At 32.0% G+C, this 60,948-nt stretch overlaps 1 protein-coding gene across 1 annotated transcript; it reads right to left on the bottom strand.

Annotated features, from left to right (window-relative positions):
- Positions 1-14,168: 14,168 nt before the first annotated feature.
- LOC114416568 (macrophage migration inhibitory factor homolog) lies at positions 14,169-17,824 on the bottom strand. Its single transcript, XM_028381478.1, has 2 exons — positions 17,620-17,824; positions 14,169-14,566 (listed from the first exon to the last, which is right to left on the bottom strand). Exons 1-2 carry the CDS (start codon positions 17,728-17,730, stop codon positions 14,339-14,341), a joined length of 339 nt encoding a protein of 112 aa, XP_028237279.1. The 5' UTR covers positions 17,731-17,824; the 3' UTR covers positions 14,169-14,338.
- Positions 17,825-60,948: the final 43,124 nt, after the last annotated feature.

The following is a 60,948-nucleotide window of genomic DNA, read 5'->3' as shown; positions in this document are numbered from 1 at the left end:
AAAGGAGTAAGAAAAGTATCAAGGGTTGAATCATCATCTTCAAGATTAAGACCAATGTTTTTTCCGTGTAGAACCACTGACCACCTTTCAACACAAGGATCTTGAACATAAAACACATGTTTAGCTTGTTCTGCCACGATGAAAGGCTCATTTTGATAAGTTAGTTTCTTCAGAATTGCCAAAGTAAATCCTAAATCATCGATTCACACACCGATATTACTATCAACCCACTTACACTTGAAAACACACACAATTAATTTAACATAATTAAGCTCCAAGATTTCTTCAATGACTCCAAAGTAAGGCACGAACGTCAGATGGAGATAGTTATCATGTACAATAGCAAAATGTTGGGATTCAACCGTAAGACTAACCCCACTGTTTTCCATTGTACTCTTGTCGTCTTATGATTCAGTGTAGAATGAATACTTCTTAATATCGTATCCCTGCCAAGTTCTAACATTTCTTTTAGGCTCATCTGCTAACTTTCTTAACGTTTCAAAAGGATTATCATCACCAAAGATTGTATCTTTAAACCAATTTAGGAAAGTCTTGTTATGTTCTTTCAACACCTTATTCTCGATCATTTTTGGGTTATTTTTCTTGACTAAGGCTTCGTGACGAACTATGTATGGCATAACTTCATTACTGTTATTCAGTATATGCAAATGAGCTTCTTGCAATTCATCTAGACTTGGAGTTATAACATGCAACCCTCATGAACCCTTACTTCTCACTCTCTCGTCATGCCGAGACTCGGGAAGCCCAACTGGTTTTACCTTTTCAATCTACTCTGAACAAAATTCAATAGCTTCTTTTGCAATGTACCTTTCAACAATGGATGCTTCAGGATGACATAGATTCTTTATATATCCTTTTAAGATCTTCATGTATCACTCAACCGGGTACATCCACCGTAAATAAATGGGACCACACAATTTAATTTCCCTTACCAAATGAACAATTAAGTGAATCATGATGTCGAAATATGAAGAACGAAAATACATCTCCAACTGACACAAGATAATAACAACCTCATTTTCCAAGTCATCTAACTTTACAGGGTCAATGAATTTGCTACAAATGGCATTGATGAAAAAGCATAGGCGACATGCCTCACTTTGTTAAGCAAAATGTCTTGAATCGCCACAACTAATAGTTATTGCATCAAGACGTGGTAATCATGATACTTTAAGCCAACTAATTTCAGATTTTTCAATTGCACAAGACTTTTAATATTTGAAGAGTATCCCTGTGGCACTTTGACACGACACAGACACTAACACAAACTTGTCTTCTCCTTTCTTGAAAAAGTATGACATGCTGAAGGCAAGTATATTTGCTTACCGTTAGACCTTAGGTTTAACTGGTGACGTATACCTATCTCAGCTAGATCTTAACGAGTATTCAAACCATCATTTGTCTTGCCTTGAATTTTAAGAAGCGTGTCAATGACACTATCACACACATCTTTCTCTGCATGCATAACATCGATATAATGTCTAACGTCTAAATTAAACCAGTATGGAAGATCAAACAATATTGACCTCTTTTTCCATAGGCAAGTTTTACCTGTCAGCTTCTTTTGGGTCTTTCCAAATATAGTATTGATGTCCTCAACCCGCTTAAGAACCTGTTGACTAGTTAATGGTATTGGTGCACTTTCATGCTCTTGACTTCCATTAAAAGTTTTTTCAATTGCTAGTAAGGGTGATAAGGTTTTAGAAGACGTTGATGTTAAGTGTATACTATTTTTCTTCCATGTTTCAATTGTACATAACTTATGTCTTCTTCACGGATAGGGCATGCACTGACTCTTAACACTGTATCCACTCAAATTCCCGTATGCTGAAAAGTCATTAATGGTATAAATAGCGTTGCATGCAACTTGAATATCTCATTTTGATACCCTTCAAACACTACAACCCCCTCGTCCCACAACTTTGTCAAGTCTTCGATCAAGGGACTGAGATAAACATCGATGTCATTTCCTGGCTATCTTTGGCCCGATATCATCATAGACAACATCATGTATTTTCGCTTTATGCACAACCAAGGAGGCATGTCGTAAATTACTAGTAAAACAGGCCACGAACTGTGTTGAGTGCTTAAACTGCCATAGTGATTCATTTCATTAGTGGCAAGTCCAAGCCTAAGATTTCTTGCCTCTTTGTCAAAATCTAGATTCAAATGATCAATCTTCTTCCATTGGGAGGAATCAACCAGATGGCGGAGCATTCCATCATAGTTTCTCCCATCTACATGCCATGTAGGGTCTTTACTGCCATCTCCATTATCAAATAGACATTTAAACCTTGGAATGATTAGAAGATACCATAACACCTTCGATGAAGGACCTTTCTTTATGCTTTTGTCATTGTTACACTCGTCATCATCCTTCACTTTGTATCGTGATACCCCACACCTGAGGCATTTATCCATTTCTTCAAACTCATGTCTATATAGTATGCAATAATTAGGGCGTGCATGAATTTTCTAACACTCTATACCCATCAGACACAATATCTTCTTTGCCTAATAGTAACTTTTTGGCAATATGTTTTCCTCTAGAAGCATATCTTGCATTACCGGAAATAGTGAAGTGAAGCTTTTGTCACTCCACTCATATCTGGCCTTGACATTAACCAAACTTAACACCGCTGACAATAACGTCAAAGACTACTTGCACCTTGGATACAAAGGCTTGTTTAAATCACTTTCCAATGTATTATACATAGGGATATGTGCTTGTTGAAAAGACTCTTGTCCAAGATCACAAATCATATCTTCTAATTGATCTCCCATTTCTACATCAAGCGGTTCAATTTGGGACCCCTCTGCATGTCTGTCAATTCACCATGTCATATCCATGTTGTATAATTCTTCTTAATCCCATCACACAGAACATGTTCCCATATTTCGTCTAGTACTTGTCGTCTCCCATTCAAACAGTTTATACAAGGATAGAAATATTTTCCATCCTCCTTCGACCAACTTCTTTTGGAGGCAAATTCCAAGAACTATTCAACGCCTTCCTCATACGTTAGGCTCATGAGACTTGCATTCATCGAACTTTGATCCATCTAATTAATAACTCTGTGATACTCACAAAATTATTCCATGCATGAAAATCTTACTTTTTCATTAAAGGTGTGACCATATCCCATTCAAGAAGACATTTTTTTATAGTTGATTCATACGTAAAGGTTAAGTCTCTTTTCTTAAATTTGATAAAATTTCAGCAATATTTCACATTGATCTCCAAGTACACGCCATGAAAGTGGTAACATGAATTCCACCATAATCAAGTATGCACTCAGAGAACAATGTGAAATGCATTATATTGAAATCTCATCAAATTTAAGAAAAGAGACTTAACCTATACATATGAATCTACTATAAAAAAATGACCTTTCCCAAACTGTCCAAATGAACAGTTAAAGATTCAATACAATGATTAATCGAACTGCCTAGAAGAATCATTGTATTGAATCTCGAACGGGAAACTAAGGTTCACTCACAATGAACATAACTTGTATATAATGCAATAGTCATTAATCACATAATACAAGTTATAAATGCATTCATAACAAATAAAAGCCTAAAAAGAGTATGAAAGACATTTGTACCTATGATGATGGTCACTAACAATCTCCAACAATGAATGTCGTGATCACGATGCAAACAACAAAACGAAATTGTCTATAAATTATGACCATTAAAACACATGTTAATTAGTTTATAGCCAAAAGCGTTTACATAGTTAGACAACACAAATATGACTATAAATATAACATGGTAGAGGAAAATAGAAAACCAATGTGGATAAAGACGAACATGGATACAAATTAGAAAAAGGACAACTTGAAGAAAAGAAAAAACAAAACAAGTGACCATGGCATATATCCCAAATAGAATTAATAAATTTATTTATTTTATTAGCAAAAACAGATTTTATTTAGTTAGGTACAAGGAGTATCATATCCCAAATACAATTCAAGATAACCTTTCCCTCCCAAGATATAAAACCAAGGCACCAAACCCCTCTTATCAAAATGAAATTGCAGTTGCATACACAAGAAGTGTTGTGAATAGGAAAAATTAATAATAGAGGGAGAACTCTTTCACAATTGACAACAAGTGCAATAGGAAAATCCCTGAAGCAAGGCTTGAGCAAAAAACCAAGGCTGAAACCATAGGCATACGCTAAAGGACCTCTTCCCATTCCGATAAATAAAACAAGATCACACTAATAATATATATTTTTCATATATACATGACATGAGCACTCGCTAGAAGTAACACTGATAAGTAGTAACCTAAGAAAAGAATACATTATTAACTAATTAAATGACCAAAACCTCCCAAATCAACTCAGGGTCGAAGGAAGGCAATCTAGCCAGAGAACAACCTTCGAACAACAACTTGAAGGTAGACATTTTTTGAAACACTTTGTAAGAAACTTAATTTCACAAAACTAACCATGGCATATATCTTGCACATTTTCACCAAGATTGGTTCCTTCATCAATATAAATAACAATGTGGAAAGCAAAACAAGTATCAACGAAGGATGAGGAGAAAGGAAACGATTTGGGTCAGGGATTTCAAATGGCAGCGCGAGAAGGAGAAGAAAGTAGAGAAAGACTTGACTAACCTTTCGTGCCCTTGTCGCTGTCGCGGAGTTAAGGATTTGAGGTCGTGACCTAGCTGCAACAGTTGAACGGCTGCCATGGAGAGTGACAGTGAGAATGAGAGTGAGGATTTGAGGTCGTAAACAGAGAGAGTGAGAGTAAGGATTTGAGCAAAAGTGAAGCAACACGGACTGAGAGAGTGAGAGTGAGCGTGAGAAGTGGTAAAATAGATTCTAAATAGGACAAACACAACGTCAATTTTTATGAAAATCAACATTAACATCAAAGCACAACATCAGTTTTTTAAAAACTGATGATAACAATCTCCACATTAACATCGGTTTTTTCCAAAAACTGATGTCAACAAACTAACATTATTTATGATTATTCCACCACATTTTTGTTAACATTGATTTTATCAAAAACCGATGTTAACGTAGCGATGTTAAAACCATTCTTTCTAGTAGTGAAAGAAGTGGAGAAAGGCATGTCAGCAGATGCAACTTCTCTGCTTCTCTACTTCTACAAATGTTAGTTCTAGGAGGATAAATCTTTCTATTTGTAGGAAAATTCTCGAAGATCAGACTATTTGAATTAGGAGCAAAAATTTGTCGTGGAGGGAATGTCTTGAAATCAATTTTTTTTTTAAATTTGAAATAAAGTTTTGTAGTTAGCAATTGCCACAATCAAATATATTCATAAGAAGTAGATAGAGAAACAACATACTTGCCAATGCTAAGGTTGAAATCAAATGGTAGCAAAGTAAATGGCGTCAGAGGGTTTCATCTATTAGCATGGTTCTTCGTAGGCTGTCTTTTGAAGATGGATCATGTTACTAAAAAAGAAATGAATTTATCATGTACAATGTATAAATAAGGATAACGCTAAATAATATGCAACAAAAAGTTTATTAAGGATAAATGACTAAGTTTCTCCTCAATAATTTTTTGCTACATATTGTTTATGGCATACTTATTTTCATCTTATCTATGATGAGCTTATTCCAAAATCTAGATCAAGCTTTGGAAACCAAGAAAGATCTATAAGGATAGATGAAAACAATATTGTAATGCGAGGAAAGCCTTAAATGACATTTAGCACTTTAAAAAATCAGTTTTAGCTCTAAAAGTTTCAAAATCAAATTTTTGGTCTGTCATTCTTAACATGGTCACGGTGTGCAATTTAGCCAACACAAGTTGGCCTTGGTGTAAGTGTCAAAGACAAAAAGAATGGAATCAAAGGTAATAACTCATTAGGTTACACGAAATGGTGTTAATGACAATTAAAGATATGGAAGAAGCTAGTGCTTGGTCAAAGTGCAAACATCTATCCCACTTGTCACCAATATCATATTTATCACTTAATGAATTACCAATCATATGAATCCCTTCACATCCCCTTTAACACATACATCAAAATCAACTTGTGATGTCAAAATGATACACAAAGAACAAGTAAAACATGAAAAACCAAAATTTTGTTTTTGGACTCTTATAGAGCTACAATTGACTTTTTTGGTGTTATGTCCCATTTAGGGTTTTCCTCAAATCACAATGTTGTTTAACTATCACGATAGCTCTTTCTCGACCTCTGAAGCTTGATCTAGTTTTTTGAATGAGTTCATCACAGATAAGGTAAAAATAAGCATGTCATAAACGATATGAAGAAAAATAATACCAAGGAAAAACTGTCATTTCTCCTTAGTAATTTTTTTCGATTGCGTATTGTTTAGCACCCTGCTTATTCCACCTTATACATGATAAATTCATTCTCCTTTTTTTAATTACAATATTTCCCACAGGCAGTACCCAAAAAAAATAATCCCTAACACCACATTTTTTGCTCACATAAGATAAAAAATAAGCACAGTGTTTAGGCATTAAAAAAGAAAGACACTTTTAATTAAGCACCAAATCACACGAAAAGCACACCTAAATCACATTGTGCATGACCAACATAAAATTTACAAAGCAATCACAAAGTCAAGCTTGGAAGCAATATATCATTATCTTTTTTTAATTACAATCCCTATAAGCAGGACCCAAAAAAATCCCTTAACACCACATTTTTTAATATCACACAAGATAAAAAAAAAAGCACAATATTTAGGCATTATACAAAAATAGGCACTTTTAAGCACCAAATCACATGAAAAACATACCTAAATCACATTGTACATGACAACCATAAAATTTACAGAGTAATTGCAAAGCCAAGCATGGAAGTAATATATCATTACTAAATTGAAACCAACCAAACAAATATTAAACAATGAAGGTTTTTAATTTAAAAATCAATATCTCAAGCAAACCACATATTAAAAAAATCAAGTATGTTTTAAAATAGATAGAAGTTAGACAATAACAAACATTTAAATAGATCGAATCACACAAATTTTTTGTTGGAGTGAACCCTAGTGACCAATCCTTTTTATGCTACATTTGTATCATGCCTTTAATTTATATATTTTACATAACATGAGGCATTTCAATTATTTATTATTTGTTGTATTATATATTAATGTCCTTAGAATAGGCTGAGTGTTCGATGATGTGAGATTCATTGAATAATAGAACATGATTCTTAAAGTGTATGAAATCAAGCATTATTGTCAACCAAAACAACAATAATACATTGAAACTATTGTGTGAGCAACAAGATGACCACATCTCACAGGTAATAGATATGAGATATTAAGATGACATATACAAGTGTAAATATTAGGAGTAATATTTATACTAGATTGACCCACTATGAGAAGACTCCATAATAGTTATGTAAGTGCCATAAGCGCTTCTCATGACAACCATTATATGATAGTAATTGTTATACTTGAAGTCAGTATAACTCCTACATGTAGAAGTTGTAGGCTTTATTGTTATCAAACATCATATGTAATAAGGTGATTATAAATGTAGTAATTGGGCCTGTAATGAATCATGTTAAGGGATGTAAGTGATGTAAATAGGATTCGTCCCTCCCTCATAACAAGAGTTATGTTCAAAAGCCTCTCGATAGAGTGAGACGTACAATATGTGTGGTCACACACAAATGAAGTGACATAAGATATTGAATCAATTTGTATTTAGATGTCTACTTGGGTATCGAGAAATAAATGATGAAACATAATGAAGATGACACTCTTATGTCTCGTGTTGAATCAAAACATTTCAATAAAGGGATTAAGGCTACACTGTGGAAATGGTAGTGATAAGGTTGAAATCGAATAACCGATTATTGTTAGTCGCTATTCAGGAGTTAGTTTTATGTTGAATATTTGTGTGGAAATAGCACTTTACCTCCAAATTATGGTTCTTTTGTAGGAATTGTACATATTTTTCTGTTTAGTGTGATTTTGTGAGTAGATACTCCCATTCTATGAATTAATGTTGAATCCAACTCAGTTTCAGGCCAAAGAAGAGAAGGTTCAAGTAGCTGATGACTCGCTCAGTGAGCCAGATCCGCTCAGCGAGTGGCTTCTGCTAAGCAAGGCATACAACTTGCTTAGCGGGTTGGGAAACCCTAGAAGAGGATCATTTAGAGATGTGCTCGCCTAGCGTGCAGCCCGCCCACCCAGCGAGGTCATTGTCTCTTCTCGCGCTTAGCGCGCCCAGTCTCGCTAAGCCAAAATTCACTTACTCTTGTTTAGCGAGTTAGTCTCGCTAAGCGAGCCTTCAGAAGCTGAAAGGTCCAAGAGCCTTTAAAACAATGAAGTTGGTGAAAATAAAAGGAAGAGTTGGAAAGAGCGCAAAGAGGAAGTTGAGAAGACAGAAGGAAGGCAACTGAGAGAGCTCAGGTTAGAAGGAGTGAAGTCTAGGGTTTAGAGGTTGCAGGAGACATCCTCAACTATCTTTTACCATTTTCTTTCACTCAAAACTATTCCTTCCTTGTATTGAGAGATTGCATTACTTGTAATGGAAGGCTAAGCTTCTTGGTTGGGGAGTTCTGCTGAAACCTTGATGTAACACTCTTTCACTATCTATTTAATGTTATTTTTATGGGTTCATTGCTTCTAACTATGCTTATTTTACATACTTATGGCTTGATCACCCATTTGTATGTATAGTTAGGATTTTTAGCATTGGAAAATGCTTTAAAGCCTTAGAACTTGGTAGAGCAAGCTAGAAATCTGTATGTCTAGGAATGGAGTATAGTGATCTAGTTCATATTATGTTGTAGACTTAATGCAATTCTTTTAGACTAAGTTTGTTGAGGGATCAAGGACGAAGTTTAAAGAGAGTTAGGCTTATTCACTAGAGGGATCTTGGTTTGAGTAGTTTCTCAGCATAAGAATACTAGGATAACGTTAAATAGAGAAAAATACACATTAACATCAAGAGAAATTCATTAGAATAACCCAATGCTTTTTACTTCCAAAATTCTAGATATTTATTTTATATTCAAATAGACTTTAGTATAGGACTCAACTTAATATTTACTTGCTTTTATTCCATACAAATGTTTGCATATTGGATGTACAATGTCTGAGTGAAACAAATTCCTTGAGGATACAATACTTGGTCTTACCGTTTTATATTACTTGTACGACTCGGTACACTTGTTGACTAGCTAAACCAACAATTATCTCATAGGCTGGGTGACAATGAAGCACTGCTAGATTTTAATCACTATCTATAATGTTATAAAGATAATATTATTGTCAGACTAGTGGAAGCCTATAGGATCACACACATAGAGTAATAAGTTGGAGCAGTTGAATAAATTAAATGTGATTTAATTAATTAACAAACAAATAAATGAGTTATGATTAAATGAGATGCAATACGTAAAAGATAATTGATTACATATTACATATGATTTAATTAATTATCTGCATACTCAATCAAATATGATTTGATGAGTTGGGATCTCGGTTAAAACATTTATATATATGATAGAGAGAGATTGACCTAACATGAAAATGTGAAATTAATTAAAATGATTTTATTCAATAAACATAAAGGAGTTCACGTGGGTAAAAGGTTTACGTTTGTGTTAATCACCAAATTAAAAACTTATCAAACAAGGGTATGAAAACATCTCTGACCCAAAACAAGGCCATCCAATTTTTTTACAAAAGGAAACAAGTTAGGCAACAGAATAACATAAAGTAACATGTTCAGAACATTATGCAAATAATACAAAAATCTATGTCCCAATGTCACATCCTATCAGAGCATTATGTTCCAGTGTCCTCTAGCAGGAGGTTCTCCATAGCCATCCACCTAATTATCTGCTCCCATGAACACAAAGTTTGAGATCATCACAGGATCCAAACACAAAAAACACACATGGAGTAAGTTATCACATTCCTAACTAATAGAGACAAACGAAGCAACATAGATATATATATCGTATAAATGAAATACAACTTACTTAAACACAACTCACGTCATTTCAACACTTATCACGTGACATCACATCTCAACACTACACGTCTCACACATTTTTACATCATTCACATACTCAAGGATCAAAACACAATATCACTCAACCAATCAATATCGATCAATATACAAGCGTTATGCGACAAATATACTAAGACTCAATCTTATATGCAATGTGATATCATGTCAGTGAAAACCTCGCCGGGCGCCTAGGAGTACATGACAAGACAGATCACACACTAGTAAGTCAGGTCACTTTCACTAGGTAAAATCATTGGGAGACCAATCAGGGTCATGCTATTTTATGAGAATGCTCTAACCATGTGGGATCGGCATAGACTTAAAGGAACATTCAAACCAGGTGTATTTTTCCCTAAGGCCTAGACTTCGAAGAGTCCGTCAGGGTCTCTCCCTCCTGATTCAGGTCAAACCCATAAAATATTTTAGAACATAGACTCTATATATGAACTATACAAAATACACGACTCCTCAATTGTTCTCAAATTAATTTTAACTCGTCGCGCGCCAAAGTGATCAAACTCGTTGGGTACCCACAATGGATCCCATCACAATACTCGTTGCACATTAATTCGTCGCCCTTAGAGGGTCTTACAGTCATGCGATTGTGCGATTCATAGTTCACACCTCAATGCACACAACATCTCAATACATGTGCGATCTCATAATTTAACACATATTCAACTTGTCACTTACACACAATTCATCACACTCTCATAATCTCAAGACAACACATTATCACGCCTCATGCATCATATACATGTCACCCAGTAATAATATTAATATGTTATGTTCATATGATTAAACCCCTCAAAAAATTTCACATAATCATATCAAAATCAAATGAATCAAAATCATAGGTAAAAAATATGAAAACACCAAAAGCACATAATTTTATCAATATATTCGCATCAGGACATCAATTGGCCTGTGAAGCATAATAATCTCCTAATTATAATCATAAAGGTAGAATTAAAATTCAATAAACATCAAAAAATAAATCCCAATTTGATTCTCTAAGAAGCCCTACACATGTTCATTTTAACCCCAATTGCGATAAAGTCATCCCTTACCTTTAAGCGGACTCACGTGTGTAGTTTAGCAGCGATAGCGGCGTCTCTAGAGGTTCCCTAAGTTTCATCAAGCTTTTCCTCTGGTTGCTCTGCTAGGATTTCTAAGCATTAGAGAGAATGAAAAGGGATTGGAGCCTCTTCATTGTCTCCGTAAGAGGGACATTTCTTTGACCAAAGATATTACTTCGTGAATCTCAACGGTGGGGATGTGAGAAAATGATATAAGAACCAGGTGCTCAAATTTGATGATGATTCAACGATTAAAGAGTCTAGGATGATACTTTTACTGAGACAAGTTTGGGTATATGCGAGAAAAAGAGAACTCCATGAAAGAGACATTTCTCTCGCCATAGACATCATTACGTAAATCCCAATGGTGGGGATGTGAAGATATGATTTTAAAACCTGGTGTTCATATTGCACGACGATCCAAGGGTTAACGAGTCTGTGTTTGTAGTTTTACTGGAATAGGTTTGAGTGTATGGGGGAAAAAGAGAGGGTTTTGGGAAAGGAAATAGGAAAAAAAATTTGAGAGTAATAAAGAGTGTAGAGATGTATTGTAAATGTAAAACTGACCTAATATGTCTCTATTTATAGCTAGGATACTCTCATATGTAAAACTGACCTAATATGTAAAACTAACCATAAACATTATTACGTAAATCCCAACGGTGGGGATGTGAAGATATGATTTTAAAACCTGGTGTTCATATTGCACGGCGATCCAAGGGTTAACTAGTCTATGTTTGTAGTTTTACTGGAACAAGTTTGAGTGTATGCGGGAAAAAGAGAGGGTTTTGGGAAAGGAAATAGGAAAAACGAATTTGAGAGTAATAAAGAGCGTAGAGATGTATTGTAAATGTAAAACTGACCTAATATGCTTCTATTTATAGTTAGGATAGTCTCATCCTATTATTTGCTCTGTCTATTTTTTTTATTTTATAAAAAGAAACTTTATTTTATTATCTATCAAATGAATAAATAAAATCTCCTTTTTATTTTCTAAAAACATATATTTATTTTATTTACCTTAAAAACATTATTTTATTAAATAAAACTATTTCTTCTTATCTATTGAAGTACAAAAACCTCATTATTTTCCTAAAATTCTATTTATTTTTAAATAAAATCATTTTTAATTTATTTTATGAAAAATGGGGTGTTACAAGAAGAAGGGAGTTGTGTGTCTACCAAATCCTAATGCGTCTATAGTTGGCTAACATTGAGACCCTACTCCAATTGTTGATCATGTGAACTGAGTAGAGGAGACGTAATTTTAACCCTTGTTGATTAAAGGCAACCCATTACTTGAAAGCATGTTACAAAAGTACATTTTAAGCCCTTAGAGATTCACGAGTAATGCATGATCCAAGGGATGTTATTCTTTCTGCTCATGGTCTTTTAAAATTTAAAATTATAGATCATGAAACTTCTACAATTTAAACAATAGAAACCATTTACTATTAGAGTTGAGCATAGGCAACACAAATCACCAACTCCAATATGTGGTCGCAAAGTTACCGACAAAGACATGACAAAGAGAGACACAGTGAGATAAAAAAGAAGGGAGAACGAAATGGGAAAAGGATGAGAATGCACTTACCAATGTTGTGCTGGTGAAGTAGTGGTGGCATGACATCAGAGGTTTGACGACGATCATAGCAACATCGATTGTGGTAGATTTGTCATGCTTTTATGGTCACGACTGTGAGATCTAGCGTATTTCGAGGGAGAATAAGGGGACGAAGATGTAGGGTTTTAGTTCGTGGTGGCGGCGAGGTCGCAATGAAGGCAAGGTGGTTTGGGTTTGTGATGGAGGTAGTGGGGTGACGGTGGAGGCAAGGTGGTGGTGGTAGCTACAGGGTCATGGTGGTGGTGTGGTTTCCAAGAGGCAACAAGTTTCAAGGTGGTGGTATGGGTTCACGGTGAAGGTGAGGTGGTCATGGGTGTGTTTGCATATATGTTAGCAACGAGTTTCATTGTGGAGTGGAGGAGGCAAGAGGGATCGAGAGAGAAAGTTAGGTTTGTGATGAAGAGTGTAGAAGGATAGGATGCGACACCGAGAAACCTCGTATAAGTATAAGAAAGAAAATTGTTCAACAATGATTTTAATATGAGTCGGCACTAGAAAGATATTTTAAATTTATCATGTTCTCTAACACCAAAATACAAACCATACATTCTCATTCTTAAATTCATGTTCATTGACCCATCAATAATTGAGATTTGATTACATATTGATTGCACACAAAACTTAATGGAGAGGATTTGAATGTGTCTAAATATTGGTCTTTTTTAGCCATTCTTGTTCCTATAGTATTGCTTGTGTAATGCCATGTCTTAATATATTTCATTAGTTATGATAATAAAATCAGCTTAAGAAGTATACTCTAACATATAGTCTTTTGAACACACTTTATTTTATTAACTGAAATTTACTAAAAAAATATATAATTTTTTGTTGATTTCACTTATTACCTAATGAATTTTTTATTTATATAATTTTAATAAATTTTATATATAGTAAAGCGTATCTTAAAAAAATATATTAAAAAGTGTGTTATTACAATCCTCAATCAACTTTCATAGAGAATTAATGTTTTCTTTGATTTTGTGAATTTATATAGAAAGGAATCATGAGACATGGAAAAAACACGTTTTCCAAAACCATTTCACTCGTTTGGTGTAGTAAACAAAGTGGGAGGATGTAAAAAGAAAGGGTGAAGCTCTCATAAAAAAACAATCCACCCAAATTGAACAAAAAAGGGAGGAAAAACAAGTATGAAGCACATAATAGAGTGGACATCTATATTCTTGTACCATTTAATATTTAAATAATGAAATTATGAACAAAATATCATTTTTTATAGAAAATAAAATATCATTTATTAATATAAAAAGTGTATCATTTAACCTTTTTTTTTCTTTTCTTTTTCTATTAAACAACCTAAAAAATCTCTTATTTTTAATTTCTTTTCTTTTTCTTTACTCTTATCTCTGAACGAAACATACCATAAAATGGAATAAAGATTGTGAGACCAAATTAAAAATGGAAAATAAATTAAAGGATTTATTTTTGCCATAACCATATTAAGTGGCATTCTTTTTATTGAGTGCCAAAATCAAGAACACATGGGCATATATTAGTAGCAATATTACACACGTTAAAACTCATCGACAATTGACTAGGAACAATATTGTGGGATGCCATAATCAGATCAAGTATATTACATTTTGGATTTTGTACGAAATACAGTTGTGTCAAAGACTTTGAGAAAAAATCTTGTTCTTGGTATAGATAGGTTGGACTGCAATATGGTGCCAAGGGTATTAATTAGCTTTCTCTTCACTTCTGAATTTATACCACCCATTGAAACTATCTCAGCATATGCTGCTGGTTCTTTATTACCCTCAAAAGATATTGGCACAGACCCCTTCAATATGACCATCACAAACTGCACATATATAGTCACAACATAGGCTTTAATTAAGTCACAATTCAGCTCAAAGAATTAAAGACATTTAAGTTTGATATTACTAACTCTATTATTTCAATTTACAATGAAAGGCAACAAAGATCCAAATTAAATTTTGGGACTTAATAACTTCCCTTTGTCGGTTGCTTTGAGGTTCATGAGATTTTACTTGCAATAATAAAAATATATATCGGAAAGAGCTTATTATGTTTCTAAGAGTTAATTTAGTTAAGTTATAGGAAATGGATTATGAATACGTAAGTTCAATTACTCATGAAGTAGTGGGTTCCTTTTTTTTTTTTTCCTTTCGTATTAATTTTTCAAAAATCAGAACAGTCGTTTAGATGTGTTTGGATCAAACAATTTTTATATTATTATGTAAGATAATTATTATAACTTTATTAACTTTTATAATAATCATGTTACATTTTTTTATTAATTATGATTTTTTTGTTAATTTGGTATAAATTTTCGTTTGCCAATAATACATATAAATTAAACTCAAGTTTCAATAAGTTCATATTTAAATAACTCATCACTTGAGAGTTTGTATATGTCATAAATTTGATAAAAAACTTACTCAAACAAATTTAAAAACCTTATAAAGTATTGTAAATTATTTTGAGGAAGTTAAATAAATTCCGTATAAGGGTGATTTTCTAAATGCCTGCCCATGATTTAAGTAAGATCAGATTCAATACTTCTACTTATTTATTTATCTTTCTAAATTTACCTATCTATCTAGTGATTGACATCTTCCACATGATCTCGTCAATTCTTTTAAGTTGAGTTTTTTTTTTTTTTTTCTATACCTTAAATATTCCATCCCTGTCAGATTCAATACTTATTTTTTTTCTTTTTTCTTAATTTGCCCATATATCTTTCTAATTATTGACATCTTCCAATCTTCCATATCTCATCATCAATTCTTTTAAATGGAGTTTCTGTTATTCTTTAGCTCAAATATCCCATCCATCTTTTATGACATGAAAAGAATTATCAGATCTCACACCTTAACGTTTCAAACGAATAATATAGTGGGGTTACTGTGGGGCTCCCAAACAGATAATAGTTGGCGACGTGTCTTCATGATCGAATAAGATAAAGATGATCGAGGTGCTTGTGCTGTTCCTGAAGTGCAATAAGTAGACAACTATACTTCTTCCACTACCCCTCCTTGGTTTCTCTTTCACACGTGATAATATAGGAAACGAGAATCTAGAAGGATTCATCGTACCTAATTTTCTATTTGGTCTTTATATTTTGAAATTAATGATATTCATCTTCATATATACTTTTGATAACTAGTAAATTTCATCTCTCATCTTAATATCTTAAATTCTATAAAAAAGGGAAAAATTCATCAATTTATTTAAAATATGAAAAATAAAATTATTATTTTTTAAAATAAATAATACCAATTTATGATTTAAATATATTTGTTCTCTAAAAAATATCACAAATTTCTTTAATTTTTTAAAAATGCAATTTTCATCAGACATATTTTTAATTTTAATAAAAGACTGAAATTATACGATTTTATTAAATTGAACACAAAGACTAAAATAAAAATCATGATATTTTCATAGATAAAAACGCATTTAGCTCTTTTTTAGGTACTTATACCCAATTCGTTGGACTTTCCATATCTTAATCATGCCAACATTTGCATTATGGTTTGTCCCCTTTGTTCAATAAATTATAAATAAATTGCATCATTGTGTCTTTAATATCCCATGGCATTATTTTATTCTAGTGATCTGATTTCACATGCGTTCAAAAATAGCAAACAGCACTAAAAACACTGCACTATACCCTACAAGCTAGAAAAGCTCCCAACTTGCCGGCCTTACTCAACAAACTTGTTTAATTGCCCATTGCATTTGTTTATTTCATTTTCAGAATAGTTCGTTTGACTCACCTTATGCACCGAATCCTATCAGGTTGCGTCAAACAAAATAATAGCCAAAGTTCTATTTATCGAATTTTAAATCAGTTTTGATACTATAAATTAAACTAAAAGACAAGCCATTTGATTGATGCGTAAGATTTTGTTCTGTGAGAACAATTTATTTATCGAAAGAATTTGTATTTAATTTTTACCTAATGAAAAATTTTTAGACTAGCAATAATCACGTAAATGAGTGGAATTAATCTTTTGATTCAGGAGGTTGTAAGACACCTGTGATCGCTGTAGACAAAAAAACAAATAAACTAAAAGACGGTCATATCATCTTAGCTTTCGTTGACTCAAGTTCCCCATTGAAAGTATAATATTTTATTGTGGTATTTGTATAAGGTCTCAGACTATCCAATTACAACAGCAAATTTATGTGTTGTAGTTTTCTCCAAAGTTTTTTCACCGAGGTTGGGGAGTTTGGTGATATTAAGATTCAATTACATGATAAGGGTTGAGTCCCACACTAGAAATTAGAAATATGAAATTCTAATGTGATTTAGTATTGAACTCTCTAATTGGTGTGGTTCTCCTAATATTCTTATCATTGCAATGAAAGTACTAAAGTTCTTTAAATGATGAATAAGCTATAGTGAAATCAAATTGATTATTTTATGCTAAATTGCATGAAACTTAGTAATAGTAAGTTAGTAAAAAGTAACCATCAATAATAATTGATCAATAATTACTGTCTGAGTTTCTAGATGCTCTGATCAAACTAGACAACAGAAAGCAAAAGGGGGCAGTTTCTCATCTGCAGAGCAATCAAAAGCACACACTTCTGGATATTCACAGTTAGCAAAAATCTGTCAAACTTATAAAGATGTGTCCAATTTTACATATAAAATTCAGATTCCTTTTGCAGTAGATTGAGTAGTTGGGGGAGTATATATAAAGCTAAACAGTTGAACCATTAACCGATTTGCATTAAATTTACAATTGACCAAACAAAGAATAAGAATAAGAATACCCCAAAAGAGAATTTTCACACATCTTGAGAATTGAGACCAAATCTCATAAGCTGTGATTGGAAAAATGCTGATTAGAGAGAAAGAGAGCTAATAGTGTGGCATACCTTCTCTGGCTTGCCGATGATTGTGGAGACTGCAGTGGTTGCTTGAGAAAAGATTGGATCGATGTTAACTCCATCTAAGTTAATGTTGGTGGAGATGTAAAGGCAAGGCATCTTATCTTTCCCCCTTTTTTCCTGTGACTCTTCTCCTTTCTTATAGGGAATCTAATGGGTTTGTTATATAAGCTTGAGTTTGTTGTAACCCCATCTTATATATATATATATATATATAGTGGAAAGCTGACTTTAACTGTTTCTACCCATTGCTAATGGATTGCCATTGGCTTGGACAGCAACAATCATCATAGCCTTTCTTTTTCGTTTCACAAAAACAAAAATAATTAGTGCTTTGTTGACTTGGTCCATAGCTGGTCTAACTTCCTCAATTCTGGCAAATAAAAAAAAAGTGGTGTTAGATTAAAAGAAAATACAGTCTAAGAATATATTATTACACTTATTTACTGATTTTTTTAATTAAATTTCATGTAATTTAATAGAATTGTTATGAATTTAAAATGAATAAAACATTATGTTGGTATCTGAAAGTGTAAAACATTACCATATTAGTACTTGAAATTAAGAAGATTCAAAATAATAATCCAAGATGTTAAATAAATTTTTAAACTTAATTACTTGTTATCACTTTAGTCTTTAAACATACATCAATATTATCATTTAAGTTATGATGACAGATTGTATTTTCAGATTCTTTTTTAACTTGTAGGAATTAATATAACAAGGCTGTACATTTTTCTTTTTTGGCAGAACAAGGCTATACGGTTTAGAGACCCTATTGGTGATTTATTGATTTTTAAATTATAGGTTTATATTTAAATTTTGATCCATTTAATTTAACAGAAAAAAAATTATGCAGTAACCATGTAATTTTTTTTATACATTCATTTAATCACAACTCACCTTGTATGCATAATAAATTTATTAACTTAAAATAATTATGTGAAAGTAATTTAAATAATAATTTTTAAGTGTATGACAATGTAAACTTATTTTACATTGTTGTGTATAAACATTAAACTCTTAATTTAATGTCATTCTTGTAAAAATAATTATGAAATATTGATTTGTTTTTCTATTTTTCTTAATTGAGATGGGTTTCTATTTTTTATTTTGATATGTAAGGATTGAAGACACCAAAAAAATTTACAACAATTCACCCCTAATGCTCGATTAAAGATAGCTTCAAATGCAAAATTGCAGTGTTATCGGGCTCCTTCATCAACAAAGTGTAGGATTTGGTTTTTAGAGTATGGTCATTAGGTGGGGTATGTTCTATGTTATGACTTGTTTTGTATCAAAATTTGGTGGTGATATTGGCTTTTTGTAATTTGTTTGCCCTGTTTAGGCACTTCTTGTGATTTAGAGGGGCTTCTAAAAATATTGATTGGTTTTTAAAAAAAAATTGAGCTAGACCCCTTGATCCGTTCGTACGCATGAGTCACTTGTAATTTATTTTATATGAATATTTATTTATTATATAATACAGTATTAAAATGAAAAATAGTATGAAAATAAAAATATATGTAACATTAATAATAATTAGATTGTTTGCATTAAAAGAAAAAGCTACATTACTCGTTGACCGAGGTAATGTTAGTAAACAAAATAAACAACGTAAACTCAATTTAGTCACGATCACTGTCACTGTTGTCCCAATCCTTTTGACTCTTAATAATAATTTTCTAATTTTGTTCATGCTGCCTGTAGTAGAATGAGATTTCATCACCATGAAAAAATTGCATTCTTCAAGGAATTTATACCAAGGTTGCACAACATATTTTTTGCCAATATCAATATCAAGAACAATAACATTCCATTGTAACGGAGGCCCTAATCTTCTAAGGATTGTCATGTGTTGATCACAGTCATTTAGATGTCTAGTTACATAGCTTGGAAGATTCTGCAAAAGAGGATAAATAATAATTATATTTAAGTTTGTATTTATATAAGTCATAATAAACATATTGTCATCATTACCAAAGGGTACGGTGCGTCAATCATTGATTGCGTTATGTCAAGTGTACAAATATGTTGCTTGGACATCATCCACAGTCTTCCGAAGGTCTGCTGTTCCAGTGGTGGACTGAAATGAAGGTCGAATACTGAGATGTGGTTGATGGCAAAGAAATGAATCATGGTAGATTCATAAATGGCTAATTCTTTTCTAAACTGTTTCAGTCCATCAGCAAAGAAAACTTTTCCCTTATGGAGTCTGACTTGGATTTGGTATACAACTCCATTATATTTGAAACAGACATATTTGGGATATTCTGGTGCCCACTGAATGTGGTAAAAAAATGGGACTTTTAATGTGATTCAATTGCAATTGTTTTTTTTTTACATTAATGCCCTTTAAATTATTTATGTATTTGCTAGATAGTAGCAATTATCAAATGATTAAACTCGGTCTGGATCATTGTCAATATTGAATGCTAGCTTTCTGTGTTACACATACATATAAATATAGATTATTACTGGATTGTTAGACAGTACCAGTTATCCAATGAAATATCACAAAAATGCATTTGCCTTAGACATTTCCATCGTCTATTAATGTTCATGCAAAGAGTTGTAGGATGACAATGGTTTGAGAAGTTGGTGCAGTTATTGCAGATGATATTCATGGAAATTCAAAGACAGATATTATTATTAGTGCAAAATCATGTGGTTGATGGTTCATGTGGAATTTTGAGGCTTGCATCTCCATGTATGAAGAAAGGAAATATGAGAAGTCAAGAAATGTTGATGGGACAATAACCAAGAAAGGGATTATAATTGATAACATATATATTGTACCCTATAATTCAAAATTGCTGAAAAAATACCAAGCACATTTAAATATTGAATGGTGTAACCAAAACACTTGTATCAAATATTTATTCAAGTACATCAATAACGGATATGTTTATGCCGACATCTTGAATTTCTGGCTTGAGCTCTTTTTTTCCTGGATTATTTTGTAAGGTTGCACCAAAAATGGACCTATTATATGTAGGACAACCAACCATAAGGCAACAATATTTGCAGTTATTTGTTTATTGGATTGTGATGGTCTATGCAGAAAGACATGACAAAAAAACAGTATATATGATATGGTGCACCTGGTTAAGACATAATGAGTACTTGAATTGATGTGTTGAAAACTGCCTGTTATCATTTTGTATCTAACTGCATGTTAGAGTATGAATAAACAACTATCGAATATCATAGCATACAAAATAATAATTGAGAATATATATAAACTGGATTAACCTTTTAAGATTTGCAAAGACCTCTTTGAAGACAACATTGGTTGTGGAATTTGATTGTTTTTTGTCTTTGTCATGTATTAAAACTTTAAGGCCTTTTTTTGATTTTACCCTTGACAATGCCACATATAATTTTCCAAGTGAGAAGACAGGTTTAGGTAAATAAAGCCCCACTAAGGATAGTGATTGACCTTGGGACTTGTTAATTGTCACTGCATAAGAAAGCATTATTGGGAACTGTCTTCTCAAAAGCTTAAAAGGCCATGGGGATTGTGAAGGAGACATAGACATTCTTGGAATATAAACATTCTGACCAATATTTTTGCCAGAAATGATATCAGCTGCAATCACATGTTTAGCTAACCTTGTAATAATTAATCTAGTGCCATTACATAGTCCTTGACTTTGGTCTAAGTTTCTTAACAACATGATGGGTGATCCAATTTTGATTTTGATGCTATGATTCGATAGGCCGGATGTTGTTAATGAATTAAGAAATTCTGTTGTGAGGGATCGAAAATGAGAACTCTCTAGTGTTTCTGATTTGTCCACATAATCAACGCTTAGATATTCCATTTGTTCACCTGTGATTTTTTTCAGGTTATCATATCAGTTAAAGAATAAAAAGAGTGAAAAATTAGAAGATCATTATGGAGAGAAAATATTGAATAGATTTGATAACTAATCCTGCAGAATCTTTCATAAGAATGACATACAGTCCAAATTGATATATAATCAGAATTAGATGAGGTATGTTATAATCACCTAGGATCAATGATAGTATATAATCATTAACTTGTTGTACGGTTTCATTTGTGGAAGCTAATATCGTTGTAGATTGAAAGTATTCAATATTGTTACGATGGTGAGATAAATTTGGAAATGTAGAATTAAAAATTGCATAGAGTGGGTCATCATATTCTGTGATTAACAGATCTTTTGGAATTTCAATTGAACCATGACTATCATTTTGCTGCCCAACAATCCCATCACCAATATCAAGGATCCACTGTGCAAAAGCTGAAGTTTCTTCTCTGTCTGTTGCATCTATATTGCCTTCTAAACGCATGTTTTTCAATAGTGTCAAAACATGACAATGATTCCATAGATAAGATGAATTTATAGTTGCATTAACAATGTCAGACCGACTACCCTTAGGAATGACTGGCAGAATCTGCCGGAAATCTCCACCAAATACCATAACTTTACCACCAAAGATTTTATCAGAACTTGATTTTGCCTTAATAACATCTCTTAGACTTTGATCAAGTGCTTCAAAACAGAATTTGTGAGCCATGGGGGCTTCATCCCATACGATAAGACTTGCTTCATTCAATAATTCAGCCAATTGTGTTCTTTGATGAATATTGCATGTCGAGTCTTCAAATATCGAAACAGGAATTTTTAATTTTGAATGTGTTGTTCTTCCTCCAGGCAATAACAAAGAAGCTATGCCGCTAGAAGCAACCATAACAACTATTTTATTGTCAGCTCTCAATGAGGCTGCAAGTGTTTTCCAAATAAATGTTTTTCCTGTTCCTCCATATCCATATAAGAAAAACATCCCACCTTTATTTTGATTGACAACCTGAATAATTCGGTTATAAATTTGTGCTTGTTGGTCTGTAGGCATAAAAATTGTTTTGGTTTTAATAACAACTTGAAATTCCAGAGCCAAACACAAGGGAGGGAAATAAGCAAGGCAAGTTAGTACAATAAATAAACCTGTCATCTGAGAAAAAAAGGTTAAAGATTTATGATCTAAGTTATTCATTGTTGAAATTCAGCTCAAACAAAATAAGGCCATTGTCTGCATGTGTTAGTAAATTTGCATTCTCAGGATATGGCATGCAAGGATAGTCTTTAAGTGATCTTTGATTGACTTGTAACAGCCGTTCAACTTCAAGCAATACCTGATTCATTAGGTTGCAGTCATCAATATGTAATCCTAAGACATTTGAAAAGGAAGTTAGATAATGTTTATGATAAAACTTTTCTGTGTCAAGCTATATGTAAGCCAACCCGGAGTGCTTGTTGATTTGCGATGACTATATAGAATATCATCACTTAACCAATGCCAAGTTTTTTCCCACACTTGTTCAAGTTTGTTCATGGTACCTGTCAAAAGTAATAATGCAAAAAAGATTCCTTAGATAAGGTGCTGAGCCCCAGTCTTTTGCTTCGTTGATTACGACAATGAATTCTCTATCATCCTGTAAAAAATCCCATAGCAAAACGTGCTTCTCTATATGTAGGATATTCAACACCAGCAACTATTCTGATATCTTCAAATGAGATTGGTCCTCTAGAGACAGTCAACATCATCCTCAAATAAAATAATTCTCCTGTAGTTGGGGGAACCCATTGAAGCTTGCCAATAGTATAACCCTTTTTTCTAAGTTGCCAGCATCTTTGTTTTTGGTTATACACGAACTTTGTAACAAATTCAGAATAAGTCAGGCTTTGACCTTCAACAAAAGCTTGGTTTGCATTCATCCAAGCTATAAATTTTGATTTAGAAATGCTTGGGTTAGAGAGGAGATCATCAATATCATCATGGTCTTGGTAGAGAACGCTATGTTGTCTTGGAAGATGAAACTGTAGCCTCTCTATAGAAGGTTTTCTACCATGTATTGGAAAACCAAAGATCCTCCAAGTAGATTCACATGGAGAAATGTATCTGTAATCAGAATAAATATATTTTAAATACAATTATAAGATGATTTACATATTAAACTTGGCTCATACATGCAATCCAGATATTCCTTGATTTCATCATTCAGAGTGTTTGCATGGGGAACTGTTCTAGTGTCATCATGAACCATGACAGCCGTAACTTTATCATATCCTTTATTGATGTACTTGAATAAATATTTGATAGAAGTGTTTTGGTTACACCATTCAATATTTATATGTGCTTGGTATTTTTTCAGCAATTTTGGATTGTAGGGTACAATACATCTATTATCAATTATAATCTCATTCTTGGTTATTGTCTGACCAGTGTTTCTTCTACGATCCACAGGATAACCATCTCCATCTATAAGAGTTGTGAGCTGAAATTTTTTTGGATAAAATCGACTGCATTTACCTTCCTTCATGCGTGGAGATGCAGGCCTCAAAATTCCACATGGACCATGAACCATGTGATTTTGCACTAATTTATAGAGTTCTGGATCATCTTCTTGTGAAGGTATCTCTACTGATATAATATGATCAATATCGTTTGGAGATGGATATTGAGATGGATATTTGTTGTTGGCGTGTAAAAATAACAATAAATGTACATGAGGAAGTCCTCATTTTTGGAATTCCACTGTGTACATGTCTGTAATTGTAACCAAATAGCATTAATACAGAGGTATTAAAGAAAACATAATTTACAATAAGTAGGTTATTTGTTAGTAGCAAAAAAAGGAATTAGCATCAACTTACATGCAACGACTTTCCCTAGTAAGTGATTCTTTGTAAGGTCTGATAACATCTGCTCATATTTAAGCTTGAAAATTCAGGAGATTATTGTTGGCCTATCTATTGCTGTCAAATTCAAAGGTGTCAGCAACCTATGAATTTCAGGCCAATTTAGGAAAGTAATAAAAAGATTTGGGAAGCCTACATGACTGCATATAGCTATGCCATCAAAATAAAGTTGATCCATGTAACGTGGGCTGCCAACAAAGGTTGAAGGTAAGATGATCCTCTTACCTTGGCTTAAACCTTATGTATTTCCAGCATCTGATGACTGCTGCAAGCTACAGAACTTGTCAACTCTGAGTTTCTTTTGGTTGTTTCTAACATAGGAAAGTTTTTCTGATTCAATCATTGTGTATCCTTCAGCAACAAATTGTTGGAATAATTTTCTAGAATGCAACAAAGTTTGACCTTCATTGGGTCTGCATTGCAGTCTATAAGCAAACCACTCTCTCATTGTAAGACGATTCTTTTTTCTTTTTTTCCCACTTAATGTATCACGATGTAGAATGCCGGGCCTATATTCATCTTCTCCATAAGGAAACAATAGAGGATATTGTAGAGCTAGATAACTACAATGTAATTCATGTATCCTCTGTAATTGATCATTTTGAGTTTCAACAATAATATCTCTGTTCGAATTTGCATCAATATCACCTGCTATAAGTGCAACAATTTCTGGAACACTTGGCACATTATATGTACGACCATCTTTTTCCCGACCGGCGATCAATTTGAGTCTGACAGTATGCACTTCAGTGCCTGTCAATCTATCCCTTGCCATCCTTAAACTCTTTGCATGAGCATTGTTTTCATCTAGCATTTTTTGCAAATTTGAGACAATATGTGCCTCAATTTCATTATAGTGGCTGAAAAACCAGATATTCAAATATATAAATAATTAAGAGAACGTTAATGTAAAATAAACAATGTGAATGAGAGATGTTATATTGGTGTTGTGTTGTTAACTACCTCATGGTGTTAATTCTATTTTGAAATTCATTTTCTGTTTCATAGATATACAATTATGCAAATTTAGGTTCTTTTCCAGGCATTGGTAATAGACTTCCAATCCTGTGACGTAGTTGACCTTGAATTCTGATTGTAGGAGGACCTCTCGAATGACTAATTGTTTTGTCAAATTTAATACCAGTAGAAGTAAATGCAAACATCATGTTATAAGTTCTTATGTTCTGTTGATAATTTTTTGCATGACCTGTATTTTGCTCAAATAGAATTTGCTGCAGGAATTTAGGTGGATTTTGTAACAATGGAAGTTCAACCTTCCCATCTCCACAACATAGGCTGAATCATGGGCTTGAGGTTTTTGAACGTTTTAATATGCTTTCATTATACCACATTTTTGCATTACAATGTCTACATTGCATAAGCTGGTCACCAAGATCAAAATATTATGAAATTATAACATTACATATTATACCATAACCGTAACCATGGATAATCTAATTTTTACAGGAATATCTAAATTTCATATCAGAACATGAACTGATAGCTAGCATAAAAATAGTTTAAAATTCGTTTTGTTGTGTTTTTTTAAAAACAAAACAAATTCTATAAGACATTTACCTCTTGTGTCCATTGTAGAATCATGATGTGACGATTCACAATTTGCATATCCAACTGAAGAAAGAGTATGAGATTCTACAAAAATTGCAGTTAGGTATTATAATGAGAAGTAAAATTAACAAATCAATGAAGGAGATTTGTAATAGTACCTTCTGTTGATCCAGAACTCTCATTCTCTGATGAACCGGAGACATTAACTTCAAAGCAGAAAAAGGATGACAGAAATAGCAAATCATGATAATGATTCAAACAGAATAATCAAATGACATGCATTGCTATAATATTACATCAAACCTACGAATTCCTTACCTTTTCACAACAAACTATATATGGATATTGTATCAACGTAATTAACTAATATGAGTTGAATATAAAGATATAAAAATGGTATCTTTGATAGCTTACAATGATCTTCAGCATCATCTGAAGCCGATTGACAGTTGCATGGACACTATGTGGTGTTGTCTTTGGTTGGTTATAATGATCTTCAGTATGGGATGAAGTTAGATTGACACTTGCATGGACACTATTCTAAGGATTAACATGTATCTTTTGTTGTCTAATACGCTTTCTGTTGCTTCTGGCTTTTGCTAAATCAGACTTGCTTATAAATCTATGGTTTTCCATGTTCTTGTTGTTAGAATTAATGTCTCATGTGAGAGGCATATGACTTAGTAGGGACTAATAAATAAATAATTAACAATTAAGGGCTAAATTGTAATTGGGGTTAATAGGAGAAGTTTCTAGGTTAACTGCTACTTGATGGGAGTAGTGGTTATAAAAGGGGCTTAATACCCACTAATGTGAAATAAGGTCCCCTTCCTGACCAGAAAGTGCTCTTTTCTCACCCATAGCCATCACGAACGGAGAGAGACAGAAAAGAAAGGCCAAAGGAAGTGAAATCCTATTTCTCTCATTTTCAAGGAAATCAAAGTGCAACAGAGAGAAGATTCCTATGGAGAAAGGTACACATAATTATCTATTATTCTTTATTGATTGTTTTGTGAGAACCATAAATTTCAAGATCCTGTTGGTTTTCTATAATTGATAATCTAGGAAACCCTCAAGAATTTTTACATGTGGTATCAGAGCATGTGTTATGAAATTTATGATTCTCCAAGAATGATTTAATTTCTCCCAATTATGCATAAACCCTAATTATGAAATTTAAGGATTTTTAATTTATGTTACATGTATTTTCAATTACATGTTTTGATAACGTGTCTTTCGTGTTAATTATATTTTTCGCTGCAAAGTATGAAATTCTAGATATATAAAATTTCATGAGAAGGAAAGCCATGAAAGCGGTATAATTTTTGGAAATTCTGTTTTTGAGAAAGAAAGCCAGAGTGATCTTTGCTGGACTTCCAATTCATGTCTTTTATTGGAATTAGAGATGAAAATTATATATTATAATAATAATAAAATTGGGCAATTACGTACCACTTTATAGAAATTTTTAATTCCAATTACGTTTTGGAAAATGCAAATATTATCCTTTTTCAAAAGCTGCACGTAGGTACGTGCTAATTTCAGTTTTGTGAAAAGTGCTGCTGCCATGTACGTGCTAATTTCAGTTTTGTGAAAAGTGCTGTTGCTATGTACGTTGGGTGTAGGGAATGATTCCTTTTCGAATTTCTATTTGCAAACCCCTTTCTGCTATTTACAATCCCACTTGCCTATTTTTTTTTCTCGAAAAAATGATCATTAAACATGATTAAAGGATTGAAATTTTATGTTCTATAATTAAATTAATGTGAATGTTTTGCAATTATTGGTAGCAGTAAAATATATGTATATACTACATATTTGCTTGAACGTGTTAGAATGTAAAAACACAAATAAATGCAAATATTATTTTATGGCCTAGAATGGAATTAATGGAATGGCTATGAATTGTTAATAGCAATAAGTATGTGCAGGCCATATATATTTGGTTGGAATTAAATGTATGTTAAATTTGTTAGTCACCAAAGTGGCCAAATTTGTAAGGTTATTTAATTCCAAATTAATAATTATTTCAATTACTCATAGAATAATGGATGCTAAATTATATGATTGTTGGCTTATGGGTAATTGAAATTCATTGTTATAAGGCATTTATGGATCGCCCAAAGGTTGATTAGTTGTTCTTATAATTAATGAATATTATTGTAGGCGATTTGTGTGTATCATTAGTTTTGTTTATATACCCAAAGGAAATAGATACTACTAATTGGTGCATATTTAATTGTCAAATAATGTTAAAATTTTATTAGCATCATCATGTTTGTATGTTGTGTGTTGGTGTGTCACCCAAAGGAGAACATCAATATACATTGATTGTTATCTGAGTAAATTATATGTATGACTTGTGTTTCATGTACCAATATGCTTATGTGAAGTTTTATTATGCAGTACCTGTTCCCAACTCATTGAATTCTCATGTATCATCTGTACCAATTTTTAATGGGCTTAACTTCTCTGATTGGAATGAGCAAGTTCAATTTCATCTCGGTGTTTTGGATCTTGACCTTGCTATATTGGAAGAGAAGCCTGCTACTATTACTGATGCTAGTAGCAATGAACAGAAAGCTCATTATAAAGCTTGGGAAAGATCTAACAGACTCAGCCTAATGTTCATGAGAATGACTGTTGCAGACAATATTAAGACAGCTCTCCCTAAAACCGATAGTGCTAAAGAGTTTATGGGGTTAGTGGGAAAGCGCTCTCAAACAGCTGATAAGTCTCTTGCTGGGACATTAATGAGTACACGAACCACCATGAAGTTTGATGGTTCACGTACTATGCATGAACATGTCATTGAGATGACAAACATTGCAGCAAGACTTAAGACCTTGCGAATGGCTGTGAATGAGAACTTCCTTGTTCAGTTTATTCTAAACTCATTACCGTCTGAGTATGGCCCGTTTCAAATGAGCTATAATACCATGAAAGATAAATGGAATGTGCATGAATTGCACAGTATGTTAGTTTAGGAAGAAACGAGGCTTAAGAATCAAGGAAGTCACTCAATCCATTATGTAAGCCACCGAGGGAATCAAGGAGCTGGAAAAAAATTTGTAAAGAAACATGATAAAGGCAAAGGACCATTAAAGATCAAGGACGGTCCTGTGCAAATCCAGAAGAAAGCATCAAAGAACAATAATTGTCATTTTTGTGGAAAATCTGGACACTTCCAGAAAGATTGCCCAAAGCGTAAGTCTTGGTTCGAAAAGAAAGGTGAGCTCAATGCTCTTGTATGTTTTGAATCAAACTTAACTGAAGTTCCCCATAATACATGGTGGATTGATTCTGGATTTACAACTCATGTTTCTAATACTATGCAGGGATTCCTTACAATCCAGACCATAAGCCCAAATGAGAAGTTTGTTTTCATGGGGAATAGAGTGAAAGCTCCAGTGGAAGCGGTCGGGACTTATCGTTTAAAACTCGACACTGGACATCATTTAGATTTACTGGAAACTCTTTATGTACCTAGTTTATCTAGGAATTTAGTTTCATTATCTAAACTTGATATTACTGGATACTCTTTTAATTTTGGTAATTGATGTTTCAGTTTATTTAAGTATAATCATCTCATTGGTACTGGTGTTCTTTGTGATGGTTTATATAAATTGAAATTGGATGGTTTGTATGTTGAAACTGTTTTAACTCTGCATCATAATGTTGGCACTAAACGTAGTTTAGTGAATGAACGATCTGCTTTCTTGTGGCATAAACGTTTAGGTCACATTTCTAGAGAAAGGATAGAAAGATTAATAAAGAATGAAATTCTTCCTGATCTAGATTTTACGGATCTAAATATTTGTGTGGATTGTATCAAGGGAAAACAAACAAAACACACAAAGAAAGGAGCCACAAGAAGCACTCAGCTTCTTGAAATTGTGCATACAGATATTTGTGGACCTTTTGATGTTAGTTCTTTCGGAAGGGAAAGATACTTTATCACCTTTATTGATGATTATTCACGTTATGGTTATGTCTACTTACTGTATGAGAAATCTCAGGCAGTGAATGCTTTGGAAATTTACTTGAATGAAGTAGAAAGACAATTAGACAAAAAGGTGAAAATTATTAGATCTAATAGAGGTGGTGAGTATTACGGAAGATATGATGAAACTGGGCAACACCCAGGTCCATTTGCTAAGCTCCTTCAGAAACGAGGCATTTGTGCGTAATACACAATGCCTGGTACGCCACAACAAAATGGTGTATCAAAAAGGCGTAACAGAACTTTAAAGGATATGGTTAGGAGTATGTTAATCAATTCAACCTTGCCCGTATCTTTGTGGATGTATGCTTTGAAAACTGCCATGTATTTGTTAAATAGGGTTCCTAGTAAGGCAGTTCCAAAGACACCTTTTGAACTGTGGACAAATAGGACACCTAGTATGAGGCACCTGCACGTTTGGGGTTGCTAGGCAGAAATAAGAATTTACAATCCGCAAGAAAGAAAATTGGATGCAAGAACAATCAGTGGATATTTCATTGGTTATCCAGAAAAGCCAAAGGGGTATATGTTTTATTGTCCTAATCATAGTACGAGAATTGTCGAAACTGGAAATGCAAGGTTCATTGAAAACGATGAAATCAGTGGGAGTACAGTTCCACGAGAAGTGGAAATTAAAGAAGTTAGAGTGCAAGTCCCTTTAGCTTTTGCCTCTAGCAGTAAGGTGATTACTACTTCAGTTACTGCTACAAACAGTAATGAAGAAGTACAACACAATGATGAGCCCATGATACATAATGAACCCATTATGGAAGAACCACAGGAAGTAGCATTAAGGAAGTCTCAAAGAGAAAGAAGACCAGCTATTTCGAATGACTATGTGGTATACTTACATGAAACAGAAACAAACTTAAGCATTAATGATAATGATCCAGTTTCATTTTCACAAGCTATAAGTTGTGATAATTCTGAGAAGTGGTTAAATGCCATGAAAGAAGAGATAGATTCCATGGAACATAATGATGTTTGGGACCTTGTAGAATTACCAAAGGGTTGTAAGAGAGTTGGTTGTAAGTGGGTCTTCAAGACTAAACGTGACTCTCATGGCAACCTTGAACGTTACAAGGCTAGACTTGTTGCTAAGGGATTTACTCAGAAAGATGGCATTGATTATAAAGAGACGTTTTCACCAGTCTCACGAAAGGATTCTTTCAGGATTATCATGGCATTAGTAGCCCATTATGACTTGAAGCTACATCAGATGGATGTGAAAACTGCCTTTTTGAATGGAGATTTAGAGGAGGATGTTTATATGGACCAACCAATGGGATTCTCAGTTGAAGGGAAGGAACACATGGTGTGCAAATTAAAGAAATCAATATACGGTCTTAAGCAAGCTTCCCGCCAATGGTATTTGAAATGTAATGATATCATTGTTTCCTTTGGATTTAAGGAAAACACTGTTGATCGGTGTGTATATCTGAAGGTCAGTGGGAGTAAGGTTATGTTTCTAGTCCTGTATGTTGATGATATATTGCTTGCAACTAATGATCTTGGTCTTCTTCATGAGACTAAGAATTTTCTTTCTAGTAACTTTGAAATGAAGGATATGGGTGAGGCAAGCTATGTGATAGGGATAGAAATATTCCGAAATAGATCACAAGGATTGTTAGGCTTGTCTCAAAAAGCATATATCAATAAAGTACTAGAGAGATTTAGGATGGAAAAGTGCTCAGCATCTCCCGTTCCAATTCAGAAAGGAGACAAATTTAGTCTCGCACAATGTCCTAAAAATGATCTGGAACGGAAGCAAATGGAAGCAATTCCGTATGCATCAGTTGTTGGGAGTATTATGTATGCTCAGACCTGCACTCGACCAGATATAAGCTTTGCAACCGGAATGTTGGGAAGATATCAAAGTAATCCAGGAATGGAACATTGGAAAGCTGCAAAGAAAGTTCTGAGATACTTACAGGGAACAAAAGACCACATGCTTACATATAAGAGGTCTGATCACCTAGAGGTGATTGGATATTCAGACTCAGACTTTGCTGGATGTGTGGATACAAGAAAATCCACTCTTGGCTTTGTATTTCTCTTAGCCGGAGGAGCAATATCATGGAAGAGTGCAAAACAATCAGTTGTTGCTGCATCCACCATGGAAGCTGAATTTGTAGCATGTTTTGAGGCTACAATTCAGGCTAATTGGCTGCGGAACTTTATTTCAGGGCTTGGAATTGTCGACAGTATTGCTAGGCCGCTGAAAATGTATTGTGATAACTCCGCAGCAGTATTCTTTTCTAAGAACGACAAGTACTCTACGGGTGCTAAGCATATGGAATTGAAGTACTTTGTCGTGAAAGAAGAAGTTCAAAAACAAAGAGTGTCAATAGAACATATTAGCACAAAGCTTATGATAGCTGACCCTTTGACAAAGGGATTACCGCCCAAGACATTTATAGAACATGTTGAAAGTATGGGCATTATTGTTATTGATGATCATTAAGTGTAATTTACCTTATGTAATTTTGCTGACACTCTGAGCTCAATTATGATATGTTTCTGATTACCTGTTCTCTATGTTTGCATGCATGTTTGTGTTAAAGTAATGTTAACAGGTTTTGTCTTGAATGAAGACATTATGTTGGACCAATTATGTACTCCTAACTAATGGTCATATTAAGGAGAAGACTAATTTGTAGTACATGGAAGGGACTATGTCGATTAGATGATGTACAACCGCCATGACTCGAATTGGTTCCTATTCTTAATCATGAAATTATGATGTACCCAATGTATAGAACAATTTAGTCAATTTTTAATGCGCATTATGTTAGTTAATCTATTTATTTATTCAATCCATAATGTTTATTAATGTCACATGAGCCAAGTGGGAGAATGTTAGAATTAATGTCTCATGTGAGAGGCATATGACTTAGTAGGGACTAATAAATAAATAATTAACAATTAAGGGCTAAATTGTAATTGGGCTTAATAGGAGAAGTTTCTAGGTTAACTGCTACTTGATGGGAGTAGTGGTTATAAAAGGGGCTTAATACCCACTAATGTGAAATAAGGTCCCCTTCCTGACCAGAAAGTGCTCTTTTCTCACCCATAGCCATCACGAACGGAGAGAGACAGAAAAGAAAGGCCAAAGGAAGTGGAATCCTATTTCTCTCATTTTCAAGGAAATCAAAGTGCAGCAGAGAGAAGATTCCTATGGAGAAAGGTACACATAATTATCTATTATTCTTTATTGATTGTTTTGTGAGAACCATAAATTTCAAGATCCTGTTGGTTTTCTATAATTGATAATCTAGGAAACCCTCAAGAATTTTTACACTTGTTGCCTTTAGTTGATCATATTGTAGTTTATATTTGGACAATGAAGTATTGTTGGAAGAACCAATTATATTGTAAACTCCAATTCTATGAGACAGAAACAAACACCGAGAATTGTTGAGCACGTTTCAGTTGAACTTTTGTGTAAAAGCTTACTCAAATGAGTTTTGTCATAATTAACTTAAGTAGTAAGTAATGAAATGCAACAAAAAAAGTGTAAAAAGAAATTTGGAATTGACAGCTGGCAAAATATGGATACTTCTAATTCAAATAATCATGACACATGTACCTATAGACATGGATTGGTAACATCGATAAGGAACTTCATATCAAGTATGTCCTGAGGAACAAAAGTAGCGTTCATTCATTGATAAAACATTTAGCCTCCCCTTCTTTAAAATCATATCTTGTGTAATTTTAACAAAGTGTACGAAATTATGTGATGAATACATCATAGGTATTTTTGTTTCTTCTTGTATACATGCGAAATTGCATATAAGATTTTGCTTAATACATATTATAAATTAACTTAAATTAAATTAAACTCAGTCTATTAAGCTCGACACAGGCGTTGGCCAAATTTTTTAACAAAGACATTTACTCAATTATAAACAAAGAATCACCCACGCATGCTTTAGTTACCATGGAATAAATAATGTTTTTGTAAATCTGTTATTTTAAAAATAATGAATCATAATCCCGGTTAATAAATTAACACATGTCAATATTGTGCAAAAGATTTAAACAGCATGTCAAGTTGGAATAACCCATGCTAGTATTAGCGTATTGTTTGATAGGATCGCAGATCAAAATAAAACAAAGAAAAGAGTTCTATTACAATTTCCAAATAAACAGAATGTTAGACTGCAATAGCCGATGCCAGGTAGGATTACACATTAAAATAAAACAAAGATAGTTCAATTACAATTTCCAAATAACCAACAAAAAAGGAAAAAGTGTTGGCTATTCCAAACAACCAAAATCTATTCAATCTGGTTATGTTTTGCTAATTTGTTAGACGATAGCTGAGCTGGTGAAATCTGGGAGCTTCTTGCTTCATCATCGCATTCATGAAATGGATGTCGTTTTGTTGGTGTCAAGGGAAGTCCAATAAGTGGATCATGGTCTGCTGTTATAGAAATGGATTGCTGGATAGAACAAACAATAACAATAAGTTGATGCAAAAGCTGAATTAGATGCAAATCTTAGTCAGAATTCTTGATCCCATTCGATCATCTCTATGCATATGGATTAGAATCCTGGTCCAAATATCTGTATGTAAATACTATATTGGAAACAAATGCCAATACTGAGAACTTACAGATTCATCGTGCACAGGATCATTGGAATCAAATGGTGTTGTAACTTTAATCTTTGAACATGTCTGCATAAGATGTTGATTGATACCGGCAGAATCGATGCAAAATAAATTAGCATATAAATAACATATAGATATAACAATAATGAACAAAATTAACTCCATAAAACAGCACCTCAGCATCAGGCAACATGTCCAGAACATCATTAATTAAAGTTAAGTCAGTTGAGCATTTCAACAAAGCAGAATTTTTATACCGTGGCTGGATTTTGACTTTGAAGGTGAGTAGATGACCCAGTAGTTTATCAAGTGCTTTTGGGGAGGCATTTAAATCCAGATCACCATCCTTGAATAGGAAAAAATACAAATAAAATTAAAGATAATCCCAAGATTCAAATTTCGATTTTGCAATTATAGACACCTACTTCTACTTTGAGGGTATTGACTTCATCAGCTAACTGCCCAATCAATCCGATGCATTCACGATCCCACAAGAGGAATTTTGTGTTTTCATCTTTATAATTGACCATGACCTCAACTCTATATCTGGAAACATATATAATAGCGTTAAATGCTAAAAAAAATTAAAACATAAATATAGTGCCACAGAAATTGAAAAAGGAAAACAAAGACCTAAGCATAGCTCGATCATTATGCTTGCCACATGGGCACACAAACGGTTCTGTATTGACATCTGTTTTCTTATGGCACTAAATGCAAGCTGCATAACACCATGAATGATTGTCCATAATAATCCTCGTGATTGTACCAACAGTAACACAAACAAACTCTTGCAGGAAATATCACAACCATAAAATTCAGCAGGAGGCAGCCAAAGAAGGGATAAACAGGTAAACATAAATAAGATAATTACTTCACAAAGGTTGTTTATCTCAGAAATGGTCTTTGCCTCTGACTTGGAAATGAATGTTTCCCTTGATGATAATTGAGCAGAACCTAAAGCCTGTGAACTACACTGCGAACGACGTGTCAAAACTGAGCGGATCTCAATGCCCAATTCTGAAAGCCTATACATACTAAATCAATAATAGACCGAAGGAAAGAAAAACAAACATATATTAATAACAACATGAGGCAAATACTTCTGATTGAAATCTTCAATTGGTGTCATTGGCTCATTAATAGTCAATTTAGAAGCCTTCAAAGAATTGTTAACCGAGCATGGATAGGATCCTGCACCACTCAGAAATAAAAGCATAAGTTGGATCCGATGAAGATTGAAAACAACAAACTATATATCATAGTATGCCCTGACCCTCTTTAATTCTGGCATTGGTCAACAACACAATAATAGGCCCTTCAGTCTCATGCTAACCCAAATATTCCAAAAATTGAAGACAATAATCATCTCATAGAGTGCAAGACAACAATTGGTTACTGGAAAAAAAAACCATTATACAAAATTAATTAACAACATACAACCATACAATCATATAACCATGAATAACTCATGGAACATATCAGACGTTTACCTTAGATTCATAAGCTTAAAAACAACTCTTTTACTTATGGGTGAAATATGACGAAAGACAACCTCGTCAACCACACCAATGATGTCTAAAAAATTGAGTAAAAATCAGTAACGAAAAACAAAACCCACAAACGCTGCTGATGAAATTAGAAATGTAAATCTAGTTGTGCTTACCTACTAATAGGTCAGACTGTAATAAGCCAGCAATGACATTCGAAAAATCTGCAAATCTATAATTTTTAAAAGGAAGCCCATCCAATTCACACTGTCTGACAACCGTAACTCCAATAAATGTCAATTTATATGGATGATCACAAACTCTGAACTGTCCATCATTCTTGCTGACTCTAAAATTATGCATCATATAAGTACAACCTTCCTTCAAATCCATTTTCCATGTCTTTAACTGGTCTTGCTTACAGACCACATGGATTTGATCACCCTGTGAATAAGAAAAATATCTAACTAACGGCTATATACAGAAACAATTCATGAACAAAAAACACAAATTAAAAACATACGTCAGAGTCAACAAAGACCACCTCAGCTTGTTTAGACCTGCCCGACGTCCCAACAAACCAGAGCTCAATTATCCTTACAACAAGTTTTAGAGTTTCTTTAGATCCATCAATGGTTTTTATCTTGTCAGCAATACGTGCCATCAGTCTGAACAAAAACTCAGAATCATACATAGATATTGAAACCACAAAACAACCACATAACATGATAACAACAACAAATAAAATGTAATTTATTGAAAAAAAACAATGATAAGTCAAACCATAAATATGATAAGTAAGGTTGAAACTTGAAAGAACAATTGAGCTGACCTGATTCTATTTTTTCGGACAGCCAACAGCAGCACCAAAAAGGAACAACAATATATAGTATCTATCAAACACAAAATATTTCTGTCATGATAAATAACATCAGACAAAATAAGAATTAAAAAAACAGGCAATAGGCAAGCATGCATAAATATAGAGAAAAATTTAAGGCTCCGAATAAAATGTTACCTATCACTATTATACAACTTCGTTGTCCCTGTATAAACAACAACCAAAATAGACACAAATTTAATAATCAAGCAAGGTAACCACCAAATATCACTATCAACCAAAAAACATTCCAGGCATGGCCATTCAAGGTGACCTCAATAGGAAAATAATACTCTCGGAATGACACCTCAGCTATTACCCGATTTTGTTGGTCCTGCCTAAAAACATACAAAAAATAACATCAGACAACAGGCCGATAAAAAAAAAAGATAACAAACAAACATGCATAAATCATGACCATTATAGATTACCCTCAAACATTCGCCTGCAAACACCAAACAACATCACCAAAAGAGTCTTTAGAAAAAATAATGAAAATAAAAAAAAAGGCAAATTCAGCTCTGTGTGTTAGACAAGTGGCCTCAGATATCTTAAAAAGGGGGGTTGAATTAAGATATCACAAAGTTTTTTTAATTAAAAAATCTATTTTGATTTTAACCCAAATCCCAAGATTCCTTTCAAAATGAACTGCTAAATAATAATGCAAATTAATCTTACTGAATAGAAGCAATAAGCAATAATCAATAAAAGAGTTTAAGGGAAGAAAGATTGCAAACTCATATTTATACTGGTTCGGCCACACCCTTGTGCCTACGTCCAGTCCCCAAGCAACCTGCTTGAGAGTTCCACTATCTTGCAAAAGCCCTTTACAAGTTCTGAACCACACAAGGACAATCTTTCCTTTGTGTTCAGATTGCTTTACAACAAGAGACCCTTGGTCTCTTAATCCCTTTTTAGAAATAAGATAAAGAGAAGAAGAAATTTCTCTTGAAAGAGATAGATTGAACAATTGAGCACTCAAATAATTCCTTATTGAATTGCAAGTGTATTGGCCAAGGAATTTTTAAGAAGATAAGATGATTTTGCTTTTTGAGAGGATAAGACCTTTTTGTTCTGAAAAACTTTGAGCAAATTCGTGTTCCAAGTCATATATAAATAGACCTTTGATGGTCATTAAAAAACCATTTGAACAGATGTGACTCTTGGAAATTATTTTCTGAAATTCTCCTCTGGTAATTGATTACAAGACTTGTGTAATCAATTACAGGCTTTACAATTTGAATCAAAACGTTCAATAACTGCTGGTAATCGATTACCATCAATGTATAATCGATTACACAGTGTAAAATTTGAATTCAAATTTTTAATGGTTGTTATAAATCATTTTGGCCACTGGTAATCGATTACCACAATTACATCCTCTGGTAATCGATTACCAGAGAGTAAATCTCTTGAAAAAGACATTTTAACTTAAATTTCTTGGCCAAACCTCTTGCTGTTTCAATTTGGAATTCCCTCCCTAAATCACTAGAGTTCTTCTTGATGATGTATCTTGAATCTCTTGGATTTTTGTCTTGATCTTAACTTGAGAAGCGCATGTTCATATGGCATCAAAACATCATGATCATATGGCATCATCAAAACATCAAAGTCAAAGTCTTTGCTTCTACACTGTGAACAACAAATCTGCAACAACGCCCAAAAACTTACAATAGCAATCAAACATACAGATAAGCAAGGAACACCACAGATGACCAAAATAAATAACACCGAACATACATGGATGAAACAAAAACATGTGTGACCGTTAACAAATGTAAAGGTAAAACCAAAATCGCACAAAATTAAACCAAAATGCTCAACAACAGCAAATGTGCATAAAATGAAAGCCAGGGTAACAAACAAACAAGCATAGATATCAGAAAATATTGCAACCATGACCATTATAGGTTACCTCGAACATTAGACTGTGAAACAACAAACAACATCAGCAAAGGAATCATGAGAAAAAAACATGCAAAAAAAAACAAAGTTTAAAAACCAAATTAATCAACAAGCGACACGACAAATGACCAAAAAGAAACAACACCAAACATGCATGTATGAAAACAAAACAGCTACAACTGTAAACAAATATAAAGAAAAAACCAAAACCGCGAGAACTCAAACCAAAATGCACGACAACAGGAAATCTCGACAAAATGGAAACTCTGACCAGCTGGAAAATTTAAACCTAAGAAGCAAGAAAACTTGAAGCAAGACCAAATGAGCACAAAATGGAAGGGTTGAGAACAGTTAAAAAATCAAACTGCAAACGATGGAGGTACAAAAATGAAAAAGAAAGAAACCAAACCAAGCAAAGAAAAGAGTGAGAGAATGCGCAAAGACAGAGTAAGAAGTTTCTTGTTCTTGAATGATCGGGAGTGCATGAAAAAGGTGGAGTAATAGTTGAAGGAATGATCGGGAATGCATGCAGAAAGCGACAGTTAGAGCCAAGCTAAAATACCCTAAAAACCAACAAATTCAATTTTTTTTCCTCGAATGTCTTTTATTTTTGTGTGTTATTGAAAAAATGGATGTTATTATTATAGTAATCATTTTAGTGTTGAAGGTGAAGTCACCTTGGTGAAAGTTAGAAATATATGTATTTGTATTATATTTGTATTAATTTAGGCAATTATAATTTAATCGAAAAAATACAGGGTCTAATAATAATGATAGTATTTCAGGTTAAACCATAACAACACAAAAAAAAAGCTTTAGCTAGAGTTTAATAATAATAATGATAATAATAATGAATAATAAAATGAAATAGAATTATAAAAAAATATTTATGACAATTTTTTTTACAAAAAATATTAAAGATAAAGAAAAATAAAATGGCATGTCTAGGCTACAATGATACAATGGGCATAACAAAAAGATAACAATTTCACAAAGATTGATTAACTTTAAAACCCATTTTTAGTTGTGAATAATAATAATAATAATAATAATAATAATAATAATAATAATAATAATAATAATAATAATAATAATAATAATAATAATAAACTAAACACAGGTATTTAGCATGCATATTTATTTGTTTTGCAAAACATAAGTAAAATAGAAGACAACATGAAATTTTTTAAAATGTAACATCAATAATAATTTAATTGGTAGTATTGAAATAAAAAAAGATACAAAATGAGAGGCAATATCAAATAAGATGTCCACAAATAATATAATTATTTAATTATAAAATGATAATAATAAATTTATTATTTTATATGCTAACTTTAAATAATGTACTTAGCATGTTACACTTAGTTGTAGTTGGTTTTTTTTTATCATATCGATAAAATAAGTTGGATTTTTTGTTAAAAAAAACAAACAGTTAACACAATTCTAGCCAAATATTTTCCATTTACAAATATTTGTTTGTTTGTTTTTTTTACTTTAATGAAAAATTTGAATAAAAAAAAAACTATGATAACGATATTTTATTTCCATAATTCATACTAATATTAATTATTGACTATATCTATGCTAAGTCATGAAAATCATGATAACTTGCATGATAAATATTTACCGTCAACAAAAATGACACTCAATATAATTAAAAAACATGATTTAGGGAAAAAAAATAATAAATGCACCATATATATTGAATGACAGAATTAAAACTTTAACTCCAGCTATATATATCCAAACATGTACATATTATACATTTTAAATGTAAAGCAACAAAAAGTTGTTAAAAATAAAAATGTATATAAATTGTGGTCAAAATAATATAAGAAGAATAGTATTGTAGGGAAAAAAGTTTTAAAAAAACGGTGAGCAAATAATAATAATCATAGTATTTCTAATGTACGTAGAGGTCAGTGACTTTTTTTTAATTACATAATAGAAATAAAATGATGACCAAGCTTTGTTAACATATATCTAGGAAGAATATAACTAAGTAGAATAACAGGAGACTTAATTAACATTGTTAAACCTTGGTAGGCAAAAGCATTGAATAAAAAAAGTAATAAAGATGAAATTGTCTGATACCGTAATGTATTTCAGTAACAACATTAATCAAAACATAAAAGAAATGAACAAAAATAGTTTGTGTGCATGGTCTCTCTACATTAGCTTCAGTTGGAGAGGTCCTCATCATCCCATACAACTTCTTTTCTAAATAGAACTTCCCATACGTGTTCGTCAAATCTGAAGAAGAATATTACCTCATCTCCAGCTATTAAACTATTCTCAGAGAGATATTGGAACCATGGCTGGGCAACAGATGGGACACCATCGTGCATGGTGATCTACCATTGGTTGTGTTTGCCATAGCCTCTTCGAACATGAATTACTTTTTATGATCCAAACAAAAAATTGAAAGCTGCTGGTGGAAGGACCTGCATTGAAAAAAAAAGCAGTCATCGTAGGACTAAATGTCTTTCCTATATTGTATTTATAGCACTCAGGGTTATTTAAATTAAACCAATATAAAGACAAAAATGTAATAATAGAATAGGTTTGCAGTCATAAAGAAAAGTTGGGGTGAGAAAAATAACAACATGTAGTCAGCGTTAAAGCAAAATAAAAGAAAATAATTTAATAATAAGAACATAATTGGGTGGCTAGCAAACCATTACCAAAGGGAAGCTCTGTTGCATCATGTGTTCGGTGACATCGGCTGTAAAGATGTGTCTCCTGGTAGCCAGAACCGACCTTGGACGGCCCTGCCAATGGATAGGTCCAATGACATCCACCTCGAAGGAAGTATTTTTGTCAGCAACAAAAAACCGCATGATGACACTGTCGTCAATGCCGTGAGTCCTTCTAAATTCTTTTAGTCCATCAGAAAAAAGTATCGGTTGCCATACTTGCGAAGCCTAACAAAATGTGTAGTTCCATTATACTGAAACAAAACATACATTGGGTAATATGTCCTCCATTGTCTATGGTAAGACAATGGAACCTCAATGATGTTCCGCAGGGAAACATGTTAACATTAAATAAAAGAATTTTGTTTCATATGAAATAAGAGAACTGGCAAAATGGTTCAATGTTGACCTTGGAAACATGGAATGCAGCCGAAAACCGTATTGCTGCCAAGCAGTTTGATGGGCCCTATAGCACAAAAATTAATGAAATTAGTCACAGAACAACGTAGGGAATAATTTATCAAAAACTGGACAGGGAAAAATAAAGAACAAATATTAGAGATCATAATGTAGTTTTTATAAGTCAAAATATGAAAGTAAATGCCAAGTTGTTTGTATTGTGTATATTATCGGTATGAACTGTGGAGTTCAGAGCAGACAATATTGAATGGCCTGTGCTACAGATTTTCTATGGCTCTGAATTTTAATGCAGAAAAAGGTTTTGTTCTCAAATTAGTATTATAAATTATAAAACTGGAGCAGTACTTTATATATGACCTATGACAGACAACAGAGCTGGAGAATGGATCATTCATAAATTATAAAAAACCTAATGTTGGCAGAATTTGATGCTAAGTGTATTAGATTTAATCAACATGCATGAACGAGTATTATAAATTTGGATCAATATATGGTAGCATCTTGCAATTTAATATGAAGCAACGGGAGAGATAGGCAGAAAAATTTAGCTTGTTGTGGTGTAGCAGTCAAAACAGCTATTAAATTTGGGAGTCAAAATTGATAATGTTAATCAAGGGAAATATATGCATGCATGTACTCAATATGGAATCTATAATAGATAATAGTCTTTTAATCCATGTGTAGAATAGCAGAGGACAAAAAAAACCTTGCTTGTAGCCGATGATGAATGTGAAGTCATGCTTGTCTGGGTTGAGTTGAAATGTCAGTCACACCGAGGGTTAGTGCTATAACTAGTTTCAAATATTAAGCAACTTGATTAAACTTCTCCTGGATGGCAAATATAGGTGAGTAAAAACAATTGCGCGTGGATGCGTGGAAGGGGAATGGTTTTTGGAGAAGAAGTGCGGGAGTCACAGAGTAATTGCCGAGAAGATGTAAGTGGGGGAATAGAATAGAGATGAATGTGGAAATTCTGTAGCATTATTGATTGCTGGCTTCGAGGATTGCATCTGAAGAGTCATATATTATAATTATTATAATTATAAATATATGAGATGATATTTTTTTTGTAAAATTAATGTGTATTAGAAGTTTAAATGACAGTAAAATAAAAAATATAAAAGAAATGACTATTATTGAATAATAATATATTTTGGTTGATAGATCAAGTAATAACTTTTTTTTGGTCTTGTTTTTTATTAAAATCAGAAAAAGTAAAGTTAGTTTTTTTAAAAAAATAAACTATAAAAAATTGGAATAAATACAGGTTTCAAAAGTTTGTTTTTCCTTATACATGCAGTTCTAATTGGAATGATTTTATTGGTTTTAAATGAATTTTACTTATTAAATATATCATGGATTAACTTAGATATAAATATATAGCAAGGAAAAAAGGCAAAAAATTGTATTCTCGAATTTCGATTGAAATAATTAGAATCATAGAAAAACGATTAGTATAATATAATAATTACAATAATAGAGGTATATAGTGTTTTGACAAAATACCAAAACAAAAGAAAAACAATATGCAAAGCAATATAGGAAAAACTTTCCAAAATAGGCATTTTATTAAGGTTGTAACGATCGAATGCTGCTGTAGACTGCAATATTAATGGGTGGTTGATTTGTTGTCTGAGACCATTTGACAAAACACATCTTAGCAAGAGAAGTTATGTTTGGTGATGTTGCAAAGGAATAGAGGCTTAAATAACTAAATGGAGAGGACAAAATATTAGGAATGGGTTATCTAACAAAGTTGCTAATATAATTGAATTAAATGTGAAAAAGCCAGCACAACAAAATGCCTAATGTGTGATGGTAATCAAGTTTAACATCGATCAAACAGAAGAACTTTGATTGTGTGATATGTGGACATAGATCGAACAGCTACACAGGCAAACATATAAATTATATATATGTATGTGCTCTAAGAACACAGTATGTTGGGATAGGTTTTTTATTTTTTATCAATCAAATCTGAAAACAGAACATGGATATTACATGGTCTGTAAAACATAAGTATTCGAATAGGCAACAAATAAATATGAGATGACTGCACCTGGCAATGTCTAACATGATACTATGTTGATGTGAGCATCAATTGTTTTATTTTGGAATAGCTTTTATAATATGTTCCTATTAAATGACAGCAGAAGGGAAAAACATGGATAGGCACCAGAATATAGACAAAATAAAAGAATGTTGGAGGTTCCTAAAATTAAAACATCTACAGCCAGGAAAGAATAGCTAGAAAGAACTTAAATAGAAGACATAAATAATGCGTACTATTCAAACATCATATATAATTCAAAATGTTGTGTCCATCGAATTACAATTTGGGCATTGGAACCAAATTGTAGGTACTATTATCGTAGGTCAGTTTGAATGGACAATGATACATGTAAAGCTAGAGAAAGTTAAATAATGAGGAAATAACAGAAATAGGCAGATTTAGCATTGTTACCGTATGACAAAGGGAAAATATTCGGCAACTTAAAACACTCCAAAAGATAGACAGAATGGAAAGATAAAATAATTATTTTATTTCCTTGTAAATCTCATCTATAAGACTTAGTATAGATTAGAATGACTACAATTATGTGTATAAACAACGCTCAAGAAGCCTCAATTTAATCAGTTACTTTAGAAAGTGTAACTTGATTATTATCAACATTGGAAAGTTATCAGATGAAGCTTGCTTTCATTGATCCCATGCTTTAATATAAATCTTAATAATATTTGCTCAGTGTTATTGCAAACGACCATCTCATTTGAATTCTTATAATTATATATATATATATATATATATATATATATATATATATATATATATATATATATATATATATATATATATATATATACATATATATATATATACGTATACATGTATAACATAGAAGGCTAGCATTCAGAGCAATCGTGGCATGATGTTTCAACCGTCAACATGTTTATACTTCAAGTTTTTTTCATACCATGGTTACAATCTAACTAATTTGATATTTCGAGAACTAAACAATAACATATAATTGTTCCAATTACCAGCATGTCCGATGGAATTCAGTAGTGAAGGACAAAAACCATGATATTAATATATAAACATTGTTCAGAAGAATGACATAGTAAAAACTGGAAAATCGGAAAATGCAAATTAATATGACATCCAAAACCAACATTAACCAAACAGTTGTTGTAATATATAAACAAACAAAACAAAAAATCAAATTCACCAATCATCGTTGTCACCCCAATTCCTCTGTTTCCTAATAACCATTTCCCAAATATCCTCACGACTTTTGTAATAGAATAAAAGTTCGTCTCCATGAACAAAATCACCTTCAACAAGAAATCGGTACCATGGGTCAGCAACATACTTGCCGTGAAAGCCAGGGCCAACTGGGACGACAAGCCATTGTAATGGAGGCACGAACTTTCTTAAAATGGTCATATGGAAACCACAAGAAGGAAGGTGTATTGCTGCAAGAGGTGGAAGCATCTGAATATCAAAAAAACTTAGGTTATTTTTTTGGGTAAAGATTTAATCATAATGCAAAAGAGGCCAATATAGATTACCAGTGGTTCAGGATCACAAAGCAGGGACTGAGTGAGTTCAATAGTCCAAACATGCATTCTAAATGCTGGTAGGGGTCTGCCACATGCTTGTTGTTCGAGCGAAGGAATGAAATGAAGATCAAAATTCCATCTGTGTTCACAGGCCATAAAGTTGATAGTAACTGACTCGTAGATATTTGAGTACTTCCTCAACTATTTCAGGCCATCAGCAAAGAACAATTTTCGTTGATATTGTCTGAGGCGTATCTGGTATGAGGCTCCATCATAGTTAAACCGAGCGAATTCTGGATAACGTGGCGCCCACTGTGAATGGTAGAATGAAGGTATTTCTATATAGTCCTGCTCAGAAAATGTGGTAAGCGCATATGTTATATATCAGGGCAAAGGAATGCGCTGAGAAAACAGTAAGAATAAAAGAGTAGTCAAATATCACATTCTCATTGTGAAATGCTGCAATAAACTGTAATATGCAGGGCCGAGTCATTACGGGATCCCTCATCTATAATAAGATAGCCATGATTGTTGTAGTAACAACAACGATTTAGCGTGAAGAGAAGCAATCATTGAAATTACAACAAAGATTCAGGCTGGAGAGGAGCGATTAATTGAAAACAAAAGCTAAGCAAATTAAAGTTTGCTAGACTACTTACCCTGCTCGACGCTGTTGATGATGTTGAGCTCATCTTTGGAATGGTCAGGAACTGATTATTGTTTAAGGAAAAATCTAATATAAAAGATAACATCAATCTGGTGAAGCCTCTGCATCCGCTGCTATATAAGCTAAACCTCAACATGTTATAGGAAGGTGAAGGAACAAATTGAACGCATTAAATGACTACATTTTCCCAAAATTCCAATTAATGAAAGATTGGTTTGGTTGGCAACTGTCCAGTCTCAACCGCTATCTCTAAAGAGTCATAATTGAACGGGGGTTAGAATCATTTGCAGGCTAGACGACTGTGCAAGCAGATCAACGGTAATTTTGTAACAGTAAATTATAATGGCCAAAATGCTTTAAATACTACACAACAACATGAGAAAACAATGCACACAGACGTTTCCCATTTGATATCCAGTTTAATGAGAGGAAATCTAATAGCTTATCAAAGGAAATGCATATCAGATGTACCATATGCCATACTCCCAAATCAAAACAGAATAACATATGATTTACAAATTCTCACATGCCTTAAAGCAAAAACAATTAAAACCAAACCAAGTAAATCTGGCATTAACATTCAATGGCCATGTAGGGGGGAAAAATGCACCAATATGGGATAAAAAACAGCATCCATAGTTATGGATAGCAATTGGAACAACCCTGCTAATAGAATTTACTAATAGAGATCAGTTGACAGCAACCTATGGCTAGATTTTCCATCGGACAAAACAAATATGAAACACAAATAACATGTAACAAATGCATACAATCAAAAAATTGGATGAAAAAAATTACTAGCTAAAGAAGGATAAGAACCTGTGGACGAACGGAAAACAGAAGAATCAGATGAATCTGGTAAAGAGGAAAAACAACAAAGAAGTCTTTAAAAAGTTGCATTGGCAGGAAAAACCAACAGCGAAATAAATGCAAGTCCAGCAAATGCATGCAACAAAGACTGGAAAAACATAGATGATATAAAATATTCGATTAATAACTTGGCAAACTAACAAAAACTTAACAATCAAAACTATTAGGAGAGTTAAACTCCGCAAAACACGTCATTAATAACTTGACAAATAGCTCCACCAAAGGCAGCCAAAAAATGCATAAAAGATTACCAAAATACCTCTAATTTAATTGTTGCTTCCATTCCACCGGCTGATTAATAGCCAACTTAGAAGCGAGCAAACAACTGCTAACTAAGGATGAATAGCATCCTGCAGCTGGCAGAAATAAAAGGATAAGTTGGATCTACAGAAAAACAAAAGCAACAAACTATATATGATACCAGACAATAAAATCTAAAATAATTAATAAAGTTAAATAAATGTCAGGAACAATTTAATAAAGCTGATAACAAAATGAATAAGGCGAAAACATATTAGACATTAACCTCAATTGAATAACTTTAAGAACAACCCTTATACTCGGTCATGGGAAAGGGCAAAACACAGTCTCAACAACTACCTGGATGACAAAAAATAAATAATTCCACCCAAAAACATGAATATGCAACTAAACTTAGCAGGAAGGCAACAAAACCAAAACCTCATATGGAGAACACAAAATTGGACATGTCAACAGGAGGAAAACTAAACTACAACTCAAGTACCTGCATGAAAAAACAAAGCAAGGAAACGAAGCAAGTAAAGCACCATCCGAGAGTCAGCAATAAGCAAATGCAACTAAACTTAGCAGGAAGGCAACAAAAGCAAACCTCTTATGGAGAACACAAAATTGCACATGCCAGCAGGAGGAAAACTAAACTGCAACTCAAGATACCTGCATGAAAAACAAAGCAAGGAAACGAAGCAAGTAAAGCACCATCCGACACTTAGCAATAAGCAAACGAAGCAAAAACAAAGAAAGAAGCTTTCAAGTAGTTGAGGGAATGACCGGGAATCCATTAAAAAATTGGGACTTGGGCCCAAGTCCAAATGCGCAAAAAAAAACAACAAATTGAACAGGTCGCAACACATGGACCATCGCCACAATAGTAACTTTCAGTGGCCCGTATTTGATGAGACAATCACCAAGAAAACCATTAGGTACATGGTATGACATCAGACATAACAAAATTATTTACAAAAGAATCATAGGTTGCCGATTTAACGCCTGTGATATTTGCTACAGGAGTTCATTAGTCTAACTGTTGCTACAATCACAAATTAAAAATTATAGGTCACCTCATGCTCCTCTGAAAGACTTACCTATTTGGCGATCTCCTTGACCCTGCTTATAACACAACCAAAGCATACATTTGTGAACAACAAATCAACAACACCACCAAAAAACATGCATGTGTAACCAAACATGCATATTGAAACAACAATCCGTGCCAAACACACAGTGCATGCACGGAACAAAACCTCAAGAGCGAAAACCAAAAGCAAAAACCAAAATCGACCAAACAAAAGCTCAACCGCAAAAACCAAAACAGAAAAAACCAAAACCGGATAATAATAGCTGAAAATAAACATGGAAACTTTAAGTATTTAAGCATAAAGAAAACAAAACCCAGACCTGACATGGAAAACACAAAAAAAAAGCAAGGAAAGAAACGGAGAAAGCAAAATGAAGAAGAAACAAAGGCAACGAAGAAGAAAGAAAGCAAACGCAGTTGGTGAAGAATGGACCGAAGACACCTGCAAGCAAAAAAAAAAAGCAAGGAAAGAAACAGAGAAAGCAAAATGAAGAAGAAACAAAGGCAACGAAGAAGAAAGAAAGCAAAAGGCACCAAAGAAGAAAACGGGCAATGCAACAACACATGACACCTGCAAGCAATTTAAGAAAAAGCAGACACGTGCAATGATACGTGGAGCAACCAACAGAGGTGGAAGTCTGATGCCGAAATGCCCAAAAAACCAATAAATTGGACACATGTCAACAGCTGGAGCATGGGCACAATAGCCTTTTCCATGTACATCTCATTTATAAGACTTAGTATAGATGATAACACATAAGTTTCATTTCAAATTGGACCTTCACATAGGCCAATCTAATGGACTCGACTTGTGAAGCCTTAGGGGGAGGCAGCACGAGGTTCATAACCTCCCCCGCAACACCTTCTAAACTAGTATGATTTCTGAGTTAGACTTTCAATTAGTTTAATGTCACCAGCAACACATGAAAAACCCTTTTCGAGTAAGGGTAGACTCCAGACTAATAGGGAAGAAGAAAGAAAATAATATGCTCAACAATCAATTCCTATTTTATTCTTCCAATTTCTGTTACATATATAGGGTAATGAAAATATCCCTTCTAATAGAATTCCCTACACGTGTATGTGGCATAACAATAATAAGAGTAAGTGGGTCATCCACTGAGCATTTTGGTAATAAAGAAAACAAAACAAAACCTATAACTTGGTTTCTTGTTTAACGTTGCACAAAGATGCAACAAGAGGAAAGGAGAGAAGTGGCGACGTTTAAGGTGGATTTTGAAAGAAAAAAAATGATTATATGGAGTGGGAATATATATCTAGATTGTATTATGAAAAAATGGGATTCTTATTTAAGTGGAAGGGGTGAATAGAAGAGTGCTTGCCTACATCTACAATATAAGTACTACAAGTACATGAATTGCTAAGGAGGAAGTGACGCCTTGAATCAATTAGCAATTAGACCTTGCAACAACTTAAGCAAATATGGTTGTATGGCATCAAAATGTGAAGACTTAGCGTTAATCTTACTGTTAAGCAGCTGCAAAAGCAACCCATTTCATGAGATCCAAATCTTATTAGACTTTAACTGTCTAATCATTATACGTTGAATAGCATTACATATTTTTCTTTTATTCATAAATATCATTACAGTATACTCTTCACTAGGAGAAGATTCCCTACCCGTCCCCAAAAATAAGCCGAGATTTTAGTATAGTCAGAGTAGAAAGAGACATGGTAAACAAACAAGTAGAAGTTTGTTAAATAATTTGTTGACTGATGGCTCTATCATCGACTTTATTAGGCCTGATAGCATGATGGCTCTTTGCATGTCATAGCAGTTTCTAAGTAGCCAAATTAAACATCTATTTATTCAAGAATGTTCATCAATTTACTATTACTTGAGTTTCCTCTCAATTGGTTTAACTTTCAATCGATTGGCTTAAATTAAAATAGATACACAACATTAGTTTATAATACAACTTCACACCCTACTTTATCTCTAAAATAAGTATAGTTGTCTACTCGGCAATCAGCCTAACTAGCTGCGGTTATGTCATGCATCCTTGTTTTCATACTCCTTTATTGACTTAGAGAGCTGTAAAGCATAAACAAATTAAGCATTAGATTAAATTAATTGAATAATTAACCAACTAACATGTAGTGCTTCTTTTTATTGTTTTAAGTCCCATTTGCCAACAATGGATTGTGAAGTTTCTTGTCATCCCTTTGCTACACATCCACGATTAAAAGGTTAGGGAGCTAAAAGAATCTCAAAAAGCCTAAAAGATGACTGCACTTACCCGATCTATAATGTTTTTATTAACTTTGACTTTCCGCAACCACATATATTCCTTGTCAACGTCAACAAAGTTTTTCTTTTATTAGTTCCTCCATCATCCATGTCAAAAGAAGGATCAAATACCTTAATACTTGGAACCTTTTTGTTTCCATCGAAGCCACCAAGAAAAAACCTACAAAGTGGATAAAAGTTTTGAAGCATAGACAAGTCTTGGAGGGTGTTCAAAGCAAAGAAGGTTCATGCCTAGTCGAGCAGAGCTTTAATTATATTTATACAAGTTTATGCAATTCTATAAACATGTTGGTGATCACATAATTTTTTCTAGAATGATTTCCAAATATGTTGAGGTGATCAGCAACCACTACTACAAGATTTTATGGAATTTTTTCTCTCTCTTTTCCTATCTCTGTGCATATTTTAGTAATTGATACGAGCAGATTGAAGTACCCATCAATAATTAATTTTTTTTGTTCACAGTTATAAATATTTAATAGTAGTTACAATAAACAATACCAAAAATATTATAAATATTATCATTTTGTACATAAAAAGATTGAGTAACGATCGAGAAAAAGAAAGAAAAGGTAGTTTTCAACTAAGTGAAGTAATTATTTTATTCATAAATTATAATAATTACAAACATGAAAACAAATCATATGACTAAAAGAATCTGAACAAAGCCATTTAGGGGCCAATTCCTTAGTACAAGTATAGATAAATGAAACAAGCGAAGATTGAGCAACAAAATCTTACTTCAAGTAGTTAATTCCATTTCCAAAAGTAGTATGAAACCAATTGTTGAATTCCGCAGCAGCAATGGCAAATGCCTGGGAATATAAAAAGTACTATTCATCAAGCAAGAAGTTCATTATAATTTTATATGCTTTTCAAAACAAAACATGGTCAATTAGCCATTTAATTACTTATATGATGCAATGTGAGAAGAAACTAGCCTAGAGGGACAAATCCCTAACTTAATATTCAAAGTTGTAAGTACAAAGAAAAAAATATGAAAGGAATAAGGTCAATTATAGAACTTGGATATCAACTAAATTATGTTATAAGTTTCGATGAAAACTATCTAATGTATTTTTTTTCTGCCAAGATCATTGTGAATGTACAAGGTAAATTTAAAGCAACAACTAACCAAAGATTCATCCCAGATGGGATGGTTAGAGATGTAAGTCTCAAAGCTAAAGGTAAAACACATTACATCCATACTTATGCCTATCAATCATGCCCTGAATCATATAACCTCTGTAAACTTTACCTTGTCTATCATGGAATGTGAATGTGCAGAGATCCACCTTCCGTTGTCTAAATCAAACACCTCAATATCAGAAAAGCTGTCAATTCCATTGGCACAATCTACGGCAAACATTTGATCGTTCAAAGACAGCACTGCCAAGTTTCCTTTGCTTTGATTCAAAGAGGGGCACAAGGTCCGCTTGTCGAAAATTGGACTATAAGATCCAACTACATATTATTTAAAAAATAAAAAAATTGACAAAATTCATGTCACATACAAGATAGCACGATCTCACCCCTATGCAACAGCTAACATAACCATCTCTACCACCAAAAATATCAAGCTTACCATTTAGTTGTACCATTGAAGCACATGAGTGAGCTGAGTTCACAGGATAAAGAGTTATCACACGTTCGGCAGGACAATACAAATCTATAGTTGATAACCATGCTTCTTCATTAAAATTCCCTTTTAAAAATGACGTCTCTGTAGGGTCTACACGCTGCTCAGCATATGATGTAATGCTTGTCTTCTCAGCATGTGGCGGAGGAAGATTAAATGCTAATTCTAACATTGTACAACGATCTATTAGATGTTGAATTTTCAATTCTGCTTCCCTCTGGATGCAAACAAAATAAGCATAAAAGACTTATGAACAATAGAAACGAAGTAGAATGAAAGGTACTAAGGGTTATTTCCAACAATGCCTATGTTCATGGTTTAAATTGCTAAGTATATATGTTGATTTAGTTTGTCCTAAGATCTAATTCCTTATCCCACCAAACATTAACAATTTTCAAACTTATGTTACCATCACTTTTATCCTGAAGATTATATTTTAGTAATTAGTTTCCCGTGTGAGTAAGTTACATATTCTTGAACATAAGAAGAATACAATTTTGGGGTTTGGTTCTACAATAATCATTGCATGAATGGAAAGAAACAAAAGTGGGTTCCATTTATTAATTGAGACCAAAATTTTATGAAAAAAGTGGCTAAACTATAATAAGTATAGGAATCAGGTAACTGAGTTAATTAGTAAGAGCTAAGAACGAAGAAGAATCAAACCAACATGTAATTTGGATATTTGAAGATTTCAAACAAAAATAGAAGTTTGAAGTTCTATGCGGTGATAATTAGGTACCATGAATCCATACACTAGGTAAACTAAGAAGTTCTGTATGTTTGGTCTATGCATGACTATATGATCTACGAAGGCCATATAAATTTTTATGCATGCTAACAATGTAATTAGATATGCAAGAGATGAAAAAACTATTAAAAGATATGATAAAATATAGCTTACATCAACAACAATAACAAGGAAAAGGAGTACCAGCATATCGTCTAGGTAACAATTTGTCTGGGTTTGTATTTTCTTGAAAGTTTTTAGTTCTTCAACTTCTTGCATCAACTACAAATGCATGGTGGTTAGTTTCGTGAAAGCACAATTAATATAGCATTCAACATAGGTTTATACATGTTATGATGATTTGTAAATATATTTCAATTTAGATGTAATATGTTTCTAGTTCTTTAAATTAAAAAAACGATGTGTTTTTAGTCCCGACAAAAGGATATTTTTCTTAACTATACCTAGGTAGGATATCATCTAATTGATAGTTTGATACAAAAATAAAGAATTAAGTATATTAGGTTTTGGTGATCAAACATAGAGACTAAAACAATCAAATAAAACTAAAATAAAAAAAATAGCACGTTGAAGGGAACAGATACTTCATTAAGTCTTAAATCTTCTTTCATTCGTCAACCTCTCAATTACCTCGTCAAAGATGATGGTGTTTTGATGATCAATTAGAGGACTTGAACTCTTCTCCTTTTCCTCTGAACCTGTTGGCACCTCTCCATAATCATTTCTTATGGTGCATATATCATTCTCATGTGGAGTGTCATTTGTATGGTCTGACACAGAGATGTCTGGGTTTTCATGGACAAGGGTCAATTCCATTAATTCCTCAATGTCCATCTCATTCTCATCATTCTCATGCTTTTCCAGAGTGAACATCTCAGTCTCATCTTCAGTGTCATCCAGATGGTCTGAAATAGGGAGATCTTGACTTTCGTGAGCCCATTCCTTTAGTTTCTCATATATAATGTTCATCTCCTCAGTCTCCACCCTCACCACATCCAATGACTTGATATCTCCATCTAAAGAAGTAATTTCAGTGGCAATTGTTGTCTTACTTAAGCTAGTTAAAGACTTTGTCTCTGATTCATGTGTTTCGAATGCTTCACCTTCTTTCAGAGTTGATGAAAGAGATTGAGATATAGTTTTTTGCCTCAAATGACAACCAGAGGCAAATGCAAAAGAAGCCAGCAATGAAGTAAGCTTGTTTGCTTGTCTGTGGTCTAATTCGAACCAGAAATGATTATTCTTGTAATAGTTTTCTGCAATTACTCGTGAAAATTGATCTTCAGACAGTGGCTTGCATTGAAGTCGAACACGAACTTTCACCTTAAACATTAATAGCAGAAACACGTAAGGGTCTTCTTTTTTATGAATCATGACACCACTATTATTATGAACCTTGTGAGATAGAGTTGATAAGAAGATATAACAAGTGATACCTGTGCAGGATACTGTGTTCTATCCAAATCTGAATTATCATCAATCCATGCATAAGGGTCTATGTACATTTTCCCCTTGCTAGATGCCTCAAAAATTCCATGGAGCTTCCTGTCACTATAGTTGAATAAGAATATAGGCAGACCAGGATCAATATTCTTCACATAGGAAAAGTGGTTTGTTGGTAAGCCTGTTAAAACACAAATCATTGATTCATTAATCCTTTAAACTCATACTAATTACTGTTAATCTATTACAAATGTTACAATAAAAGAAAGCAAAAGAAAGAAATACTAACCAAAGAGTTGTTTTGATTGACATTCTTTTAAAGTACTATTCTTGCAACCAAATATGACCCCACCAAGTTGATACTTCTCCAAATTTCTGCCTACACAGTTGATCGCTGGATTTGAAGAGAAAGGTATAGTCCGATTGATGTTAAAGGTTTGTGTTCTCCTAACAGACCTCATCCTGACACAAGAGAACATGGCTTATTTCATCTAGAAATGCAAATTATCAACAACTTCACAACATCAAATGAGCAAAAGCTTCAAGCTATTAAAAGTTAAAATTAATAAATCTTTCTTTCTTTCATAACAGAGCAGACAACTTCACAAATTTCACTTGAAAAGATGAACATAGTAAAGTCAATTAAAGTTCAAGTGCAAAGGAATGAACATTGAACTAAACAAAAAATAAATTGAGCATCAATTGATGTTGCAATCAAATGAGTCCTTAAGGATTACCATGGCAACAATACGAGATATCAAATGAACTCTAAAAGATTTATACCAGATTCAAACCATAAATATAGAATAATCTTCTTAATATATATATATATATATTAACTTTAACATAATTTGTAACTATCACTTAGTTAAATTCAATCGACCAATTAAATTATTTAATTTAATTTATATGATTATTTGAATTATTGAAGTTTATACTTTGATGAAAATTTAAAATAAAATCCAATTTTTCTCCAATTCTAAATGGTAAAAAAATATATACTAAAACTAATTTTAAAATATTTTCTTGCAATTAATTAATACATTAATTTATTAAGCCAATTGAATTAATTTATTATTTGATAGATTATGTTTTTTTGCAACAATTATTATCATTGATTATTAACAAATTAATATCTACAAATATTTTGAGTAATAAATAGGAAAATATATAAAATTATGCTAGTCGTGACACAAATTATAGATTATGCTTGTTTAGATTATATAGATAATCATTTTTATAATAGATTATAAAGAATATTAAATGTTTCAAAATAAAATTTACTCAAAGATGGCGGAGTATTTTTTTATTTCCAATTTATGAAAAAAAATCAAGAATTAAAAATATATTATGACCATTTTTTTAAGTAGAAAACATTATTATCATGCTTATATATATTAAATAAATCAAATATTGTTAAGTTATATCCATGCACAGAATAAAAACCGTTTGGAAATATGGTTTTACTTTTTGGGAATATGTATTAAATAAATCAGTCAATGGAACAATTAAAAAATTATTAAAAATAATAAACCAAAATTTTGAATATCGAACAACGAGTTACACAACTTTGGTTGTTCAGGTTTTCATCCTCCTTTTAATACACGAATCGAATAGATAAATCAAACAATGGAATAATTAAAAAATACACAAAAAATAAGGTATGATTGTATAGTTTTTCAACCTCCTTTAATTAGAACCCAAAAAAGAATTTCTTCTTTGGTTTATTCTTTATAAGAAAATTAATATATATATATAATATGTTAATCAATACTTAAGTTCAAGCAATTAAATTATTTGATTTGGAGTTATAAGATTAACTTAATAATGAAGGTAAAAGAGAGGAGGGAAATGGATTGATTTGAATTCTCCCACTAATAAAAACTAACAATTAATAAATTAATTTGTCGATGAAAAAATTAAATTATTTAATTCATTTAATTGATTGTTTGACTTATTTATATAAATAAAGAGTTGATACAAAAATTATATATGGTTGCATTGATAAAAAAAAATACATTTTTATATAAGTTATTGTGATGTACTAGTTGTTTAAGTTCCTGATATAATTTTATATCTTTTCATATTATACTACTCAATCCATAACAAAGATGAAATAAAAATAACATACTCAAGAGAGAAAAATTACAAGGAAAAAGCCTCTACATAATCCCTAGGTACATTTTCTAGGATACCAAACAATAAGATCATGATTGGGAAGAAAGCAAATGAATATAGTAAAGGAGAGATACCTGAAATAAGTCTGAGACACAGAAGGACTCCCAAAGAAAAACCAACACAACAAAATAAATGTGAGGAAATGTTTTTATAGCAATGGCAGCACATAATGGATAAGTATTCTCGGGGCATGCACTTCTCGTGAGAAATATTCATCATAAGTTTATAATGATTAAAACAACTTAGATAATGTTAAATAATTCATATAACGTGCCTATTTTTTATCCTTTAATTTGCATACAAAGTCATTCATTAATTAGGATCAATGGAATAGGAACACCTTATTTTGTATTAATACAGGGCATGTAGTAACCTCCTTTAGCTAGCACTTATACCATACGTTATGGATGATTATTATGAGGGAAAAAAAGAGCACAAATTTACATGTTATTATGCCCAGCATGGATTTGCCATTTGCTTGAGAAATGACATTGATATGTGATGATACTAAAACAAATTATTTCAACACATGCTGTTTGCATTCATCATAATTCATAAATGACTTTTCTCTTTTGAGGGGAAAAAAAAAAAGAACAAAACATTAAACATGAATTTGATCAAGTTACAAAACAAAATCACAAGAAGGAAATTTTATTTTTTGTAATAGGGAGGAGCAAAAATTTTGTTTCCTTACCTTCTTATGGCTTGTGTCATGTATTAGTAAATATTATTTATGAATATATTTATAAAAAAATATAAATTTATAAATATTTTTTAAATTTGTGATAATAATTATTTGTAAGTAAATTATTTTTCTATTTATTTATTTTAATCATAAATGGTAAAGTATAACATTTTAATTATTAAAAATGGCTGGTCATAAAATACTTAGCAGAGTAATGAAATTAGAAACTTTTTTTTTTTTTGCAATCATGATATTTTAAAAACCATAATGCTAAAGAAATTTACGGTCTTGATCATTATTATTAAAAGGTGATATTATTATTAAAAGGATTATTATTCATTTCGATTTCATATAATAAAATATTGATTGAGTGGATCTGAATAATATCTCATTCAATTCTCTTGATTATATCTTCTACTTATTATAAAAGTTATGCAATTAATTAATAGGTTTACTCATCAATATTTTATAATTAGTAAATTAGCCCATTAGTTTCTCAAGAGTAATATATCTAATAGGTTCTTGATTTGTTTTCTAATAACTTTATGATTCTTAGAAATTTGTTTTCTATGAACTAATATTATTTCTAATAGCGGTTAATTTAAACATTGCAGTTAATTAATTATAGAAAAATAAATTAAAAGATGGCTAAATTAACAAATAATAATGTTTTAGTTTATACTTAAAAATTTCATTTAATTTAGTCCTCTCTACCAATATCTTCTTTTTTTTTTTTTTTTGAAAAAAGTCCTCTACTATTATCTCTTTAGACCAAACATATTATTTTAATAGTTTTTCACACCAATAATGTCAATTACCTTAATTAAAAAAATTAAAAATGAAATATGTTAGTTTGAAACAAATTTTATTAGTTTTTTTAATTAATTATTTGATTAAATTATTTTATCTTGTTACTGATTATATTGTTGCCAAATAAGATATTAAGATTTTTGTATTGATAGTTCGATCAAAGATCTTTTAATTTTTTTAGTTATTCATTTAAAATACTCTCCTTTTTACTCATATTTTAGTTAGGAAAATGTTTTCTTCAAGATAATTCCAATATTTTTCATTCTTCCCCTCCTTTTAGTCAAACAAAAGTTCTTTTACAGAAATTATTAAAATGAGAAAAAAAAACATAAAGGAGAGATACTTGCACAACAAACAAAAAAATAATGAAGACAATATTTATCAAATGAGATAAAGTAAGTTTAAGCAGTGCAAGATTGGTACGGAAGGATGTGTTTCTAATATTCAGAGACGACATCACAAACCAATAGTCAAACTCACCCTTCCAAATCAAGTCTGCCCATAATCAATATTCACAACTCTCAGTGTAAATCGATCATGCAATCAATCAATCAAACGTGTAACTTTCCACTACACTTTATAGATGTTTGGAAACAACTAATTATTATACCATTAATTATAATAATGGGAGATTAACAAACTAATGATAATAAAAAATTATGTGAATAATATATGTTAATCATTATACATATATTGTTTTATAAATTAATTAATTAAATCATCATTGAATTAGTCTAAAAATAAGTTATTCTAATGGACATCAATTAATTATAAAATTTGTTTTAAAACAATTAATTATTATTTAAAATTATAATTATAATAAATGTGATTGCAAGCAGTTAATCATAACAATCAATATAATGATTATATTTTCATTCTAATGATTTTTTTTTAAATTGCAATTACAATTATAGTTAAATTTATTGCTTAAAACTCCTAAAAACTGTTACATGTATAAATTTATTTTATGAATTATTTTCGTAGTATATATTATAGACTATAAATAGCTCTCTTGATAGACTACATAAGTAATATATTGATTTTCTTTCCTAGCAATAGGTTCAAGGGCGTAACATGGCCCTTTGTAACGATCAACACTGGAAGTCCATCGGTCCACACAATTGTCCATGTATCACTAGAGGATTCAGCATAATAAGATCACAAATCAAACAAATTTAGAAAAATTATCACGAAATATTTTAAACACTTAAGATTATTTATAATAATAATAATAATAATAATAATAAACAATGATAATTTAAATTGACCAACCCATTAGTCATAAAAGAAATTTTTGAGTTTATTATTTAGAAATTGCACTAAACTATAATTAATAAGAGTAGAATTAGATATCCTTAAAAAACAAAAGAGTTGAATTAGATAGAAGTCATAGAACCATTTAATTAAACATCTATCTTTTAGAGCAAATTGTATTCATTTAAAAAACTAAAAATCAATACCTCGTTTAAGAGAAAATAATTTTTTTGCTATATAGACCACCAAATGTTGATACACGAAAATCTTATTGAATGATTTAAAACTTAACCTTTTATATTAATTTATATTGATTTTTTGCTTAATATTAAATAGTTTACTTAAAACCTTAAATTAGTTTATTTAGTAAATGAACTTGTATCAAGGAAAATATATAATAAGCAAATCAAAGGCTACCTCATGTCATGGATGGTCTAACATATATTCTCTCCTTAAATATATTGCATATAAGACAAAAAAAAATTATACAAGCCAATTTTTTCCCAAAAAAAGAAGTAAAAAGAGTGATATATAATACTATATCTTATTGCACTTTAAAAGTTTTATATATATATGCTAAATTGAACTTTAATTAAAATGTATATAATAATAATAATTAATTTTTAATAAAAGATATAATAAATTTATTCAATTTAACAAATAAAAAAGTATAGTTTATAAGTAATTTATAAACTCAAATCGGCTTTATGTAAACTTAAAGCGCAAGCTGAATTATTGGCAAGGTTCATGGTTTGCATATCGCAAGTTCGCTACCCAATACAAATTTTGGTGTGTATGAACGTCCCTTCGCTTACTTAGATATATTTTTGTGTAGGTACGACAATAAAAATTGAATTTGTGGGTATCCTTTTGATATCTGGAGTTTATAGGAAAATTCAGTTTGATAGTAATTGAGGTTAGGTTTGGATTTTTTCTGACTTAGTAAAGCGCGCTCTTCGCTATGCGAAGATATGTGGAGGGATATTATACGCAGCCTTACCCTTGCATATGCAAAGAGGCTGTTTCCGGATTCGAATATATAATTATATTTTAATAATATAATTCTATATAAATATATAATTATATTATTAAAATATAATTATATTGTTATATTTTAACAATATAATTATATATTTATATATAATTCTATTATTATATATTACATATATGATATAACTGTTAATTATATAATTATGTAATTATTTCATATTTTATTTTTATGATTATTAAAAGTATAGAATATTTATTTTAATTGTTAACTGAATAATATCATAATTATAATACTAATTATAAAAAATTAAAAATTATACATTTAATTAAAATATAATTTGATTTTTAAACATATTTATGTTATTTATTTTTTATTAAATTATATACAGGTTGATTGAATTAAAATATAATCAATAACTTAATCTATAATTTATTTAAAATATATGAACAAATATTATTTTAATCTATATGAACAAAATATAATTACTAATTTAATCTATAATTTATTAACAAATATTATTTAAAATATATGATTAAATATTA

The sequence above is a fragment of the Glycine soja genome, chromosome 1, assembly GCF_004193775.1.
Source record: "Glycine soja cultivar W05 chromosome 1, ASM419377v2, whole genome shotgun sequence".
NCBI lineage: Eukaryota > Viridiplantae > Streptophyta > Magnoliopsida > Fabales > Fabaceae > Glycine > Glycine soja.
Note: the sequence above shows the minus strand (reverse complement) of the source record. Positions and strands in the feature narration are given on the sequence as shown.

Excerpts from the sequence above, each read along its gene's own strand:
- LOC114416568 (XM_028381478.1), bottom strand. The coding sequence starts at position 17,730 with ATGCCTTGCCTTTACATCTCCACCAACATTAACTTAGATGGAGTTAAC. Across the intron at positions 14,567-17,619 it reads TCATCGGCAAGCCAGAGAAG|TTTGTGATGGTCATATTGAA; the intron begins GTATGCCACACT and ends ATATATGTGCAG.